Source organism: Aythya fuligula, chromosome 5, assembly GCF_009819795.1.
Source record: "Aythya fuligula isolate bAytFul2 chromosome 5, bAytFul2.pri, whole genome shotgun sequence".
NCBI classification, from domain to species: domain Eukaryota; kingdom Metazoa; phylum Chordata; class Aves; order Anseriformes; family Anatidae; genus Aythya; species Aythya fuligula.
Genome location: NC_045563.1, coordinates 45,611,469 through 45,674,041, shown reverse-complemented (window position 1 = coordinate 45,674,041; position 62,573 = coordinate 45,611,469). Strand labels below are relative to the sequence as shown.

At 50.5% G+C, this 62,573-nt stretch overlaps 2 protein-coding genes across 3 annotated transcripts; both read left to right on the top strand.

Annotated features, from left to right (window-relative positions):
- Positions 1–18,872: 18,872 nt before the first annotated feature.
- HRAS (HRas proto-oncogene, GTPase) lies at positions 18,873–54,513 on the top strand. Its single transcript, XM_032188940.1, has 6 exons — positions 18,873–19,225; positions 44,012–44,165; positions 47,960–48,138; positions 50,348–50,507; positions 51,919–52,043; positions 54,210–54,513. Exons 2-5 carry the CDS (start codon positions 44,055–44,057, stop codon positions 52,036–52,038), a joined length of 570 nt encoding a protein of 189 aa, XP_032044831.1. The 5' UTR covers positions 18,873–19,225; positions 44,012–44,054; the 3' UTR covers positions 52,039–52,043; positions 54,210–54,513.
- Positions 54,514–59,102: 4,589 nt separating this feature from the next.
- On the top strand, positions 59,103–61,756 carry CFL2 (cofilin 2). 2 transcript variants are annotated; one of them, XM_032188193.1, is made up of 4 exons: positions 59,103–59,156; positions 60,219–60,526; positions 60,639–60,715; positions 60,807–61,756. In XM_032188193.1, exons 1-4 carry the CDS (start codon positions 59,154–59,156, stop codon positions 60,917–60,919), a joined length of 501 nt encoding a protein of 166 aa, XP_032044084.1. In that variant the 5' UTR covers positions 59,103–59,153; the 3' UTR covers positions 60,920–61,756. The 2 variants fall into 2 exon arrangements, with proteins under 2 accessions (XP_032044084.1, XP_032044085.1); XM_032188194.1 differs by lacking the exon at positions 59,103–59,156 and adding an exon at positions 59,914–60,092.
- The last annotated feature ends 817 nt before the right edge of the window (positions 61,757–62,573 follow it).

The following is a 62,573-nucleotide window of genomic DNA, read 5'->3' as shown; positions in this document are numbered from 1 at the left end:
TGGAGCACAGCAGCTGCTGGAGGATTGCATCATCATTTCCTTTGCAACAACATGAAATTCACTCTAGGCTTTGGAAAACACTATCTTAGACCACAGATCAGGAAATGTGTTGCCTCCCCTCTTGCAGGGCCTGACAGTTGATTAACGTCAGAGAAGATCACCAGGGGCCTGTTTTTCCGAGGTGATGAGCACACTCAGCTCCACCTGCTGTCATTGCAGTCCAGCTGCCCACCTTCACAGGAAGGAAGGCAACGGGCCTTGACGTGCTCCAGGAAGGTAGTGTGATTCAGTGAAAACAACACCAAATGAAGCATCTGCCACTTGAATTTTATTCCCAATTCTTTCACTTATCTTCTGGATAACAAGCATAAGTCACCTTGACTTAGTTTCCCCCCACATCTATTCTTGGTTTACATTTCCTAAAGGTTATCCATGCAGTAAGTATATAGTGTATGCACACCTCTGCATAGTAGTTTATTCTTCTGCTTCTTTGCTGAAATAATCTTGTTATAGCCAACACAGCCTGAACTATTTGAAACCAATCAAAGGAGAAATGCATCTTTCCATCGCTGAGCAAGAGAAAACCTGGCACAATTTCAGAGTAAATACAGGAGCTTTATGCCTGCACTGTTCAGAGTTACTGTAATTGTTCTGGCACCATTCCCAGAGCTGAGCTAAGGTCAGCGAGAAACCTGTAAATTAATAACTGTGGAACTGATGTGATCTCTATCCAGGAATCATGTTGTACATACATGAAGCTTTATAGGAGTTATACTTCAGTTGTGCCGTGAAATGTGGAAAATGTTAAATTTCAGTATTAACAATTAGCCTACTCTGGACCCATTCAGAGACCTTGGACCTGATTTTGATCTCACCATTACAGGTGAGAATCCACAAGCTAAAACAGGTTAGACTGGATTAATTATTTTGGTGCTACCCAAATGAATGGAATCAGGTGAAACTTTCTCTGAAAACCAAGCCTAGACAGACACGCTTTTCTTCTGCGGTCTTTTGAAAAGGAGATACAGCTGTCCTTGTGGTTTTATCCTGTGTATCCAAACAGCAGCCAGTCACAGAATCGCAGGATGTTAGGGATTGGAAGGGACCTTCATCCCACTCACTCACAAATATTACTGATTAATCACTAATTGCAGTTGATAGTTTTATTATTAACATTTAGGAATTCCATTGCACTGTATTTAGAAGCACAGAACCATGAAGGGGTTTTCTGGTTAGGGGAACCAGTTTCCTGCTATTGCAAATAACTGCATGGGAATCATTTGGATACCTGTCAATATCTTCTACCTGTCAGGCTGTTCTTTTGAAAGATGGGTCCAAAGTGTCTCTCTGAGGATTGCAGACCTCCTAATTTATAGGCTAAAATTATTTATTGCCAGTTTATACCTATTTGTTCTTTTGCCAAAATATTTTTCAGCTAAAAATAACTCCTCCTTTCTGATGTTTGCTTTCCTGATATATTTATAGGGCCCACTCTCATCTCATCTTGACATTTATTTTGCTAAGTCATACAAGCCAAGCTCAAAATCTCCCATCATAAAAGGCAAGCTCACAATTCTTATCATCTGTGTTTTTCTTTTCTAGCTTTTCTTCTTGAAGATGGGTAACCAGAACAGTTTAATTTGCTCCAGGTCTTATGCAGTGGAATAAATAGTCTCCTTTCTGTACTGGAAATACCATGTCTGGTATATCCTGGGAACGGGTTATTGAGATTATATTGAATTGGTTGCTCATAATCATTGACTACTAAAATGAGGTTCCTCTTTTTGTCTTCCCTATCTGTGAAGACAAGGGGAGTGGAAATCCCCACTACAACCAAAGGTTTTCCAAGTACCTGACTCTACACTTTGTATCACTACATTTTATTCTGTTCTTATTACCCCATCCCCTTTTCCCATCTTTCTCTGATCATGCTGTTTAATCATTATCAAATGTCATTAGCATGCCTTTTTTTTTTTTTTTTTTTTTTTTTTTTGAAAGGGCTGTAACAGAAATTAAGATGAGTATTGTCTGTAAGAACCTCCACTACAAATTTTCTGCCTGATACTCCCCATTTCAGCACAATCTTTTCTCCCTATTAGCCAGCTCTGTAAACACCTTTTTGTCTTTTGAGAATACATTCTTCTCTAGCAAACAACCCATTTCCTTTGGGACACAGTACTGAAGGCTATTCTGAAGTCCCAAACTACCTAGATCTGTAGTAGTCTCTTCATTTAGAAGATTAGTCCTCTTACAAAGGGTAGCTGTAATCTTCCTTGGTAATTATGCTTTCAATTAAGATTTGTTTTAAAGTTTTATGTACTGTTAGGATTCAGACTGATAGGTATGTGTTAGCCTAGACCACTTCTCCTTTGCCTCTCAGCATCTTCAGCACCGCATTTGCAGTCCTCAGTCTCTGTAGCATCATCCCAATTTTGTTTAAGATGCTCTTTCAGTACAGCAAGGCAGAAATTACTCTTTTGCTAGGTAAAGTGTATTAAACTCCTGAAATTTTGCATTCTCTCTGGATAACTTCAATTTCTGTGTATTCAGTTTTCATTAGCCATCCTACCCCTGCCAGAGTGCTACACTACAATTGAAAGCAGAGGAACAGAAATTTAGTTGTTAGTCTGCACTTAGATTACCTTCAGGCTTTCACCATTCTGATTTGATTTCCAATTTTTCTTATTTAATCTCTACACAAAATAAAATACAGCAAACACTACGAGGTAAAATACAGAATGTATGGTAAAAGAGGTTCCTCCAAAAGTTTATTATTCCAAGTAGATAACTCAGAACAGATACATTCACCACCATTTTATACAAGGCAAAAATTAGAACTGATCTGTGAGGAATTTAAACTGTGGTTGTGACTCCCTCATTCAGACTGGATGACCATTCTTCTGGACCATTCCCCCATGTTGCTGTATGGCAGAACATTTACTACCTTTGGTTATTCCTGTATTGATTAAGAACTTGCCATTACTGTGACCTTTTGAAAAACCTCAGCTCAGATCCCTAGAAAGAGCTTTGCTTGAAACCTCAATTATAGTATTAACCTAATGATTTCATGTGCTTAAAGTCACTGAGTTCAGAAGATGATGTAAGAACAGTTTTGATCCCAGCAGGTGTTCAGGACGTCATCAGAAGCAATGAATGAGCCTTGGTGGGACTAAGAACTGATCCAAAGATCCAGAGGATGATAGAAGCCTGTGAATTGAATTTATTTTGCTGTAACTACATCTGGCATGAAAAGAAAGGGCAATGAGAAGATCCAGTTAAAAAACATTTTCTCTGACTCACTGAATGCAGGCATTTGTTTTTGCTCCTTTTCACGGGCTTATGTGAATTCATAAAGTGCAATCTGAAAGGAAAGCTTCGTCAGGCAACATATGGCATTTTGTACAAAGCTGTATCTTTTCAAGCTGAACTAGACCTAAACAAATTTTAACTAAATTCTTTTTGAATATTTATCTCACAGTGAAACATTGGCAATCATAATTTATTTGTCTCTGCTACTGTAAAGAAGTAAACCAACTGACTTTATGGAGGTAACCCAGAAGCAGCATGAGGACTCTGAAGCTGACCAAGCACTCCAGGGCCTTACCTAGGTCTTGAGTGACAGAGCCCATCTCCTCCCACTGCTGCATGCCCCGTAAAGAAAATAAACCCTCTCCTTGGGTTGGTAGAGCTTCTAGATTTGTCTTTTGCATACTAGAAGGCAATAAAAATAGCGAGTAGGAGAAGAGTTTCATAGAGAAAAGGTAAAAATAGCAATTTATATATAAAAATAGCAAGTAGGAGAAGAGTTTCATAGAGAAAAGGTAAGCTTCTGTCAGGCTTCAAATGTGGTGCCACCAGCTTGTTTTGGAGGGGTATCCCATTAGTTTAAGCCCTAGGCAGATTCAGTTATGCTGGGAGGGAAAAAATCCCGTGGAATTCCACTTACTTTCAAGCAATATCCAGCGCAAATGCCATACCAGAAGGTTCTTTCCTTCCTTTGCATTATTGTTTTAGAAAGAGATTTTGGCTCACGACAAAGTGGCTCTGCCCAGAAGTGGCAGCATTAATGTGTGGTTGAGGTGACTGATCGGAATGAGAGACATGAGGTAGCAAAGGTGAGACAGGTTACTGTATTAACACGCCAAGTCAGAATTTCCTAATTCCAGAGGGGTTCATCTCCTAATTCTGCCTAATTTAAACTAAGAGTTGTAAATAAATAAATAAATAGAGGTAAGATTTCTCTCCCTTCACACTTTCACAGAAAAGAAACAAAAACTTTCCTAATCTGAAAAAATACTGAGAGCCAGAAAAGCATGCTTGCACTCCCTTGGTATTTATCATTCTTGACTCAAGATGAATCAATGGTAACTCGAAATGTCTGTGTACAAAATAAAAATTATTGTTTTGCGTTTCTCTTCAAGGCCATCTACCTTTCTCAGTTTCTTTTGTGTCAAACCACTTCCTGTGTTTGGGAAGCCCAAGGATGCTGATTGCACACATCTTCTCTTCCAGGCTATGTGGCATCCTGTCCCACTGCACAGGACAAGTCTAAAGCTGCCCCACAGCTGTCAAACAAACATTTTTACAAAAGAATTGGTAGTTACAAAACCCAATACTGTTACAACAATAGGACTACCATAGGGATTTCATTTAGTTTACAGTTTTCACCGTGTTTGGTGCTGAACAAGTCTTGAGCAAGAGATAGTCTTGCTGAGAGGGCTTTAAAAATTGCAGGCTTAAAAGAAAAATATAAAAGGAATAGTGCTGGCTGTGGGATTAATGCCCCTGGACACAGAAGGCCTCTTGCTGATGCTATTTATAATTCACACCTGGTCCACATTGTTGGTGGTCCTTGCATTTCTTCTGGGATGAATTCCATGGCCAATGATTGAGTTACAACTTAGTTTTCAACATTAAACTAGGAGAAAAATGAATTGATGTTGGAAAAGAGTTAAGGTCAAGGACTGTTTTGCCAGTTTTTCAGGAGCATCACTTGTTCTCTGCAGTGCAAAGAAAACTTGTGACCTCACTGCGTTTACTGTTCTGTTTTTCCAGGCAGGTGTTAGCTGTGAAATTCATCTAGCTGTCTTCAGGCAGGGGAACCAGCAGCTTTGCAGCATGTACTTGCTTTTGTGCCAATGCAAAGCCACCACAAAATGCTACCAAATCAGAAAGGTGTCACTTTATATTCACTTCCCATCAGTGTAAGTGACAACATATGGTGTGAAGCAGTGGAGAAATTGGGCCTTTTAAAAAAATTAATCAGTGCAAAGCACCAGTTTGCATGCAATTACACCACTAGTTTGCATGCAGTTTGTACAGTTCAAAGCTTACTCTGCATGCAACTCATGTACACCAAGGCTTTCAGCCATCACTCCAAAAGCACTGCAGCAAGCCACACCAAGGCAAGAGCTCTGACAAAAGTCCTTCACAAATCCCTGTCCTACAGGGAAGGTGTCAGGTGTCGGGGACACAGTCTGCAGTGATGTAGGGAGGAAGTCAGCAGGTAGATGAGGGGTCAGACATTCCTGCTGTTTGGGCTGGAACAACCCCCTGTATCTACCTATGTAATCCCAGGCCCAGCACCAATATCTGAGAGGACACAGCTCACTGTCCTAACAAAGAGCCAAAGTGCTTCTTTTGTCTTAAGTGACTTGCCTGTTCCCAGTGCTCCCTGGGGTATTTCAGCTCCATGGTCCACTAGATGATTTGTGCTTGCTTCTGGCTCAGCATCAGTGAATGAGTTGAACAAAGCCAAAAATGGTTGAGCTTCTTATCTGCTATGTCAAAGGAACCCTTGACCCTACATAACTGCTTCTGCTTCTTATTCTGTAGCACACAGCCTGGATGTGAGTCCAGCAAAAGTTTCACAGGAATGAAGTGATGCAACCCATCGCCATCTCATGCTGGGATTTTTCCCTAGAATTTAAGAGGCTGAGGTTCCCTCTCTCATGGAAAGTCTTTTTGGAAAGCCTTGGGATTCATCTGTATTTGGATCACTGCCTTGTGTAACTTCCTTGTCAATGCTAGCTAGTAGAAAGAATCCTATCCTCATAAACAGGGAAGGATGTTTCCTCGATGTAAAAATTACAGGAGAAGCCTGAATTCCAAATACCCTCCTTATAGGCCTGGCTCTAATTTTGCATAATGCATGCTTAGTAAAAGGACTGTGTACGTTGTTATTCCGGCAGCCAGGTTGGATTAGTGATGAGAGAAGATGGACTATTGGTATGCTCCTGTACTTTTGATGCGCTGTCAGTAAAATATATTTCTGTTAAGTAACTCAGCACATTGGGTGAGACCAGGACAATTGCTCGGGTGGTATTTCAGAGGATTGGAAACCCTAAAACATGTCTCAGTCCGTGCAAATCTCACATCTACCTCAAACTCTTCACCTGACGGTCTGTTTTCAAGGTTGGATCTGTCAGCAGCCCCACTGGCCCGACTGGACATGGCATGTTGCCTGCTATGGGGGCCTCCAGCCATACTTACAGGGCAGCTCTCTACCTGTGAACCCTGCAATTTATCACTATGTGATTACTCTTCTGGCTAAACACTCCATCCCAGCATCTTCTCTTCTTGAAACACAAAAAAGACCCTCAGGTAAACCTTTGCAGTGTGGATTAGTGCCTAGGCTGAATGCTGTGTATGTGGCTGCACAAATCCCTCCAGCAGAAGACAGAAATACAGAATGGGAAGCAGCTCATGACTGCAAATTACTGTTATCTGTAGGGGTCATGACCCTCCTGCAATATCATGTCTCATCTCTACTCACTTCCTGAGGAAAGACTTTGCATTTCCAGACTTGCTCAAGACTTAGCAGTGGAGATGGACCTTTGACAACCTCCATTCTGATTTGGATCTGAACTTTTGGAAAGCATAAAGGGGGCAAAACAGTGCTGGATTTGTACCTGACCCCTTCTAATATGCTGTGACTTGACTAATTTCAAGTTTTCTTCTGAGATGAGCTGAAGTTCATGCCTTTCAGTAGCATTATACCAAAACAAGAGCTTAACATGTAACTGGAATTCAGTTCCTCTCTGGCAGCAACTAATCTGCATACAGTGTTTGGCTCCTGTGATTTTGTAGTGCAGGCTAATGTAGACAGACACATCTAAAATACTACAGAGCAGGGGGCTGAAATGTGTTCACCCCTGTAACAGCTCTTAACATGTCACCACTGCCCAAACCTGTCCTCTGAGCACACACAAACCTATAGAGTCACTCCCTATGCCATGTGGTGGATGTGATATCTCTGGAACATTCATTAACAGACCATTCACAGTAATCTTGTGTACCAAACAGTGGCAGCTGGCTAATTTCAAAGTTATCAGTTGATTACTCCCCGCAGTAGCAGGTCAGGGTACCAGTTCAACTGGTGTTAAGAATACATTTCCCCCAAAGTCAGTGGAAACACATGTGTGCAGCAGTCAGCTGTGCTCAGTGCTTACCAGCTAGGTCCTGGTTTGTGGAAGGCAGATTCTGAAGGTGCAGTTCACAAGTTTCTTTTCCAGAGAATCGAGTAGCTGGAAGTACACTGGGAGCTGTTTGGCATGTGACATCTTTTTCTGCTTTGAGATATCTATCTCACAACATGTTCAGCCCTTTGTAGCCTAGAGAAGGAAATATAAAGGTGGGGGAAATAAATAAATAAATAGGTAAACAAACAAACAAATAATCAAAGAATGGGTGTGGTTCAAAACCTACAGAAATCAATGGAAGTTTCAGATCACACCCACCGCCTAGCCTAAAAAGAGATGCCAAACTAACTTAAAGCTATTGGGCTTTCCAAAACTCCCACCTCCACGAAGAACATATTTATGGAGTGTTGTGTTCCCAGACAACTATTGTGTCTTGTTTCAGCAGCATGCTCGGCTGCATCAAGAGTTCAGTGAAATTGATTGTCGACTGTGTGCAATGAAAAAAGGATCATAAAGCATACAGTGAAAAATCCTGTTTGTCACAGAGTCAGCTTCCCAGCAAGGGCAGGAATCTTGTATCACACAACACACCTTCTTGTTTGTGATCGTATGCTTGAATCACTTCCTCATCATTTATACAGCAGCTATCTAGGAAATACGTTCAGGGAGTATCCTAGTGCTTGCAAGCACAACTTTCTGACACGCTGTTTTTTTTTGTGTTAGGCAAACATCTTTGCTGCTTAGAAACAGAGGTCCCTGTGACCACCCTACCCTGCTGATAAGGCTGGAAGCCTTCCTGCTGCGTGGCGTGGGGCATGGCCAGGTCCTGGCCTAGAGAGGACCAGGGCTACTTATTCCACAACACTCCCCATGGATGAAATGGCCCCTCCCTGGAGCCGGACAATGGAGCCAAAGGGATTTGGTGCCTGGGGGCTCAGATGACTGACTAAGATAGACAGGAACAAGGGCTAATGAAAAAGCTCTGTCTGAGAGATAAAGAAGAGAGAATAAGTAAAAAGCAGGAATTAATCTGGAGAATATTTCAACCATGGCCATTGAAATGCCACAGATAAGGAAAGATCTTGGAGTAGGAGAAGTCTCCAGCTTGGGCATAGCAAGAGCTGAGTACCTTTCAACCAGGAAACTCTTAACATTGTTTATGCAGGAGCTTTATATCATCCTCCCTGCTGGAACACAGTATCTGCTTAAGCCTGACATTTTGAAATACTTCTGCCACATGGACACAGGCGGGTGACTCGGTAGAAACATGCAGACCCCAGCTTGGCCCTTAGATCGCAGAACAGCGTGTGAAATCAACAGCTATGAGATGCTTCTGGGAGAAGCGTGCCAGCCAGCGGGCAGATCTGCTTGCACAGTCACTGCACCTGGCACAGCAGCTTATGTTACCCTCCAGATTGTCTACAGATAGCACCCCATCTACGGATGGAGCTATTCAAGGGTCTGGGGTGGCCCCAAGGAGCAATAGGCTTGGGATGGAGAGTGCTGATTGCTGCTACACCAAAGCCAGATGAACGAGGTTTACTGACACGGCTGGAGTTTGTTTTCCTGCTCTCACAACGAGGTGCCATTCCTGTGTCATTGTCCGGATCACTAACAGCAGCAGGCTGCAGAGCGAATCCTTTTCTTTGACTGACACAAGGGGAGTAAGGAGCACCATGTGATTTTTTGCTGAGCCTAAAGCTGAGCTCCCCTGCGCTGGGTTGCAGCATGCAGACAGCAGGGAGTGGGAAGGCACCCACCATCAGCACAGACAGAAAGCTCTCTGCTCTCCAAGCCTGGCACCCTGCCCAAGCCCTCCGTTTGCTTAAAATGCGGTCTGTAAGGGTTTGTCTTGAGACAATTTGATGGATACCGTGTGGGTGCTGGGGGCAGGCGAAGCCAAGAAAATGAGGGATCTGTCTGACAGCTGATCTATTCCCTCAGATTTTTAATGCAAACCCTTAATTTCTGTAAATATACTCTGCATGCTGCTATAGATAGGATATGATTATTGGTGTGATGCTGTGAGAAAAAGGTGCCATTCGTAAACCAAAACTGAAGAGTTTTCATTTATGGACCACATTTCTTATAGGTAGTGATAACATCCATGTGATAAATTCATTTATTTCTGTAAGCAGGTAATATATTACACATCAAAAAAGTAACCATGTTAATCCCACCCACTCTTTGACCTTCCCTGCAATACGCCTAGTGGGTCTTCTTTGTTTGGACTGCTTTTAACTTTACAAAGTGCCTTAAACTCCCTGAATTTTGATCATCAGTTGCCAACAACTGCACTTATTAAAGCGAAGCCTGAACTATCCATATTAATAAAAACTCAACACTTGCCTTTTCTGCAAATCAGATTTCAACAGCACTCCTCTCCTCTTCCCCCTTGTCTGGCTCTGCCTGAAAAATATGCAGGACCATTTGCCAGGGTTAATTTTTAATAGTGTCCTCACTGCTGCAGTGAATTAAGTCATTTATTTTCCAGCGAGCAGCACGCTAACACACTGGGCAATAACAAATGCTGAAGAAGGTGACTCGGGAATAAGCAGGCGGGCACAGCTTTCCATTTCCACCTGCCTGATGGCTCAGCATAAAGGGCAGAGCGCTGTGTTTTGGTTTACTGTACACTGAGTCTTCATTCGAGGGACTCCTGGATGGAAGCCACAAGGCCAGCTAGGTTTATTTACTCTGTAGTCATGTGTATACGTAGGTATATAAACAGAGTCACAGCAGGCTGTGTGGCCAGCCCTCCCCTCTGCCTGGGCACTCATCTCCTCTAACTCAGCGGGTTAATATTCCTCCTAGGTGGTCACCCCTGCAGGGGGAACGTGTCAGCCCGGGCAGTTTGGCCCTAAATATGTTCTGTGATCTCTGGCAGCCTGGATCTCAGCCTGCCCACCTGTAAAACAGGTTTAATGGTTGTCAGCTTTTCTCTAGAAATGCTAGAAGGATTACTTCATGTCTGAGAACTTTAAATGAGAGCTGCTCAGTGATAGAGAGCACTTTAAAAGAGCGACTGGAAAACAGGGCTAGGGCAGGCTGGCAGCCCCGTGAGCACGTGGTGGCCACAGAAAGAGCGCTGTTCTGCTCTCATTACCCCAAATCCTCAAAAAGGCTGGGGTGCAGATAAGTCAGAAACAAGGGGAGAACGCACTTTTGAATTACTTGTTAGGTAGGATTTATGTTGATTTTACTGTTCTGGGACATACAGGTTTGGGATGTAGAATCTCTTTTGCCATCTCTTCTGGGTGAAATGCAGTGGTAATATGGGGTTCTCTCCCCCTTGCACCTACCAGTTGTTGTGTTTCTGTGTCCACATAGTCCAAAGGCCACTAAAGAATCTTCCCCATAGCCTGCAGTAAGCTTTGGATCATACCTTAGTGATCAACAAGAATGTGCTGCTCAGCATGCCGTACCAAGTTCACCAGCACGTGCTGATCGCTGCAGGACAGCTGTTATAAGAATGCTCCTAGAAATGAGGGAGGTCTTGACTAAGGAGGCAGCACCTTCTCACTCAGTTCTCCCCCCCCCACGTGGTGTCTGAAATGTTCCAGTGCCCTTAAATTTGGGAACAGGGCAGACCTGAATCCATTGCTTCCTCCGTGTGATATCACAGGGAAGCCAGAGAGAGAGTATTGCATTACTCTTAATTCACTTTGTGATCGTGTAAGTCTCCCAAATCCCAATGCCAGTAAGCTCTGATGATTAAACAGCTTACTGAAAGGAAAATATAGCTAACGCTTTCTATCCTTATCAAAGTGTATTGCTAATGAGGGCTGGGAAATCCCTCAGTGTTAATACAACATCTGTAGATTAATGTTAGCTTACTCATGTTTTCGTAGTCAATGGCTAAAATTCAGTCAATCACTTGGATTCGCACATTTCTAATTGGTGTTACAGTACATCAGTCTCACTATTTTCCCAACTTAAGTACATTGACTGGAAGTAGGAAGGGCAATGCCAAGAGTCTGAGGCCAAAGAAGAAATGCACTACACGTTGATTAGGACATCTTGACTTAGGAATCTTACAGGAGGTCTAACTTCAAAAACGTTTAGCTCACAGGGAGCAGTATAACGTGGGTTCTCTAGCTGTGGTGGCAAGTGGCTGCACTGCAGGAAAGTCTGCCTTTGCTGTAAGTAAGGTGGAGTCTGAGGCCAGTGCAGATTTTAGGTAATCACTGAAGAGGATGAAGGGGCAGATGGAAATGGTGGGCACAGAGGTTTGGGGATCCTTATGGAAGGATCCTTATGGAAGGAAAAACAAACTTTAATGGAAGATGTGACAGAAAAGAAAAGTGTCAGCAGCTTGACTCTCATGATGTGAAGGAAGGATGCGTGGCAGGAATAGAGACAATGTGCAGCCAGCACATTAAAAAGCAATCAAAGGGAAAGAAACCAGTAGTTTAACAGGATAAACACAAATGTCTTTAATTCTTTCTATTTTTACCATGTGTACATACTCGAATCATGCTGCGCAACATTGCTTTGAAATTTCTGTGAGAAACAGATGTAATTAACAATTGTTCCCCAACACTGAAGGGAAATCAGCATTAGTTGACAAAGGAGTAAGAAGATTTTTTCAAAAAGAATGAGAATGTCTTGTCCAGGAGTGCATGTGGGATGGTCTCTCAGACTTAAGTACAAAGTCATCTGCTACAGAGAAGCAGACAAACTACACAAAGATAAATCTGTTGCACATCAGTGAATACAGAAATGACAGAGAGAGCAAGACATCCCTTAGCAACTCATCTGGTTTCCACGCCTGGAAATCTGGCTCCTGCCAGCAAAAGTGACATAGATGACCCAGAGCATGGGAAGTGATTCGAACCGTCCCATAAAGAAACTGCTGGTGTGCCAGTGTTCAAACGTCTCCATAGGGTCTGAAAATGAAAATCACAAGGGGCCTAAGTATTGCAAGGGCTTGTTAGAAAGAAGGAAAAAAAAAAAAAAAGAAAAGAAAAAAAGAAAAAGAAAAAGAAAAAGAAAAAAAAAAGAAGTAGGGTTTTCTGTTTCCAGAGACCTGAGCTGCTGCTGTGTGAAGATGAGGGCAAAAACCTCCCTCAGAGTACAGTGATCTGAGGATCAGGGTCCAAGAGAATGATTGACGTTCAACTCATGCTGACAGCTAACAAAAGCTCTTGCACACGTGCCAGCAAACCGCTGCCAGGAAAGTCAGCATGGCTCCTAACTTGCAGATTTCTCCATTAGCAGACCTCGTACCCTATTTGACCTTTGCTGATCTACCCTGGCAGTCTTGGCAGAGAGGCCTGGGGTTGCGTGGAAGTGGACACAGGACACGTATCAGCCCTGGTCCCTCTTGGTCAGGCAGGGACATCTCATAGAGGAATCTGTGTCATTTCTAAGTAACTCAGGCTCTCAACTCATTGTACAATCAGCTATAACCCATGCAAAAAAGTCAAAAAATCAACATTTGCTAGGGACTTAAGCACCCACAGGAACAAATGGGACGCTTTCTGTAGAGGGCAGTGTGCTTCGCATCAGGCTGCAACTGGTAGAGAGCACCACTACTTCTAAATACAGCCTCTGACCTATATGGATATGATTTACAACTCATCTCTCTCCATCGCCAGCATAATTTGATGTCTAGACACACCACCATCGTCCCAGGTGAGGGTTTCACATTAATAACTACTACCTGTCATGCGTAGGGAGATACAATTGTTCATTCCTACAGTGTCTCTACAAGGAGACTGGCCCATTAAAAGTGACCAGTCTTTGAATGATGTCCATTTTTGTGTATTTTTGTTTGTTTGTTTGTTTTAAATAGAAAAAAGGAATCAGCAGTTGTTTGTATTCTTAAACTGTGGAACACACCTTCCATGTCCAAGCTCTGACTACAAAGCCTTTTTCTTCTGCGATTCTAGAGCATCTCATGTCTGTGAGTTTCTATTTTCAGTTTATAATTGATCAAATCCGACTGGTAGCAAAATCCATTTAGTCAATAGGAATCTTTCTCTTTCTCTGGGGGAGCTTGGGTCCTTGGGAGTACCCGGCAAGGCACTGCCTCAATTCTTTGTTTATTTCAAAAAGAAAATCCATGATGAGAAAGTTTGTGACATGGATTAGATTACTCTCTGAGATCAATGATTTTGCTCTGTCCACCCAGAATCTTCTGCAATGTTTCAAATGGTTTGATTAAAAGAAGCTTGAGTACTTTATTTAGTAGAATTAAATCCAACCTTAATGCTGTTATTGTTAGGATTAAAAATACAGTAGGCCCAGCCACCAGTTGGGTCATCTGAAGCAATGCAATATTTTTGGAGATGGTATGCGAGGAAGGTTTTGCTAACTGATTTGGGTTGATTAATTAGTTCAGAGTTTGGTTTTGTTAATTAATTAGTACAGGAAATCTGTCTAGTTCTGCTCAGTATCTGTCTTAAAAAAAAAAAAAAGAAACCAGGACTCACTGGTCTTCTTTCTTCCTCTGTCTTGTATCTCAGCTGGACTTCTGCTTCCAAGTTTCAGGTGTCTCTGTGCGTCCCAGCCCCTTGGGACGATGGCAGAAGTTCACACTTGTGGTATCTTTTGGTGCAATCTGCAGTAAGGATTAGATGACAGACTTCTTCCATTCTCTAGAACACTGTGTTAAATTATAGCGTTGAATAGTTTTAGCATGCATTTTCTTCTGTAATTAATGACTTTCATTTACCTCCTGGTTTCTTTGTGCTGCAGAAGACTCAGATTTTCCCCATAGTGTTTTTATAGCCAGTCATTCACAGCACAACAATTCATTGTCAGGAGTAAGCTATAGCCTTGCATCCCCATATAGATTTATCTGATACATTAAGCACTTCTCTCAAAGGCTGCTTTCCAAGTCGTGCTATTGTTGGGGCTTGTGATCCAGCAGTATTTTCTCCACAACCTCATCAGGAAGTTAAGACAAGGATTGTCCGGGAGTTACAACAGTTTTATCTTTAAGTCCCCAGGCAGCTCAGAAGGCTGGCTGCCATTTCTCATGCTGGACCACTTTACTACTACATCAACAGGCTAAACTTTAACTGCGAGAGAGTGTTTTTAAAATAGAAAGGGAGAGCATATGCTTTATTCTATCACTCGGTTGGAGCTGTGTTGCTTGTAGCTCACATCAGTAGCCTAGGGATTAAGAAACTTTCAGGTTTTCTTTCATTTTTCAAGGCTATCCCCCAGAAGGCATCCTTTCCAGCTCAGGCATAAAGCAAACTTTTTTGTGTGTGTTCTAGACCTACTCGAGGTTTACAAATGAGCCTACCTTAAGTGCAGGGTAGCTCCACTGGCTTCTATGAACACCTGCACATACAGAGCGGTCTGCCCTTCCCTGAAGCATCCCTTTAAAGAGAGTGGGTTTGAACATGGACTGGGAGCCTATTCCATCCTCTGTCCCAGGTAACTCCAGAATACTCCCAGATCTGCAGAGAAGAGTTTTCCCCTTAAAAGCAATTGGGAAAAGAATGGCAACTGCCAAAGAATTGAAGCCAAATTAATTTCAGTAGAAATAGGTTCATCCCTTACTGGCATCTGCAGAGTTGCATCACTTGCTGCGGAAATGGAATAGGCCTTGTGTTTCTGAGAATCCAGCTTTGTTTCAATTCTTTTGAACACTTCCTTCTTTCCTTCTGACTGCACTTCGGTTTTGGTCCAAGTATCAGGGAGGCTGACAGAGGTGCTGCCACATATAACATAAGGTTATATAAATAAGTTTACAGTATAAACTTCTACTGACAAGTTCTGTTACCTAGATGATGTGCAGCTCACCAGTGAACAGAAAGGATAAGGTCTCAGCTTCTTCCCTTGCTATAGCAACAAACCACCTTGTAATGATCTTTTTTTTGTTTGTTTGTTTGTTTCATAAATCGGTTGCCATGACAAGTTACTTGTGTTGCATTGTCAGATATGAAAAGGAAACAATTTGCATTCCCTAGAAAACTTAAAGTTTTAAAACTCTCTCATGTATCAGTTTGCTTTGTGCCATCACATTACTCATCCCCTATGCTCAGGGAGAGAAGAGCAAGGAAAACATCCTAGTACAGGAAAAGTACTTGCAGGTGTATTGAGTCTGGTGTAGCTGCAGAAGGAATAAATTAAAAAATCATGAAGAGTATGGTGCTGTGGGAAAGCAGAGTTCACCAGATCCTCTGTTTTTCTCAGTACGCGCTCAGACAATGATAAGGAGAGCAGAATGCTATAGTCTTCCTTGCAAACACTTCAAGAAAGTTTCAATTACACAGAAGAAAATATGCATCCAGGAAAATAGACTACCTGAATGTAGCCAGAGCTCAAAAGCTACAGAAAGAACCAGGAAGTAGTCTGCATAATTAGAACACAGCTAGGTGAAAATGTGGATATGGCAAAGTGACAGAAGACACAGGAGAACAACAAAAGCAACTTGACACCACTCATCTACCCTCTGTGCCTGCTGAGAATTGATATACCCTTCAGTTTTTCTTGGTGAAAAATGGTAGAGCTGAGAGCAAAATCTGGATATATTTAAACAAATATCCTTGTGAAGCTAAAACAAACAAACAAACAAACAAACAAACAAAAACAGCAAAACTAGTTTTTTTTTTTTTTTTTTTTTTTTTTTTTTTTTTTTTAAGGGCAAAAGAGAGGTTAGTTCAACTTGGCAATTACCTGGGTGTTTCTAGTAGAAAAATCCGTAAAATAGATTAACATCCCCAAATTTTGGGGGATAGCCTTGACCTATAGCTGATGTGCAAGCTCAGTTATTATGGAAGCTTGCGGCCTAAGTTTGTCTGTCACAAACTTGTGTTTGTACGTTTGCATGTCATGCTAAGTCTCTTCTTGCAGAGGTTAAAGAGGGAATTACGATTATTTTGGGGGTCATAGCACTTACAAAAATCAGTGATGTATGTTTCCAGGACTGAATTTAGACTGCTGTTTTAACAAGTCATACTAATATTGATGGGAGAAGCAAGGCTATGAGATAAGGCCTCCCGCTTGCATGCTATATACAGTTTGGTGAAGATGATCATGAAAAAATGAAGGCATCAGAATGACAGAGCAGCTTTTCAACCTCACTGCAGATTCTGTTTTGACAGTATTTCTGTGGCAGTAAGGCTCTTGTGAGATTCTCCCCATCTCCTTTTTATTGCACTGTGTCAGTAGGCCCAGTATTAGACTAGCCTTCCTTTCCTGTCAAGCAAGGCTTGCAGTGGTTTGTATCTCTGCAGGATTTCTAGAGAGGTGCATATTTCTCTTTGTCCTCCTTGAAGTTTGCCACAAAGGAAAAAAAGAGGATTCTGTCTGTAGATCAGGCTATATCCTAAGCAAGTGTAAATCTGTCGGCTTTGCCAAAAGCTGCGTTGGTTTGCAGCAACTCAGGGTCTTATCCCAGTATTTTGCCTTTTTATCAAAACCAGCAAGAACAACAACAAAACGGGGGGCAGGGAGACATATTTAAGCTGTATCACGCTCTGTGTCTTCACAAGTTTATGTCATCATCCCTATGCGATTGTGTGGTTATGACTCACCGATGGATGATTATGCCTCTGTCTTCCAGCAGGCCGCCAACAAAAAATAGTCCTCAGGTATCTTACATCCTGATGTGATCTGGCATTGAGGAATGAGCAAGAGGCAGTTTCAGTCCCGTCTCCTGGTGCTTCTCGGTTCTTGTAGGTCACTGAGAAGCCCAAGAGGCGTGAAACTGAAGTTCACCCATAGCTGTGTCTATTACACTACTTGTTTGGTTTTTGCTCCCCGATCAGTTCTTCTGGGCCACATAGGTACTGAAAAATACAACCCTGCTTTCAGGGTGCTTCAAAAGGCAAGATTTCTGCATGCCCCAGTACCCTGCCTGCTCACCAGAAAGTGGTGAGACAAGACGAGACAGGCAGGGCGGAGAGGCGGTGCGCTGTGCGTACGTGTGGCTGCCTGTGGAGAAACCCATCACCTTTGTGTTCGCTGCTGCTCCTGCCGTTGGCTTGCTCGGGAGAGATGCCGTGTTCCTGCGAGCTGCGGTCCTTGCTTTTGTGGAGAAGCGAGAGGTCGTTCAGAACCGGGAGGGCTTGTTAGGAGCAAGCAAACAACTCTCAAAGTAAGTCAAAGCTTCGCCCTGTTCGTTTGGACCCGTCTGTTTGCGTTCTGGCTTTTAGAAAGTGCTCTGGCAGGTTTGCTTGTGCTGGTGCAACACATGGCTACGAGACCTGAAAAAACCTGCACGGCTTCTCGACGGGTGTCCTCAGAACTTGCTTAATCTATTCCAGCTATGAGCTCTGCAGGGCACGAGCTTTCTTTTTATTGTGTGTCAACTGTAGTATCTAGAACAATGGTTTCTAGATCAATTTTCAGATTACTAGATACCTTTCTAATGGAAACAATAAATTGTGGTGATGCGGTTGAAAATTACATCAGAGCGAGCGGTGTTTTTCCAGCGCTAGAACACAGGCTTCATGCAGGAATATCGCACTGTCCTGCCTCAAAGCGTGATCCTTCTGCATGCTCCCGGCTTGCGAGGTGTTACGATCTGCTGCTCACTTTCCGCAGCAGCAGGGGAATTGCAGTGTCTGACAAAAGCATTAGATAATATAGGTGTGCTGGGACAGGACACAAATGGTGTGTTGGCACAGCTGGGTGCACAGAAGGAAGCCGTGCCCATCGGGTTTACAAGCTCAGATCTAACCGTGCTGCTTGTGGGACCCAGGTAGGGTCAGACAGAGCCGCTCACCACATGCAGACATGAAACCTGAGTATTTTATGTTTGCCTAGCATGTACCTCAGCTGTCTTTGTGCTGAACCAGCTCATCTATCTGTGCTTTGATGACCTGCCTATGTGGCTCCTGGACCATTTTGGAGCTGTGTGTTCCCTAGACATGTCCAGGAGCGATTTAAGCGCCCTGTGTGTCGGGTTTAGCCTTCAGGCTACCACCTAGGGGCCGGTAACAGCCCGGCGGCTCCCCCAGCCCTCACCGGGCGGGCTGCCCGAGCACACCGGGTGCCGGCAGGCCGCAGGGCGGCTGCCCGTGACCGAGCCCCATCTCCCCCGGCACCACCACCGCCGGGGCCAAGCCCTGCGGGGGAAACCCGACGGCAGGCGGCGAGGCCGAGGGAAGGGCAACAACGGCTGTGGGGCACTCGCCCCTCACCGGGGCTTTCGCTGGGCGCCGGGGGGGGCACCCGCAGCCTTCCCCGAGCGATGGCGGAGCCCTGAGGAGGGCCGGCGGGCGTCGTGTGCGGTTCCCCCCCGCCGCCCCGGGGCCGCGCCTCAGGGCGGCCTCACAGCGCCACCGCCCCGCTCCCAGTCCTCGGCGGGGGGGGGCGGGCCGGCGGCGCGTGATTGACAGGCGGCGCAGCCCACGGGGAGGGCGGTGGCGGCGGGGGGGACCTATCAGAAGCGTCGGGCGGCGGTGAGTGACAGCTGGGCGGGACTTGCGTGTGCGTTGGGAGACGGGGGGGGGGAGCTGGGCGTGTGCCGGGGCGCGCTTCGGCTGGGTTCGGCAGGGTTCGGCCGCGCTCGGCTCCGCTCGGCTGGGTTCGGCTGGGTTCGGCGGGGCTCGGCTCCCCCCGCCCGGCCGCGCATTGTCCGGGCGGCGGCGGCGGAGCGCCCCGGCGCCCGGTGCCAATGCGGGGGGGGCGCTGCGCACCGGGGGCGCCTCCACCACCGCGGTGGAAACTTCACCTCGCCGCCGGCCCGACGCACGGCTGAGGGCACCCCCCCCCCCTCCTCCCCGCCCCGGCTTGCTCGGCTCTCGGGGCGTTTTGCGAAGAAAGCCGTCGTTATTCCGCCGCAAACTTCCGCTCCGCGCATCCCTCCGTGGCGCGGGGGAGGGGGGGGCGAGCCGGTGAGTGACCGGGGAGGGGGGCAGGGACAGGGGAGGGGGGTGGCAGGGACCGGGGGGCGGTGGTAGGGACCCGGAGGGGGTGTGGGCAGCGCCCAGCGGCCGGGCACAGCCGCAGCCACCTGTTAGCGGGGCGGCCGCCCCCGCCCGGTACCGCTGGTCGGGGGTTTTGGGGTGTCCCCGGCCCCGGGGGGAGCGGGGGGCACCGAGCCGCAGCCCCCCGCTGCCTGCCCGCCCTCTGCCGAGCCCCGGGGGTGGCCCCACAGCAGCACGGCTCGGCCCCCGACCCCCCTTGCCCGTCCCTAGCCCCCCCTGCCTGTGCCCCTTCCCCTCGCCTGCCCCCTGTCCCCATCCCTCGTCCCCCCTTGCCCATCCCTTGTCCCCCTGCCGCCCCCCCCGGGCACCCCCCGGAGCGCTGCCCCATGCCATAGGGCCGCATGCAGGTGGCGGGGGCGCAGGTACGTGGGGCAAGGTGCCCTGTGCTATGGGGCCACCGGCACCTCCGTTAATCCAAGGGACACCCGGCTCTGCAGGGGGGCACCCCTGCAGCTCAGCCCACCTGGTTCCTGGACGTGTGTTGTGGGGCATGCCCATGGACAAAAGAGCCGCCGAGCAATTGGAGAGGACTGGTGAACTCGGGAGTGATGGCAGAAAGGCTGAAAGCAGCTCGAAGGTCGGTGTGTGGTAGGCACAGCTGCTCTGCTTAAATGGCCTGAGTGGTGTCTCGTCAGCCTGCGGTGCACAGAGTTGCTCCCGGGCAGCCCTGTAAGGTGCAGGCCGGGTACAAACCCCGGGTGGCTTTGTTGTGACTTAGCCCCGCTTGGGTGGCATCGCTGGGTCGTGCACCTTGGAGGAGGGACTGAGCAGCAGAGAGCCCATGGGGCTTCGTGCTGCCTTAACTGAGCAGTTACTGGGGGTTAGGCTCTTCTGCAAAGTCTGACCCGAAATCGCTGAGGAATTGCCTGCCTCGGAGACCAGAGCATCAGTTGTAAGGCTGGTGGGCGCTGGTTTTCCCTGGTCAGAGCTGCTGCCCTCTCTGTCCTCGCAGAGCTCCCGAGTATTTTGCTTTTACTGCCGGGGCCTTGCACGATTTTCCCAGGTGTTTGTAACAGAGTCTGTGTGTGTCCCCCCTCCGTGCACCCAGCCTCGCCACTCCTTTCTTTCCGCTCCTCCAGCGCCTTCCCAGCGTGATTAATAACACGCGAGCTGCTTCATTTCAGCACCAGGGCGGCTGATGCTGATTGAATTCCCTGCTCGGTCTCCTCGGTGGGCCTGGAGACTGACGGCTGTTTTCCCCGTGAAGGAGCGGGCTGGGGTGGGAGCTGTCAGCACGCCACCTTTTAGTCTCGGCGAACAAACGAGCGGCGAAGCGTGCACGGTCCTACCTTCTATGTTTACATTCGAACGATCCTGTAATTAGCAATAATTAGCTCAGCTCGGGGGTATCGCTTATGCGGCAATATTTAAACAAGGCTGGAGACCCGAGGGGCGCTTTTCTGCCTGGCGGAGAGCCCCGGGGAGCTACCCTCGGGGTGGTTCTCTTGTAAATCTGCTGCTCGGCTCCGGGAGGTGGTGAACGTGTGGTGGGAGCAGCATCCCGTGGCCTCCAGGGTGGGGGGGTGAGGAGAGGTACTGGTGCATCGTTTTCCACATCGCTTTCGCCCAACTTGCCTTGCCTTTGGGAGAAGCAAAGCTAATTTTCTAAACTTTGCTTCCTGAGACGCAGCCGTGCAGCACTGACACCCCTCGCTCCAAATTCACCCTCCTGCTAATACGGGGTCGGTTCTCCCCATGTTTGTAACCCAGACCAAAAACTTCATGTTCTTGACTTAAAAGAGCTTTCTGAAGTTGAATACGGGGGAATAGTACACACAATGAAAACAGAGACAAAAACTACCCCGTGCAGAGCGATTTTGGGGGGGAAGGTTGCTGAAAAAGGGAAGAGGCAGGAGTGCCAGCCAGGGCCCGTCTCGCCTGCCATCTTCCCAGACACGCTGTGCCACTGCTTCTGGCAGCCTAGGAAAGCAAAATGGTTGTGCTCTGAGCACGCTTATCTAATTGTAATTTATTATCAGCTTTCTACATAATAGTTTTGAAGTGTAAGCTTACAACCAGAGCTTGATAGGCAGCAGATAAAAATGTAGAAGATACTCAGTGTTACCTGTATTAATCTAGCAAGTACATTTATGAAACGGTATTTGATCCCTTTTATAGCTGGTTGAAGACCACGGAAGAGTATTAATCAAATAAATTATTTGACAAATACAGATGAGATTAAACAAATGATTTATTTGCTAAGTGCAAGTCAACTGCTCTGCCGTGTCACATTCCTCTTTCTCTTCTTATCTTTCCCTTCCAGTTTCACTCCACTCCTTCGTGGTTTCTCTTTCCCTGAGCTGTTCTCAGTATTTGTTTCACTTCATTTTTCCTTCCCCTTTCTCCTTTCCCTGTAGTGTTTTCACTTCTCTGTCATCGTTTTTCTTTCATTCTTTCTTCTGCCTCTCTTTTCATGCTTGTTTGGTCTAAATTAACCATCTTCCCCTTTTTTTTTCCACCTTGGTGGAGATTTTACTGAACACTCCTAGCCAGCTGAACCAAAGGCAGTGTCTGTGTAGGAATATGAAGATGTTTGCTCAGTGGTGATGCTCCTCTAGCTCTCCCCTGACTTTCTGGCTGCTGTGAGAAGGGTGTTTCTGCAATTATGGAGTTTTCTTCCAGCTCTCATTCTTGCCATTTATTTTTCCCCTATGCCTTTTTATTTTTTTGAAGCGATTTTGACTAAATATCTCAATATCTTTGTATCCTAAGAGAATGACTAGGACCAAATGGCAGACTTTCTTCTTTGTTTTTGTATCCTTATGCAATCTGTTTCCATCTGCTGCCTGACATACCCCCATCACCCCTCCTGGACCTCCTGGTTCCCTGCTCTCGGCATCGTCGTTCCTCCCTTTCCTGCCCTCCGAGGTTACATCCGGGAGGTGTCTTTCAGTAGGGCAGGAGGATTTATTAGGGCACTGGAAGTTTTCTCCCTTATTGTTACTTTTCAGAGCCTGGGTGTCAGGTTGGTTGGTTTAGTGGCAGGAGGCGAGCAGGTTATTGTGCCTGACCAAGCAGAATATTCACCTTAGCAGATCCAGTATTAAAAGATTAAAGTGTCCTAAAAAAGAGCATGCTGTTATGGATAATACTTTTTTTTTTTTTTTGATGAAATCTACAGAGAATATTCTTGAAAACAATGCGAGGAATAGAAAGCGATGCATTTCAGGGGAGGAAATTTGTCTTGCCTTGGCAGCAAAGCTCAGACAGTCTAGAGGCAAGTGATGGAAGCGTTCAGAGCGAGTGATTTGTCTCCGCTGATGATTGCAGTGGTGGTGCTGCAGCGAATGAGCTAAGGCACGGATGTCACAGTTCCCTGCTTCGGTGCTAGGAGCTGCGCGATGACGCCCTCTCGTTCCAGGAGGAAAGGTCTCTGCTGGAGGTGAGTTACGCCGTGCCTCTGGGTTGTGTGCAGTGCCCTGGATAACACTCGAGTGCGCTGTGCAGGGAGCAGCCCGGGCAGCCTGCAGTTACAAAGCACGACTGACCGGGGAGGAGGAGGCCAGGAGGAGTGCTGTTGATTTGCTGTGCAGTTGATTTGCTGTGGGGAGAGAAGAAAGCTGGTGATGTTAGTTTAGCATGATAGCTATCCAAAGGAAAATGCTTCGTGATTATCTGTTCGATTCCCTGTCCTTGCCGCCTGTTTCTTGGTCTCATGAAAACCAGCGCTGATTAATGACTCGTTCAGGCAAAGCAAAACTGGAATCACCAACTCCTTGCAGCCGGAATCTAGCTTTAAATTTTAGTAGGATGGTCTGTCTCCCGTCAGAGAGAATGCTCTTTCCATGCTGGCTGCGATACCCCCGCCTTAATGCACGACCTGCCCGTGGCGTCTGTCTGACGGTGAAGTGCGATCCCTGAATGCCATCCATCTCGCCAGAGCCAGTGCTGACAGAGGGCTCGGTGGGTAAAGCGCAAGGCTGAGGACCCAGGAGCCCTGGCTCACTCGTTGCTCTTGGCTGAGCTTGTTGCTGTCTCTCCCTGGACCCTCTGCTTTGTTGGGAGTGATGCCTAGCAGGGTGCTGGGTGGCTCAGTGCAGAATGTCCCCTAAAAAAGGGGGATGTCCTGTCTGAGGGTGCTCTGGTAAGGCAGAGGCAGCAAGAGGATAGGTACTTGCATAACACAGTGCCGGGCACATCTGTAAGTGGGTTTTTCCTTTTGCATAGCTAAGCCCATTACAAATCAGGCTGCTCACATTTAAGTTAAATTCAGGAGCTGATGGAGCTGAATTTAGATGCGTGTGGGAGCGGTAACTTGACAAATGCAAAAAAGAGACATTGCCACAGCTACAGTTCTCGGGGAAGATGCCTGTACATCATCTGCTTGTTTAGCATCCTTGGAGAGCAGCAGACACTGGGGAGGAGCTGTGACCTGTGAAACGAAGAGGAGGATGCTCTGGCAGTGGGAGAAGGCGGTGAGTGAGATCTAAAAAGTCAGGGAGCAGGAGTGAAATGAGAGGAGCCCCTGTGCACGATGGGGTTGGGCACTTCTCCTGCTTTCCCTCAAGTTGTTCTTCAACACAGCCCTGTAGGAGGAGAGGCGAGGAGTGAAAGAAGAGATCTGTGGAAGAAGGCATCCCCAAGCCTGCTGCATGACGTGGGCCGAGAGCTTTCCTGCCAGTCCAGGCTGAATCAGAATGTGGCCAGCCAAGGGTCTCCCTGAGAAAAGCAGGCTCCAGTGAAGAGTCTTCTAAGGAGAGTCTCACTGCAAGCACTTAGGCCTGAAGCGAGTCGGGATCTTGCTGGGAGGCTCGTTGAGAAGCGAACTCGGTTCATCAGCTGGAGTGTCAGGCAGTCAGGGCTTGCTCCAGTGCCCGGTCTGCTCTGATGCCTCCTTCGCACCATCTTCAGCCCTTCTGTGGTTTGCATCCAGCTCCATTCACAGTCTTCTCTGAACCAAAGAGGAGTGTGTATAAAATAGGTCTGAACATATGAAATTAGGCTGCAAGTGATTTATTTAGTCGCTTGTCCTTTTCATTACCCAGCTAGCTGCTGCAGCAGCCTCCTGGTGTGGCACTGGCTCGTGTATTTCTGCAGTGACAGTAGCATGTGTGCTCTTTCTCTGTGTCTGGCTTTGTTAGAGCAAGAAAGAGAGGTCAGAGCGCTTGGTGTTACACAAGGCGCTAGAATTCATCTTCTAGAAAAAGAAGGGTGGGCTTGAGAAGACAACCTTTTCAGTGTAAATAGGTAAAACATCAGTCGCTTGGAGGCAAGCGAGACAGACTCCAGCTTAGGTGTGTGCTAATTCTGTAACTGACTTTTCTCTGGTCTCCCCTTGCATCCGTATCTGACCAGGTAGCTCATTGCAGGTACTGCTGGGCTCCTGCCGTGGACAGACAGGCTCTGCTTTGCAGCAGGCAGACCCCGTTGGCAAGGTCAATGCAAACGTGTTGCCTGGTGCTGTGTCAGTTCTGCGTTCCCATCCCTGCGATACGACCGGTGTCAAGGGATCAGGGATCGAAGGTTTCCGGCACCTAGTTAGAGATGTCTTCAGGTGCAGAAGGCTGAAAATGCTGTCACTTCATCTCAGCCACTGCTGGTGGTGCCTTGGAGCTGCAGCATGGGCTTCTCTTGGTCATACCACTGCAGCCCAGCTTTGGCCTCCATGGAGGAGTTTCTTTGAAAGACGCTAGAGGGTGAGATGGAGTGAAAGGCTTTCTCCCCACAAAGAGCCTCAAGAAAGCGGGGTTTTATTTTTAAATATTTTTGATATCAGGTCTTCAAACAGATGTGAATGTCCCTTCCATGTAAATCTTCAAAGCTGTAAGTGGCATCGTGTCTTCAGGAATAAGTTGATACCCCATAGTAAACCCAAGTGTCTTGGCCTGTTGTGGGTTGGAAAATAGTGAGAAAACTTGAGTAATTGACAAGAAATGTGGTAGCCCTCTGGATGGGGAGAAGAGGAAGGCTCGATTAAAAACTCAGAGAGCTTTTGGATCTTGATTTCTGCTTGCAGCAGGTAATTCTGAAATGAGCCATCTCTCTTTCGTCAGCTGCTCTGAGGCACTTTTCATGGAAAGAACAGTGGATCTAAAACACCAGATGCAGTTAATTGATGAGGTATTTTAGGATAAAAAAACTTCCTGGGGGGTGGGATGGTGGTGGAGGGAGAGGTAGATTTCTTTGAGAAGCAAAAAACCTTTATGCTTTTTTTTTTTTTTTTTGAACTCGTTTCCCAGGCACCTAATCTAATCTATCCAAAACAATTCTCCTGCAGCCAGGGCTCACATATTTTAAAAAACAGTGTAGAAAGGAATGTATTGTGACAGTTTAATTTGCCACTGAAATACGGTCACCTCTGGGGTAATTCAGGGAAACCGTAGAGGAGCAGATGATAAAGCTGCTCAGGAGAGGAGGTGAGTAACGGGAGGCTGTTCGGCTGGAGTGGCAGGCAGGAGATGCCAGGGAGGTGTTTGTGGAGGTGCTCCGAGGCAGGCGAGGAGAAGACCCTCCTGTCCTCTGGAGATCAGATGGATTGGGAGGGAAAGGTGGAGGATTGCAGCACGTCACGAGCCAGGCTGTGTCTCTGGGAGCTTGCATTGCTGAACACACATAAAGGACGAATCCTTTGGTGTGCCTGCAGATAGAAAATTAAGACTAGCTCTTGCTGCTGGAAATGGATGAAAGGGCTGAGGCTGCATCCGTGCTTCTGAGACCCGTCCTGCCTGCTCGGAATTAGGGGCAGCGTGATTCAGGAGCCGCTCTCTGGGAAAACACAAGCAGCAGGTCCCTGCCTGCTGAGCCTGCAGTACAGCAAGCTCCCCGTTGGCAGAGAGCAGGCGTGGAGACAGGATTTCAGAGAGCCAGCCTGGTGGTTCTGCAATATCTGACACAAGCCAGTGCTTTAAAAATACACAGTGCTGCTGCTGCTGCTGTTGGGAAACCCTCCAGGCCCCAGTCTTCCGTGCAGTAGCTCCAGGTGGAAGCCAGTTGGTTCATTTTATGCTCTGCAGGAATGAATTATTACTGGTTTTGGTGATAAATGGTGGCACGGCGGGTCAGATCTGCACAGTCTAACGCCTGGGGAAGTCGCTGTATGCTCCAGTCCCTGGCTAGGGGCTGCTGAAGGCGCAGGACAGCTGACTGGGAGCTGCAGTTACAGCGCATGGGTGCAGCTTCTCTCCCTGCAATCTCTATGCTTTAAAGAGAAAACAAGGCAATCGCAGGGCTCTTTTAAGACAACAACAGAAATCCAGCAGGAGTTTTGGAGCAGAGGTGTCCAGTTCTGAATAAAGAAGTCCGGAGTTGGTTCTGTAGGCCAGTTTGCGGCCCTCAAAACCAGCCTTGTCCGAAGTGAGAACTCCTGGTGAGGAGAGGGAAAGCTGAGTGCGTAACAGGGGGGTTGGGGTTTTTCAGAGCATGCTAGTGAGCACATGGTTTTTGGCAGGACTTGGCGATTGCATTGCGACAGGGTTACAAGGTCTTGCTCAAATTCTGCTGAAGTCGGCTGAAAAGCTCTGCGAGCTGCAGCGAGCATGGGCCGGCAGTCGGAGCGGCATCTCTTAGGACAGTTTGGGTTTTCATCTTTGTTTCAAAGCCTGCCTCTAGAACAAGCTCATTCAGGACGCAGCTTTAGTAAATATCCCCAGGGAGGGGGAGACAAAAACAACAACAACAACAACAAAAAATCAAAATAGTCAGAGGGCTCCTGCTGTGGCTGGCAGCGGATACGTGGAGCAGGACAAGCAGCGGGAGCAGGTACCTGTTGGGATGAGGGTGCACGGAGATGATGGCTGAAATCTGAGGTGGGAGCCTGCAGACCCCATTGTAGGTGTACAGTGGAGTGGATGCAGAAGAAAAAGCTCTGCCAACTATAAATCATCTTTTCAGGGAGCTAATTTGAACATCTTTTTGTTTTCTGAACCCTTCAGTTCAGTTCCACTGTAGGTAAATGTTGTGCAGGCTCTTCCATGCTTTTTTCCCCTGTTTGATTTGAGGGCTTTTTGTAGCAACTTATTCCTCATTTATCCTGCTGTCAGGGAAGTTATTCTGCCTGCAGTCCCTCTTTGAGCCTAATTTTCTTATTTTCTGTAGCACCAGGGCTGATGGCTTCACAAATCTTACAATAACTCCTCAATCTCTCCTCGGCCAGTCTAGCAGCGTGACAGCTCCATTTAATGTGTGCTCTCTGCTTTGGCTTTCTGCCCCCAGACTCATTATTTAGCATTTGTCTGCATCAAACCCCGGCGTTGCCAGCCCCAAAGGATCATATATCAGAAATCACGAAACAGAGAATCCTCGAGACTGCTCTGCAAATCCCAAATCTGCCCGTGGCGCACGCAGATGGCACAGGTCTTTTTTCCTTCCCTGTCCCCTGTGTCTGTCCCTGAGCCCCTCTGTGTGTGTGCATCCTTCCCTGACAGCCCCAGTGCCTGTTTTGGGGTGTAAAGTGAAAGCTGCAGCCTCGCCAGGCTCTGCAGTTCTCACAGCACCGAACGTTTGGCTCCTGGGACGCTTCCCCTTCTTCTGCTGGCACAGAGGCGGGTTGAGACCTGCAGCTCTGCCTCCTCGTCGGCAGCCCAGCGGCCCCCGAAACGCCTTGCATCCACTTGGAATATCGTTCCAGGGAAAAGCGCTGCGGAGCTGTCTCTGCGGTAGATACTCGAGAGTATCGGTCTCTCTCCTGCCGTTTGAAGTGTGGTGTTACCTCCAGGCCTCGGAGGCTGGGAGTGCTTTCATGTTGGGTGCAGTCCCTCGCTGAAAAGCTTCCGAGCTCGGTGCAGGATGAGAAACATCAGGGTGCAATTTGCGTGCCCAGACGTTGACATCTCACATCTCGGCTGCTTACCCTCGGCCCCCGTGGATGCGCGGCGGAGGAAACGAGCGCTTTCATCTCGTCCTAATGCAGATGTCTGAAAGCAGGCAGACAGATTGCGCCTGTCTCTTCCCATCGATCGCAGGGAGGCTCCAGCTGATGGGCTCTCTTGTAGGTGAGATGAATCCCACCTTGACTGCCTCTGTTTTGCCAGGAAAAGTAGCACAGAGAGCAAGGCAGTGTTGAATATAGCCTGTCCTTAGCTGTGTGCTGTCTTACCTGGTAAACCTCTACTGCTTTGCTTGAGAGCTGTTTCATTGCAGTTTCTTGCTGGCTGAGAGCTGGAGGGGTGCAGATACCTCCCAGTAGCTCCCTCCTGTGAAGCAGAGGCTTGAGACCTCGAAATCCTAAATCTGGAGCTGAGACACCCGTGTGGGGACTTGGGGTTAACCCTGTGGTGCCTCCAGGTTACAAGGGCAGAAAACGTGGGTGCTCTGGGGTTTGGTGGGTAAAACCCATGCCCCTTAACACTGGAGCACTGCTGTGTTAACAGAGCTGGGTTCTGTAGGGTTGCTTCCCACTGGTGCTCAGCCTTTGTGGTTGCTGTGGAAAGCAGAGTGGTCTTCAGGGAGCAGGGCAGAGGTGGTGAGAGCCTTTCATGAAAAAACTGCAAACCTGAGCTGAGCCAACAGGTAGGAATAAAGCCTGGTAGCCTGGGGAGGATTTTCTTCGCTGGCTGAGTTTCCCCTTTGATTGGGAGCGCTTGTTCCATCATGCCTTTCTCCTGGAGAAGAATTAGCCCGGTGGCAGGAACGTGATGCACCAGGTGTTTCGGGAGCGAGGAGGCTGGCTGCAGCAGGAGCCTGCGGAGCTCAGCCTCAGTCCCTGCGCTGGCGGCCAGCACTGAGCCTGCCCTGCCCCATTTCTTGTCCTATCCCATGCCTGCGTGGTTAGCATCAAATCCTATGACCCCCCCCAAAAATACATGGCTTTGTGCCCCACCTTGCTGCTTACTGAAGCATTAATTCCTGCGAGGTCAGATACCTGTAAATCAGCGTTCAGTTCTGGACAGCCTCAGGAAAGCCAGTGCGTGTGTTCCAGCTGCTCCAGGCCTTTTAACTGCAGTTCTCAGCCGCTGCTCTTCATGTAGGTGAGGAGCCCTGGGTGGTTTTTGAAGGGTCTGCGGAAGCCATGCAGTACGAACAAGAAGTGCTGTCAGGGAGCTGGAGTGTGTTGTTCGGAAAGCTGCACAGGAATGTGTTGTTTTTTTTTTTTTTTGGATTGATAAAGGCAGAAAATCATTGCTGTACAGTAAACGTACCCTGTGCAGTAGAAGACCAAATGTCACAACCGTAATGTGCCCATGAAGAGACCTGAAAATGTCAAAGGGGCTCCAGTGTCTTTGCAGTCACGGAGAGTATGTTAGGGGAAAAATTTCGGGCTGACCGCAGGTTGGAAGCGCCCATTGCGTGCTGCAGAGGAAGGCAAAGATACCTCATTGTTTGCTACGTGGTGCCTCATCCTCCCTTTGCAATGTGCCTGACCTCTCCTTGCTCTCTTAACCAGCTGCCTGTGTCCAGGACAAGCTTTTCTGCGTTACATCCCACGATGTGAAGGGCTGGGGCTGCATGAGGTCTGCTCAAGGGGATGGATGTGGCTCTGCAGCCGAGACGGAGAGCGTATGGAAAACCTTCAGGAGCCTTTAATTCCCGAAGGAAGGTGCCCCAGAGCCTGGTAGTGCAGCCCCACAGCATGTGTTTTGCATTCATTGCCGTCCTTCCCCTCTGAACTTTGGCACGACAAATAGTGGCCGTGTTTGAAGAGTGTCCCAACGCCTGGCACAGCACCAGGCACTCGCTGCTCCCTGCGCGCCTCCCGCTGTTTGCTGTGCCTTCTGCCTGCTGTTTGTGGGTCCCGCAGGTCAGCAGGTGCGTTGCTGGTGGACCTGCCCCATTTCCCAGCTCTTCTTCGGTAGCTGCTTCTGTTATTTCTTCCACGGGGGAAAAAGCCAAGTCAGCGAGGGCCAAAAGAGACGTTAACACGGGATTGTTAGCGCCGTGGGTTTGCTTTGCTCTCCCGGCTCAACAGGCAGGTGTACTGGTGCTGGAAAGCTGGCGGCAGGAGCCAGGAGCCCTCAGTCTTTGTCAATTTTCTGTAACTGTGTGACCTTCCTAACTAATTTCTCTGGTCTAATTCCCAAACGAGATGTATGTGTAACTAACTCCAGCAGGGCTCAGAAGGCTGCATCAAGCCTTAGGCACGGGAAATAATGGAACATGGGTAAAGCTGCACGTCGTGTCCCAGACACAGCTAACCTTGTTGCACGAGGAATTTCCTTACGAGTTTAAGACCTTTCGGGTGGGAACCAGGCTCCCATCATGGAGAAGCCATCTTCCTTCCCGTGCTTCTACTGATGGCTCCTTCGGTTTCTGATTCAGCTCTGCAAATAGCGCCTGGTGGCTTCAAACTGCCTGAGCAGTAGGCTGGTATTATTTCCCCTGTGAAGGCTGGAGGGAGGGAGAGAAAATTAAAGCAACTTGTCTTAGCCTGAGTCAGCATCACGGAGTGACGAGTGTGTCTCTCTGGAGCCTAGTGAAAGGTCTCTGCCTTATCTGGCTTGATACTTTGCCGGTTGCACAACTCTCACATCCCCTAGATGCAAATATTTTCCCGGGGATGGCCCCAGTTGCCCAAGCAGGGCGTTTGTTCAGATTCTCATGCTTTGCAATTACTATAAGCTTCTCGTGAGAGAAAGGAGGGGGAGTGGTTCAAGGTGGTTTTCTTTCTTTTTTTTTTTTTCCTTCTGCCTATTGTTGTTCCTCATCAGCTGGTTGCTTTGAAACAGCGCATTGTGGTTTGCCTTCAGAGGCAACGTGGCGCTGCGAACGCGGCTTCAGAGAGCTGCTGGCAGCTTTTGACTGCGGGCGAGAGGTGCAGGCAGGTCGTGGTGCTGAGCTCAGCATCGCAGCCGGCTGGTGCCCAGCAGGATGGAGCCATCATCCATCACCCAGGAGCAGCAGCGTGAAGGCAGCAGGATGTCACCCAGGGGGACAGAACCTGGTGCTTTGCAAATAAATGTCCATGGTGGGTGCATGGCACGCTTCATTTTAGGTGCAGCTGCAGAGCTTTGGGTGGACCTCGTGTAGCTGGCAATTCATGGTGTTTTGGAGTGTGCTGAGCGCTCCTTGGGTTTCTGTGTTCTTCAAGAGCATCAGTTCCTCTGGTGCTGCAGAATTAAAAAAACAAAAAACAACTTGCTAAAAGTGGCATGAAGCACTTGTCATCTAGAGCCCAGATGGGGCACTGACTCTTTCACAATGGTCTCAGTGTCTTCTGCAGACCTTGCAGCCATGTGGGAGCCTTTAAAAAAGGCCGACTGCGTGAATTTTCTGTCTGAACAGAATTTTGGACTGTGAAGTCAGATTCTTGTTTGGGTTGACGTAGTTTATCTCGAGTTTGATCAGAAGTAAGTGGAAATAATGACAAATTAAGCCTGTGGAATGTCAGCCTCCGCTGGGAACAGCGCCTTTGCAGCACATCTCCATTCCTCTGCCCAGTGTTAGACAGCGGAGAAAGGCACACGAACTTCTGCTTATGTTTCTAAGTGTGATGCTGAAGATGAACAGAGTATGACCAGTGGTGACAGGCCAGCAGAACTTCAGCAGCCCCTTCATCCTCCTGTGGGTTGTAAATAAGTGTTTATGGCTTGTGTGACGTGCTCGCTCCCTGTCCTGGGACAGCAACAGCCCAGGTCCAGCCACTGAACCCTGGTTTGGGATGCGGGTCCTACCTGAGGCAGGACAGGAGTGGGGTGTGCGGGTAAAAGCAGGACATGGTTGCATGATGGTGCAGAAGATGTATGGTTGGTAGGGGTTTCCGAGTCCAAATCCTGGATCCTAATCAGCCCCAGACTGCAATTCATTTAGGAGTTCATTTACCCCAAGTTTTTGAGGATGGATTTTGAGGCTAAGTTGACAGGCTTTCAGAGCTCGCTGCTTTTTCCCTGCTGTTCAAGTATGAATTTTCCTCTTCTGTGAATATGTTCCCCCTGCAGAACAGTGCAGCGTCTATTTTTGCTCGAGTAGTGTTTCAAGTTAAAGTTAGCTTGTTTGACATGCAAGCTGGTGGTTTTCTGTGGGCTTTTTCTGTTTAAAAAAGCTTTTTGCAAACATTGATTTTTTATTTTTTTTTAACGCTTCAGCTGAAGTTCCTGTGTGGGAACAATGAGAGCTATGTAGGAACCGTACCCACTCCACCATGCTGTGGCCTTGGAGGTTCGTTGTAGGGACAGACACAGTCCTCAGGGAGCTGCTTTCTGAAAATAAGAGAGGGTTTAAGGGGGAAATGAGGAAGCAGTTTATTTCCAGTTAGGTGTGAACGATGTCCGAGAATGACAAAGTGCTGTGTATGCCTTAAGAGTCATGAGCAGCAATGCTGGTGAAGTCTGCTGCTGCCAGATGAAGGAGGGAGCCTTCATCAGTACATCATCACTTCCCAAAACCTCGCTGGTGACTTGTGTCTCCTCCAGGCTCCTGCAAAAGCAAATAATCATGTTTGAGATCTTACAGCCAGTCCCACATTTCAGTGTGTTTCCAGGAGGCCTGATGATACTGGCAAGGCCATAAAAAAATAAATAAAATAAAAAAATAAATAAATAAAAATCACAGTTCAATCTTAATCTCTGCATTTATCCTGCTTTTCCAAGGAAGGATCTTTTTGTCTTCTTACCAAGCTTTTAAGGAGAAATGGACGGTTTGGTTGTTCTCTGTTCGCTTTAAAACAAAACAAAAACCAAACCACCACCAACACTAAACCAAAAGAGAGCCCCCAGGCCCTCAGCAAAGCTCTGAAAGATCTGGTTGTGCACAGGTAAAGATGATGTGACTGCTCTTGGTGGCTGTTGGCTTAGAGGGATCACTTCCATGTCTTACGGGTAGTACTTGAGCCTGACTTGAGGCTCACAAGATGGCTCATGCTGTGACAGGAGCTGGGAAGCTTGCGTCACCTCACGAGACAAGGCGATGTTTTTAGGAGAACCAGCTCACATCACCTGCCCGTTTTCTCACTTTCTTGTTCTAACTCCTACAGAACAACCTGCGCCCGTGACATGTGTTGTTGCTTGGACATCTGTTGCCCTCACAGCCTCCACCAAGTCAGCAGAGGTACCGCGGGCAAGTTCTGCAGGTAGGGGTGAGGATAAGTGGAGAGGCCTCAGGCCACACATAGCACCAGGCCATTAAGCTCAAACAGCAGCTTTGGAGCTGCTGCAATTCATGTTTAGAGTAGCAGGCTGACAAAAATGAAATAAAATCACCGTCTTTGGTGCTCGGGAGGGCAGATACTGAACACCTTGGAAGGAAAGGTCGGGGCCTGTTTGGTTGATGAGGGCTGATGGAGAAGGGCGATAGCATGAGTTGCTCCCAGCAATTGGTTGTTTCAGAGCGATGCTGGCCATATAACTGTTCCTTACCCCCACTTTAATAGCATATATCAAGTAAGTTTTAGTCATAATGATGAGGTTGTGTTGCTATATGGTAGGGGACTAAAGGGAGATGCTTGGATTTTTCCCAGTGGGCTGAAGGGAAGGTCATTTTATTTAATTATTTATATTTTAAACCAAAGCCACAGTGTCGTGAATCAGCTGGGTCTCGGCTACAGCAGTTCTGTCTGTGGTCCCCACATGTTACCCAACATGCCTGCAGCTCCCGTAGTCTGGACAAACCCCGAGACCACGATGGGACACCTGCAGGTCTGGTTTTCTGTCGCTCCCCTTGCAGGAGCTCCTTCGTGGAGGCTCTGCACATCCTCGGGAGCCAGTGCTGAGGAACAGGAGGGAACACGAAGGTAGGATTTGGGATAATTAGGAGACCTCAGCACTTGTTCTGACTCTACCATGCTTCACGTGGCTGAATCGGTCCATCGTGTTTCATCATGTTTCTGCTTGGTTTTTTGATTGCTGACTTTCAGAGCTGCTCTGCAGTCTTCCTCTGTGCCTCCTGACTGAGTGAACTTGTATTTTTAATCCTTCGTTTCCCAGGAAATGTCACTCTGCCTTGTTCCTGTCTCGAGATGCTGAGAGGGTTAAATGCTCCATATGTGCTAAGGTTGAAAATAAAGATTACATGAAGCCTTAAGCCAATGTTGACTGGTTTGGCTTTAATGGCTTCATTGATGATACTTTCTGCCTTTCCCTTAAACTGATCCTCCAAGGTCAAATATCAGGTTGGACACTCAGGAGTTTGGTTGTGACTCTTAGCTTGGGCTGGCTTCTCGCTTCTTCTGGAAAATTAAAAATCTCACACCTTTTCCATACTAGACACACATAGTGGCTCAGGGCTGTCGGGTGAAGTTTTGAAGTTCTGAATTTGCCTTTTGTGGTTCTTCTTTTCTGAGACCAAACAGAACCGTTTCCATGAGCCTTATCAAGTCCAAGAATAAATTCAATAAACGCTGCTGCATTTCTTTTTGGAACGTATCTGCAGTGTGTGCATCCTCAGCATTGTAGAGCTGAGCTCCTGCAGCAGGATCAGAAAGTCTGAGGGGAGGTGTAGGAACCCTCTTTCTTGTTTGGAGAATACCCAGTAGGACAAGACCCTGCTCTGGGTCTCATACTTAGGGTTGATTTCCACTGGAAAGAGGAAAAGACAATTTTGGGGCTACTTGAGAATCCTCTATGACATCTTCCATGCCCAGGCATTGCTTCTACTGTCCTAAGGAGCTGAACTGGGAGCCAGGCTGAATGCTGCTTCTTTACTCTGTTTATCCTGGGAAGTGTAGCACAGTTCAAAGCTCAAAAGTCCCTCTTTAAAAAAAATAATATATATATACATTTTAAGCACTGTGATTGCCTATACAGGAAATAACAATACAGGGAAAGAAAGCGTGCCTATTTTTGTGCACGTGAAAGCTGACAGTGCCTGTTTAGACTGGTGCTTTAGCCCTTTGGCTTCATACTTACTTTTTTACTAATACAAATAACATCAGGCTTGTGCCGAATGTTTTATCCTCAGCGTTAATATCACCAAACAACTTTCCTGTCCCCTTTCTTTTTGTTTAGCAGCTTTTCCTCCTCTAGCCCCCTCTTGCCCCTGTCCAGCTGCATGCTCTTGGCTCCATCCTGCGATGTGATGCACATCAACGTTTCTTGCTGCTGCGGGGCTGGGGGAGTTTGCCCTTCAAGGTTGATCTATGATGGAGGCATATTGACGTGCCTGAGGGGAAAAGAAAAAGGACATTAAAGGATGTTTCAGCTAGATGAGTACCTGTGGGCTCATGTTGCTCGGTTTTGCTCTCCCCAAGCTGTGACTTCTCAGGCTCACACTGCGGACGTTTGGGCAGTACTTTGCACGGTCTCTTTCGTGGCGTACCTGCAGCAGAAAGCAGATACTGAAGGAGGTGAAATGCTGTTGCTGTGTTCTGTAAGCACCAGCTGTGTTTGATCGCCAGGTACCTGCTGGAATGGCACCAGCTGCTCCTCTTTGCCACCCTGCGGGCAGGTGCTGGTCCCTGGTTGCCTTTTTCTCTCTGGAGACTTGCACGTTTTCTTCTTTCTGCCCCCAGTTCAGAGCCTGCATCCAAACTCCCTTATTTTTGTCCTTTTTCTTCAAAAATGGACTGCTCGGCTTTGCGTCCTTTTACTTCGTAAGCAACCTGACTCAGTTTTGCCCAGCGAGTTGTCGTTCTGGAAGCTCAGGTTATCTTTCAGATAACTGGGAAATCTGGCTGGTGTGACCGGAGGGAGTGCTTGCCAGTGCTTTTGTGCTGATCCGGTGCTCGTCAGAGCCCCGCGTTGCCTTTTTCTCCCTGGACAGTTGCTCTGCGTGGAGCCAGCACATGGTCGAGTCCGAGAGGCAGGGCAGGGTCCCTGGGGTGTGACGGCCACGTGAAGTGCAGTGAGATGGCTGGATCCGGACCACCTCCTTGCCTCCACCACAGACCAGGATCCAGGGACCAGTTACGCAGCACCAGGTTTCAAAACAGGGAGAATATTCTCAGGGATCTCAAGAAGACCTCGGTGCCTAACCTTTAGGACTTATCAGGGGAACCTCAGCTGCTCTGCTGCTCTTGGAGGCTTTATTTACTTGTTAATCAGCTTGTCAAGCTTCAGTTAACTTCTGCGTTTAGGTGGAGCCACATCTCTTGCAGGTCTGGTGCCTCGCTTTTCTGTGGTTTCTTTTCAACCTTAATGTGCCTTTGGAAGCTGGCTGTGAGCCTGCCCAAATCCTGCACGTCGTCGTTGCTGCAGGCTCCTGAGGAAATTCTGGAAGGAAACCACCCCCCCAGCTTCTGCTGATGGTGCAGTTCTGCCCGCAGATGCTGGAGGTGATGGAGCTGGCATGGTGATCCTGTCCCCTGCACGCTCAGCTGCGGACGGGAAGCATGGTCTTGTGGCAAAGGCTTGAACTTGAGGGAGCAGAAATCCCCAGCTTTACCATAAGTTTCCTGTGTGACCGTGACCGAGTCACTTAATTGCGGCGGGTTCCTCATTGCGAGGGGAGTTATGTGCTTGATTGCTGGGCTCTGAGTTCTCGGGGTGGGATGGGTGCAGCTGCACGGCAGGCAGGATGGAGTCCCTGCGCCTTGGCTGTTCATCTGTCACTCCTCAGCCAAAAGAGGGAGAATCCTCTCTTTCCAGTATCGGGACGTGTAAGTCTTATTTGCAGCAGATCTGTGCCGTGACAGTGATTCATTTAAATAATGCACCCACAGCAACAGTGCTCTGATTTTTTTTTTTTTTTTAATTTTTTTTTAAATCCAGGCTGCTGCAGAGGGAGGGAATGTGAGCATCACAGAAAGTAAGTCCTCTTGTGGCTAATTTACCGTGAGCAGCAAAGTGAGGCTTGAGTAATCCAGGACCCAAACTTAACAAACAGGCTCCTGATCCAGACTTGTCTCTCGTGCCTTTAGACCTCTCTCCTCCTGTGACTGTTGCTTGATACTGCCTGCAGGATGCACCCACCTTGCTGCTGGGCCCTGGCAGTCATCCTCCTGAGCCGTGTCTTGCTGAGAAGTTCGTCCTGTGAGAAGTGCTTGCTCTGGCCGAGGTGTGTCTGCGCAAATCCTCACCTCACTTTTCTTCTGTGATGAGCTGAGCGAGGTCAGCTCCTTCTCTTCCCTCCCTGGGCCCCCCTTTCCCAGGCACCCGTCAGGGAGAGCGTTATTGTTGCAGAACGATTCACCCTGGGCGGTTTGCAGGGTGAGGAAGGGATTTGTTTAGCTGTCCTGCTCAGCCTGTAAATCAGCGGCGTGCCCCGAACTAGCTGCTGCATAACGCCTGATGCATATTCATGCCCATGAGCAGCGCAGCACGGCCGGGACAGCTTTGTGTCACTGTGCTCATAACGTGCCCCGGGGGAACGGGGGCAGAAAGGGGTCTGTCTCAGCAGCAGGTGCCTGCCTGCTTCCCTTTATCTCCTTCCCCAGCTGCCCGCTTCTTGTTGGCTCCCCAAGATGCACAGGCACTTGCTTTTCTGCAAAAAAAAAAGTGCGTTTTTTTTTGTGCCTGCAAAAGCTCTGCAAGGGCTAAATGAGTGCGGAGGGATGATCATTATATTTGATCACGGAAATGAAATGGCTCACTAATAAAGGAGACACTCTAGAAATATCTGATTTTGGCTCCGTGGGGTCACTCAAGCTGTTCCTTTGAGCTCTGGCTTTGAACGGAGCGTGAGGAGGTTTTTATCAATGTCCCACGGGGAGGGCAAGGCAGGGAACTCGCTCTCCTTCCTTCCTCGGGCCGTCCCCGTGCTCCCTCACCCGCCACCGCCTGCAGAGCTGAGGCCGTCACAAATGTGCTACTCTGCCCCGTGTTTCGAAAAATGGGGGGGAAAAAGGCTGTGCCACGTTTCCCTGGAAAAGATAACGCCTTGGAGGATGTGATTAGCAGCCGGGGGTACCCCGTGTGAGAGGGTGGGTGGGGATCCACCCTGCTGTTCCCCTTCTAGTACAAGACCTAGGGGCTGGCTGGGGACGCGGGCAGAGATGAGTTAGGCTCCAACACGTGGGCTGCTTTGTCCCCCTGTGGGGAGCAGACCCGTGGAGCTCCTTGCTATAGGACAGAGTGGGTGGCAGGAGCGTACGTAGGTTCAGGGGAGGCTGGAGGAGTCCTTGGGAAAGAGAGCTGTTGAGGGTTGCTGAACGCAAGCTGTGCCAGGCCCAGGAAATCCCCTGGGCTGAAAATAGCCAGACGCTGGGCGAGGAGCAGGGGGAAGCAGCGCGGGGAGGCTGGGCTTCGGCTGCACCAACACGGGGATGCTGGAGCCTTGCTTTTGCTCCAGGGTGAACCTGCCGGGAGCTGCCGCCCTGTACCAGTGTGCTGCCGAAGCTGGGTGCCACTGTGGGGTTGTGAGGATCCGGGGTTCCTGCTGTTTCAAGATGTTTTCATCTCATTTCCTGCTGCTGACCAACAGGCTCTGTTCCTTTCCTTCCACTCCCCAAACCCGGCTCCCTGTCTGCATCTTGCTGCTGCAGTAGCTCCGGCGAGACGGGGTGTGTGCTGCTTGCACCGTTTTGTTCCCAGGGACCAAAGCTTACTGATACTCTTCCAATAGCATTTTGCTCCCAAAATTGACCTTTTTAAAGGCTCTTTTCCATGAAATGTTAAAAATTAAAGAATTCAAAACATTATTGAGACAATTCTCAGAGCTTCCCAGTTGCACAGACCTTATTTCCTCACCCATTTATTTCCTTATGTTATTCACATACGTTAGGCTTTAAAGCAAGCAGGAAGCCCAACAGCCAGACCCTATTTCCATTGCAAATTTTTTTTTCTAAATGAAAATGGCTTAGATGTGTTTCCTGAAACCAGCTTTTTGTTTTTTCCCTGTCAGCAGTTGCTTCGGAGGCACGGGGCAGGGTGGGGAAGGAGAGGAGAACGGAAATCATGGAGGGAGAACACAGTTCTTGGGGACGGGGCGCTTTTTTCCCTGATACACGGTGTTAGTCACTCTCTGTCAACTCAAAAAAAAAAAAAAAAAAAAAAAAAAAAGCATATCTCAGCTGCAAAATGCTGCCTGTGACCCCTGCAGAGTGTTAAATGTGGCCCTGGGTTGGTGAGTGCCTCTGGTCGCTGCCCCAGCCTGTTTCGGTGTCGGCTGCTCTCTTCTCTCCTGTTACCCCGCCTCGTCTGTGCGTCGGGGCATCCTGTCCCTGCCTGTCCCTGCCCCCTCCCCGTGCTGATGGCACAGTTGTGAGTTCACGAGGATAACCGGAGGGCGGTTTGGGCTTTCCCCCTTGCTTTACTCTGCCTCTCCGAGCATCCCTGCGCAGGGAAGCGCTGCTCCGCGGGGAGCTGTCAGCTCTGGCAGCCAGACACAAAGACCCAGCAGGCAACCAGCGGCTTTCCCATCCAAAACCTTCATGTGGAGCTTTTCACCTCCTGCTAAGGCCGTGGATGGGAAGTTGCCTCAATTTAGTTTCTGCCTTTGCTACTGGCGATGGCTTCTTTGCCTGGCTTTGCTGGTCCGTGGGATGAGGAGGAGGATGGTGTGCGTGACCAGCCCTGCCTGTCCAACCCCCGTGACCAACCCCAAGGCATTACAACCTGGTACCAGGTCAGGAGGTGGCTCAGAGGCCAGGATTTTAATGGGTTTAGTTGTTACCTGCAACGTGGGCTGTGTTTTTAACTTCCCTGGGTACCTGTCCCTCTCTCCATAAGCACCTGCCTGGCTGCGCCGTGGGCCGGAGGGGAAAGCAGAGGAGCCCATTTCCTCACTCCTCTCCGTGGAGCAGCAGCGAGTGACGTGCAGAGCAGCACGTGTTATCTCTGTAGATAAGCCACGGTTAGCTTGGAAGTGTGCTTCTCCAGCAGACACCCCAGTGGGACGGGCTGGTCGCTCTCAGGGAGAAGCGGTGGTGGTGGAGGTGAAGGTCCCACTGTGAACTGCAAGGACGTTACGGCACCTCGCAGAGCTTCTGGAGATGTGGGTGTGAGCAGCCCAGGCACACTCAGTTTGATCTTGGGGCCATTTTGCGCTGCTGGAAGTTCCCCTTCACTGGTGAGTGCAAGTGTAATGAGAAATTGAGGAATTGAGGAAGTTGTCTGTGCTCACACTCAGGCCAAGAGGAGAAACGTTGGTGATCAGCTGATGGCAAGTGCTGCACTGGCTGTTCCTTGGGGTCAGGCTGTGGTTTATAGGCTCCTGAGATAAGGGGCTTGCTGGTCTTTATGTTGAGTATAATCATTTTGATTATACCCAATATTTTGTATTTTGTATCATCTAGGGCATGACTCCGTTCTTGAGTATCAGTTCAGAGAGAAAGCTCTTGGATAGCTGGTTTGTTGGTTGTGTTACTGATTTATAGAGATTGTTTGCTGGTTTCTGGTATGTTAATAAAACTACTCGGCATCGCTGTGACTACCAGGTGCTTTTCTTATAGAGGGAGCTGGTGAGAAAGAACTTTATTAAATTTAGGAGTGGGTGAGCAAGAGCAGCGTGGTCAGACCAGCTTAGTGCCAGCAGCAGGTAACTGTACAGCTTTTATTAACTACCAGACAAGGTGCAACATGAACAGAGAGAAACCAGAGATCAGCAAGCTGTCGGCAGTGCTGGTGGGGATGGTCCCATCCTGCTTTCCTCTCTCCTCCCATCTCTGCTGGCCCGTGCAATGACCAGACATTCGAGTACCACCTCCTGCCACCCGCCTGTCTTCTAGGAGAGCACCAAGGGCTGGAGGCCCTACACTGCCTGGTGGCATGACGGCAAGCGAAAAAGAGCAGGGATTTAACAACTTTGTGGTCAGGCAGTCTCTGGCAGAGGCGATGTGTTGCCAGAGGTGCTCTAACTAAAGCTGTGTCCAGAGCCAGGACCTGCCTGTGCCTGTTGAAGACCTCGTGCAAAGCCATGGCTTGCACCTTGGTGCTGGGGCTTACGAGTGTGCTGCAGAGACAATCCCTCTCTTTCAGGCTTGCCTCTGACTTGAACCTGCCTGCAGCTTTCTGCTCTTCTTCCTCCAAGGTTTCCTGCATCCTCTTGAACATCTGCCTGTGCTTTGAGCCTCCTACGTGATGTCATTCCTTATCCCTTTTCTCCTCTGGAGCAATATTTTTGTGCTCAGTCTCTTGGGACAGGCTGCCTGTTCCTTCAGGTCTTAAAGAGCTTGCAGAGGATGGAAGAAGTCATTCTGTTTCTCTTAGACTGCTTTCTTTTTTTTTTTTTTTTTTTTTTCTAATGCAAGACATTCATTATGTCCAGGCTGCTTCTCCAAAGCAGGGCCATGATTTGCAACTTTCCTTACACCTCTGGCACCCCTCTCTCTTTTCATCTTGCAGGCTGCATCGCCTGAGTTTGCAGGTACGAAGCCAGCAGCCAAGCACACTGTGTTAGATTTGTAGCTCACTTCTTAGTTAATGTAAAAAAAAAAAAAAAAAAAAAGCAAGTAAGTGAAAATGAAGCATCGGATGGGCTGTGATTCACACAGAGCAGCAGCCTGCCAGCCTGCTCTCCCTAACCTCTTTCAGGATGGGCAGGCCACCGAGAACGTCAGCATTTTGACCCTCGAGTGAAAACGAGAGGGGGCATTTTGTGCTCCTGGAGGGGTTCATCAGGCCCTTCGGAGGCTGTGCTTTGGGACGCTGCTGGCAGTGTTGTGTGTGAGCAGGTGGAGGGGTGCGGGCAGCAGGGTTTGCCTTGTCATCAGGCAGGATTCCCGAACTGCAGGCATGGTGGGCTGCTGGTGACAGGCTGAGATGAGCCGTGTGCTGTAGAGGACTTGGGGCTGCTCTGCCTGCTAGGAATCTTTGCCAAAGGGAACTAAATCCAAACGCTGCGGCATTTGTGGCCGAAAGGTTCCTCAGTTCTCAGGATGAGACCTATTCAAAGATACCTGCAGAGGTGGAACTGTTTTTGGGTGCATTAAAACGTGCTCCCGGTTGACAGGTGGGGTGTAAGCGTTCAGCAGTGAGCAGCGTTTGTAAAACTTTCGTCGTGGAAACGTGAAATCCACGGGGGAGGGCTCGGGGGCTAGCGGGTTGGGAGCAGCTGCTGCTGCCAGGCGGAAGCGCTCGGCTGGGCTTTCCTAGACAGCTTGAATGGGAGCCAGGAGCCCTCTCTCTCCGGGAGAAAATCCACGAGGTCAGGAAATGCAGCAGCAGCTCCAGCTCCACGCTAGGGCCCTTGGCTTGGCACTGAGATCCCAGCCCTTTTCCCAGGCGGTGCGCTCCTGAACGGCTCCCATCTCCTTGGCGTCTTGCTCAGCTCTTGGTCCCGCTGCCCTGCATGGCTTGCTGGGAATCCAGCTCTCAGGAAGGATGCTGGGTGCTGCGGAGGTGATAAGTTTGGTTTGGTGGGGAAAACACCGGGCAGTGACCCAGCTCAGCCTTCCAGAGTGCTGTTCCCGCGTGGTGCAGGACTGGGAAGCTGTGCTTTTGTGTTTTCTTTTGGGTCAGCTCTGTCTGGCCTCTGCACGAGCTGCTGAGAAACGCAAACTCTTGTTTTTCCTCCGCTGGAAATTCTCACACCAGGAAAGGTTTTGGGAAAGCCACTGTCACCAGAGGTCCTGCTTTGCATCGTGGTTGTGCTTGCTCTTTTGCAGCCATTCCCTTTTCCCCGAGATGCTGAGTGCTGAGAAGGACGCGCTCTTTGTTTGTCTTCCTGCTGCTGAGCCAGCAGCTAAGAAAAGGGCTCTGGAGAGAGAGAGGTGGCTGGCTCTGGCTGCTCCCAGCCCGGGCGGGTGATTGAGCTGTCTGAGTGGTTTAAGGTTGCAATCAGATGGGGATTGAAGTCAGAAAGTTCTGGCCTACTTTAGAGGAGATCTCTGCTGCGTTAGCAAATCCAGCAGATGCGGACAGGGGCTGGGCGCAGGGTGGCCGCTGCTGGTACACCGGGTACCAGCCTTAGCACCAAAAACACCCTCCCTCGTCTTCACAGGGGAGGTGGCAGCTTCTGCCAGTGGCTGGATGGCAAACACCGGGCTACCAGGAGCAGCCCTGGCCCCTGGGAGCAGCGGGCTGGTGGTGTGCGAGCTCTGCCTGCGGGATGCCAAGCGAGCGGAGGGGCCATGCATGCGGCGATGCCTGCCCTGGGGTGGCTCTCAGCCGGCAGGGCTTGCAGCCCGGCGAGATTGCTATTTAAACCTTCGGGGTTTTGTAATCTTCCTGCCGTAAGCGCCGAGCTGAAGTTCCTCTTTCTCAGCAGGAGGGGAGCAGGAATTTAAGGGAGGGGGGAATTTTCCCCCGCCGAAGGGTGATGGCAAGTCCGCATCGCAGCCCGATTTGGAACCGGCTGTAACGAGCCTTCCCAATTAGTGCTTTCCCTGGTAGCATCCTTCTCCCCTGTGGTCTCTGCCAGCCTTCTATATTCCCTTACTCCATCCTCTATATTCCCTCACCTCGCACCACTCGCAAGTTTGCATGCGGCCTGTCAGGCTGAAGGATTGCAGAGCACCAAGGGTGAGGCGCTGGGCATGTTTTTGTGTTGGCTTTGATTGATTTCTTTCCCCGTTTTAAAGTAGCCTTCATTACGCGGGGAGGGTATTAGGTTAAAGAGCTCTGGATGCTGCAGTTCCTCGCTGTAACCGTAGACCAAGCCTCGTGTTGTAGGTGAGGTCATCTCGTGTCTGAGACCCCAGGGAATGGGATCATAAAAGGCAGTGGATCCCGGAGGCACGGCACGGTGTGACAGAACAAAACAAATGGCATTTTTTTCTGGCCAAATTTCCAGGGTAGTTGGAGTGCTGGATGGATGGGGAGAATGAAAAAAGTCCTTGACCCTTGGGACATCCCACATTTTCCCCATTTCTGGCCGTGTTTAGCAGGGTGGCATGTCTGTGAGCTTGGGAGGAGAGGCCAGGGCAGTGCTGGAGAACACCATGCAGTGAGAATTTGGTGGCTACTGCAAATCCCCGTGAAAACCACACACATCCCCAGCCTCTCTGCATTTCCCAGCCTCCCATCTGTGCCCACTGCTCTCCTGACATGGTGGCCGTGTCTCTCCTTGCAGGTCGGGGTGCTCCTGGAGGTCCTGAGCTGGGGTCAGCTGGAAGATGACCGAGTACAAGCTGGTGGTGGTGGGAGCTGGTGGCGTGGGGAAGAGCGCGCTGACGATACAGCTCATCCAGAACCATTTCGTCGATGAGTATGACCCCACGATAGAGGTAAGCGGCACCGCCTGCGTCTTTTCCTAGTGCTCTTTGCTGCAAACCCCATGTGATCAGCTTGGGCTCGAGTCTGAACTCGAGCAGGGACAGTCCTCTGCTTTGTAAAGCCCTTCTCAGCTGCTGCCTGTGCATTTGGAGGTCACGGTGACCGATGTGTGCCTCCTGAGGAAGGACAGCAGCGTCTGCTGGAGAGAGGCAGCGAGGGATGCAGCAGGAGCAGGCAGAGCCAGGAGAGGCAGCACAGAACTCCTCCTTGCCGCTGCCTAGGGAGGGGTTAAAGGTTTGGGACCGACGGGCCATTTTGTGCCTGTGCTTCCATTTCTCCTTCTGTGAAATCAAAGTGAAGATACTGACTTCCCATGCAGGACATTTGGAGATTTTTCTGATGAAATGGCTTTTGTCAGAGCTCGTCCTGCAGTTTGGGTGAGGCAGGCGAAGCAGTGTGGGGTCAAGAGCCCAAGCAGAGCTGAAGACTGATGATTATTTTTTTTATATTTTGAGAGATTCCCCACAACTCCACAGAGCAGGGAGCTCAGGGACTGTCTTCGGGCTGCCTAATACATGGTTATAGATCTGCTCTGCAGTAGGAAAAATGACACTGCGGTTCTTTTCTGCAGCTTGCAGGCTCCGTGAAACAGCCCAGGGAGAGACAAAACGGGGCACTCCTCTGTCTTGTGCGCTGGGCTCTGGGCTTTTGTCCTCCTGTCCTCCTTCAGAGCCCAGTGAGTTCATCCTCCACTGGGAGGCGGAGAGATGGGGTGTGCTGCAAGGCCCAGTGCTGCTCGTTCTCCATCACGGGGAGCAAAAGATGAATGTCCAAAAGATGGATGTACTCGTCTGGAGTCAGCAGGGAGCTGTCTGTCGAGCCTGGTCTGTCAGGCTCAGTACCCCACCTGAGGGGCAGCCAAGTACCTGTGCAGGAGAGGTTCAGTACTCAAAATCCACTTTTCTGCATTTCAAGTGTAAACAACAATTATTATTATTATTTTTTAACCTTTTAAACCCAGCCCCTTCTCCAGCTGTTTTCACTGCGTCCCCCCTGCTCGCGAGATGCTGATCACCCGCCGTATGATTTACACCTCGGGCTGGGGGAGGTTTGGGCAGGACCGTGCTCGTGGTGCCGCTGCTGGCAGGAGGAGTAAGTCCACCCTGGGAATGCAAATCACAGCTCGGTCACGCCTCTCAGACAATAACCTCCCTGTCTGCAGTCCTGGAGGATTCTCCACCAGATGTGTCTAAATACAGCTGTGGTTACCGCAGTTGTTATTATTATTATCACAGAGCCTAAAAGGTCCCAGCTGAGGTCAGAAAGCTATTCTGGTAGGTGTTGTATGTGCAGTCCCCACCCTGAAGAGCTCACAACTTAAACAAACAAGAAAGACAGGGCTCGGTATAAAGGCAGACATGGTTTTATCCTACAGATGGGAAGGAGAAAAAGCACTTAATAACACATGCTATTACATCATTTGGCCAAGGTCACCTAGAAGGTCCGTAGCAGAGCCTGGAATTTAATTTAGGGCTCCAGAGTCTCAGTGCTGCACCTTGCATACAGACCCCGTTGCCTTCTTCTCCATCTCCAACTTCTGCGCAGGCCAGAGAGCTGTTTTATTTTCCTGCCTGTGACTGCTGCAGGCGATTTCAGGTTTTGGTGCTCCCTCCTGCCGTGGATTTATGGTGCTGGCCTCCAGGGGCCAGACCCCTCCACAGGAGGGTGGGAGGTGGCCAGCCCTGCCTTCCTCTGTGGTCTCCGGTCCTCCCGGGTCTGCTGCTGGCAGCATCCCACAGCGCGAGTGGGAATGGAGCAAAAAGCCAGGCTGTGTTGAGAAACCCTCCCGTTTGCCTCGCAGCTTCTAGCAGTCCTTAGCCTCAGGTTGTGTCCTGACTGTAGCGTTTAACACACACGGGGGCTGGGCACCCAGCTTGGTTGGGTCCTTCTGCTGCGCTGCAGCCATGGGGACAGCGGGGTCAGCACTGGTGATGTCCCAGCTGTGTCCCTGCTCCTGCAGGCAGCCCCAAGTGTCCTCTCCCAAGTGCCTGCAATTTCTGGCTTGTGTGTGAACGTCGCTGGAGAGCCGGGATCACTTAATTTGGTCCTTGCAGCTGCTGGAGGAGAATCTGTCTGGGATCCCAGGTCAGAGCCCAGAGCTGCTGCTCGCTGTCCAGCGGGGACAGCGGGGTTTATTTCTGTCAGCCGGCACTTCTTGTTCCAGCTGGGCAGCCCAGCCCCTGGCTGTTGTGCAAGAAGATGGGGTAAGACATCAGGGGCCGAGGATGGGGAGCTGCGGGGTGTCAGCATCCACGCTGTACAGAGGGGCCATGCTGTGTGGGATGGGGTGCTGTATGGAATGGGGTGCTGTATGGGATGGGGTGCTGTATGGGATGGGGTGCTGTGGGATGTTGCCTGCTGTTAATGTCATGCACTGAGGGACTCGTCCTCTGGCTGCAAGCCAGGGCGCCGGGCTGGGAGGGAGCTCTGGAGGACGTGTGTGAGAGCAGCCAAACACGCACCGTCTGCCCTCCCCAGTGCCCCCCTGCTCCGAGGAGGCTGTAAATGGGAGCGGAGATGGTGTTTAATTACAGACAGCCTAATGACAGCGGCACTTTGAGCTCCCCGATCCTAGCGCTGCCCAGGTTCCCTGCACAGATGGAAGCAAAGGACGGGGATAACAGCCACGGGAAGCGTGGTCCCAGCTCACGGGACCTGCCTCGGCCACCCTCTGCTTTTCGGGAGGAGCCGCCGTGAAGACTGCGGGCCCGATGCCGTGGCCCTGCCTGCGGGGTGAAGCGAGGCCTCCTTAGGCCCGGTAGCCGCCGCTGCTGTCGTAGCGAGCAGAAGGGTGGAGTCCGTGCTGGCCTCGTTCCCTTTCCGCACCGCTGCCGGTCCCGCCGGTGACCTTTGCTGTGTCTGCTCTTTGTCTGCAGGCCTATTTTTCAGGGGCAGAGCTCATCTGATAACATTGTTGTGGTCGCTGGAAGAGCAGCAGACGCTTGAAGTAGTTTTAAGCCGAAACCGTAGCCGCCACAAGCGGCTGCAGAAGGCAGAGCTGTGTCATGACGCTGTCACAGCCCCCCACCTGCGTGTTTGTCCCGCTTTTTGGCCTCCTCCTGTGGCCGAGAGTCGAGACAACTGTGCTGGGCGCGGGGCAGGGCTGGCAGAGACACCCCCGGGCTGCCCCAGCAGGATCCCCGTGACGGGGAGGTGTGGAAGGAGGGAGCGGTGCTTCCGAGGAGCCCGTGTTGAAAATCAAACCTTCGGAGGGAGACCCTGGGAGAACGCTCGTGGTGATTCCCAGGGCTTCTCCCACGTGCGATAAGTTGTAATCGTCTCCTCCTCAGGGCAAGCGCACAACTTCAAAGGGCCTGGGTGCTCCTTACCTTCCCCAGAGCCCCTTTGGGCAGGGGCTGGCTGTGGGAAACACCCTCCTGGCGGCCTCCTTTATTTATTTTTTCACGTTTGCACGACACCAGCAGGTTTGCCATCGCTTCACAGCCTCATTGGTGGCGATTGCCTCTGGCACCTGATCCGTGTCAGGGGTGCTGGATGGCCGGCCGGGTTAAACACCTCCCAGCCCCGAATATCCCAGCTGCTGGAAGGAAAGCCTGGCTGCCAGGAGCCTCTGCGTGTGTGTTTCCCCTTTCTGCATGGGACTCACCACCTGGAGTAGAGGTGGCAGGGACTAGCCAGGCCTAAATAAAGTTAGGAAAACAGTCAGTGCTGATGCCGAGGGGTGGCAGGAGCCAACCTCCCCTTGCGTGCCCTCCCTTAACACTTTCTCTCCGTCCCCTGGCAGGATTCCTACAGAAAGCAAGTGGTCATTGACGGAGAGACCTGTCTGCTGGACATCTTGGACACAGCAGGGCAGGAGGAGTACAGCGCCATGCGAGACCAGTACATGAGGACGGGGGAGGGATTCCTCTGCGTCTTCGCCATTAACAACACCAAGTCCTTCGAGGATATCCACCAGTACAGGTGAGCGCCGTGGGGAGGCCCCGTCCCGGCCCCGTCCTGCCCTCCCTTTCGCTTCAGGCCCCGCGGTGGAGGCGCTGGCTGCCAGCACAGGCAATTAGCTCGAGTGGCCGTTCCCCAGGGAAGAGAGGGAGCAGACGGCTAATGTCAGTGCCTCCGATAAAACCCATCCAAAGGGATTGCTTGTGGCCACTGGGGACTCGGTAATGTAATGTTTAAGTGTTTATGGTAACTAAAGGGAGACCTGATCCTTTACGACCCCCTCCCTTCCCCTCCCTAATTAATGGAATTGCTTTGTTAGTGGAATCGATCTCAGCAACTTCTGCTGTGCAGGGAGCTGGGAGGGGAGCTGAAGGGGGAGCTTTGGCCTTTTTGAGGACTTGTCTGGGACAGGAGGTGTTTGCAGAGGATGCAAGGGATGGCTTGCCAGCCAGCCAGGGGCTTTTGAGAGCAGTGTAGGAAGTGACTCATGGCAGTTTCCTCCTGCTCCTGCTCGTGCCCAGCTCCCTGCCGCTGGAGCTGGCCCGGCACAGCCTTGCCCACTGGCAGGAGCAGCCCAGATGGTTTTAATGGGGAAAACCAAAAGAGTCACTTCTGGAAACCCTGAGTGGTGATCCTAAGGATCCATCCAGGAGAGGGGAGGCAGCAGACCAACCCTGGGGGCCAGGAGCTGTACTCAGCGGGTCGCCCTCCGCACAGAGCAGGGTTCCAGTGGGGTTGGGTGTTGGGGTGCCCCCGGGCAGCTGCTGAGCAGCAGTTGTGCTGCAAATGTGGCTCCCAGCTAACCCTGTAGCTCCTGGGGCAGGCACAGCCCTTCCTCGCTCTGTGGTGGGAGCTGGTGAGATGGCTCCAGCTAACAGGCGTGCTCGTGGCAGTAACTCTATACGGCAGGCTAATTTGGCTCGGTTTAGCTGAACCCTAGGACAAAGGATGGGATTTTCCTAAAGCACCTGAGGGATTCGGTAGCGTTCATCCCACTGCCTTGTGCTGGTGCCTGTGAATCACTCACAGGATGGCTTGGTTTCAAGCCCGGGTTTTAATCATGATGTAAATCACTGGCTTTAATCTCGTTTCACATGTGCTCTTTGCATTTGCACTTTTAAAATAATTTTCCCCAGAGAAATGCTCATTCTCCCTGGTTAAGACCCATTAGGAGGTATCTCTTTTCAGCTAAGTGTAGCCTGTGCCCTAGATTTAGTGCTCGGGTCTGCTGATCAGGATGTTACATCGAGCATTTAAGTGGCTTTATGGCATATCTGACATACATTCAGGCTTCATTTCTGTGTTCTACTATATTAAAAAAAGATGATTGATTTTTTTTTTTTATTTTTTTTGGCATGTGATGCATGTCCAGCTACTTTTGGATGGGAATTTTGAATTCAAATAAGATGCAGAAACCAGCATTAAAAAAAAAAAAAGCTTTTATTACTTTAAAATAAAACCACGTTAATTGTCCTGGATGCGTGAGCAAAGAAAAAAAAAAGCTGTTTTGCATCCCAAGTTAAATGATTTATTAAACAAAGGAAGTTATTATCTGTCATGAGGGAATTGAGTGGATTGTTTGTGGTCATAATGGCCTTTAGGATTTTAGAAGTAGTAGATCTCGTCCTCGCCCACCTAGTTTTAAATCAGGGGTTGGAATGGAGAAGCAAGCATTACTGCATTTTTGGTTCCCAGTTGGTTCCTCAACTTTGAGTGAACTGAGCTAAGCTGAAACGAAGCAAATCCTGTGCATCTGCGGAGAAGCCTACAGCTGCCAAACGCTGGCTCATCGGCTCAGCAAACTCTGGTTGCAGGTGTTTTTTCGGGTGACTTTTACCTTTTACCCATTCAGGAAGATAACTCGATCTAAAATGCTGGAAGCATCCAGGTAGCTGCTTGGGTGTTCGTTTTTATTTAGTTCACGCCACGCTGGGAGGATGTGGTAAGCTTTTGTCTTGGTATCGATTACCGTAATTTCAAGCTGAAGTTTTAAACAGTTGCACTTAAAGAGCAGAAGCATTTTTAGTTTCTATTTCCCAAACTGCCCCACTATTCTGCTGCTGGTTACTTGCTTACATGCTACGGTCACGTTTGTTCTCCCGAAAGCCCTGCCCGAGGCACGCTGCAGCAGGGAAGCGCAGCTTGAGGAAGAAGCGACCTGTCCTCTGTGCCGGTGGGGAGTGCTCTGGAGCTTTTTCTGCCTTCACTTCAGCATCTCTTACTGTTACAGGGAGCAGATCAAGAGGGTGAAGGACTCAGATGATGTCCCCATGGTGCTGGTGGGGAACAAATGTGACCTGCCAGCCCGGACAGTGGAGACGCGGCAAGCACAGGACCTGGCCCGGAGTTACGGGATCCCCTACATAGAAACGTCGGCCAAAACCAGACAGGTAGGAGGAGGAGCACTTAACGCTCAGACCAGTGCCCCTGCCAAAATCTTCCCTTTCCTTCCCTTTTCCCCTCTTCCTTCCTATAACCCTGGAGAGCCAGATCCAGGGTTGCTTTCTGCCTGCAGCCCGTGAGTAGCAGCAACGCCGGCTGGTCAAGTCACAAGCCCTTTCCCTCTCATCCCCTCTTCTGGGTGTTTGCAGCTTCTTTGGGGCTACAACAGTCGCCTCCACTGGCAGCAGGGTGAGCCTTCCCTCCAGCTGCCCTGCCTTGTGTGCGAAGGGGCAGCGGGAGATGGCGTGGCTCTGCCAGCAGCCTCCCTGACGGACAGGGGCAGGACTGACGCACGGTCACGATGACAGGGCTGTGTGCTCAGGCTGTCAGGCGAGCAGTGCTCCAGCTGCTCGTTACCCGGCGTGCTGTAAGTCTCTCTGACAGCTCCGAAGTGGCGGCAAGCAGGGAAGGGAGCGTGAATTAGAGCAAGCCAGCATGGGCACTGATTTACTGCCGCCGAGATGCTGGGAAAGGAGCTGCCGGAAAGCTCCCGAGCCGGCCGCGGCCTTGCCTTGTGTGCAAGCTGTGATTGATGGCCCAAGGAGCCTGTTCAGTGATGGCACCGGGGAAATAAATTCTCGTGGCAGGATCCCCAGCCCATCCCCAGGCTGCTGCCTCTGTCTCGGGGTGCCCCAGCAGGACAAACCCTGGCAGTGCAGAGCGGCAGCGTGTGCTTTGGTCTCTGCGTGCCTTGCAGACAGATCCGCTGGCGTTAGCTGCTTCCCCGAGGCTAAATGCTCCATCAGGATGTTCCCCTCCCCATCAGGGCTCACGCTTCCAATCTGCCGAAGATTCGTGCTCAGGCAGCAGCAAAGGGAAGATGACAGCTACGTAAGCTCACGAGTCGGCCTCTAAATGCCTTCGTGCTGCTGCAGTACCAGGAGCTCTGGCAGATAGGATCTCTGTTGGTCCGAGCCCATGGGATGGCCCAGTTTCTGCTGGGAAGACGGAGGAGGCAGAGCCAGGGGAACCCCACGGCAGCCCAGGCAGTAGCCCTGAAGCAGCATGGTGCTTTTCCAGCCTCCCCGCGGGTTTGCTCTGCAGGCAGCCAGAGCACAGAGGTGGCAGGAGGGGCGCCTCACCTTCTGTCACGAGCAGGGGCTTTCCTCCTGGATGGCAGACCTTGCTCAGGCTGCCGAAAGCTGCTTAGTCACCAGGAATCCTCGGCCGTGCTGTCGCTCGCTCAGTCTTGCTCACTGTTTGGGGGCCGTGCTAGGATTCCTCTCTGTCCTCTTGGCTTGGTCTCACGCCTCCAGCTCGGCAATCCGCGCCGCGTGGAGGCAGCCCGGGGGCTGGCAGGCCCAGCCCTTTTCCTTCTCAAAGTGGGCGGCTGCTACAAGCCACGTGTGTTTCCTGCAGGGCGTCGAGGATGCCTTTTACACCTTAGTGCGGGAGATCCGGCAGCACAAACTGCGCAAGCTGAATCCGCCCGACGAGAGCGGCCCCGGCTGCATGAACTGTAAATGTGTCGTCTCGTGACTGCGGTGAGTGCCACCAGCGGGGCCGGGGGGCAGTGGGGCACGTAGGAAGCAGGGCAGAGGGACTTGCCTGCGAACAGATGCGTCGGAAACCATTTCAGCGATGGCTATTTTTTAATTCAAGAGATTTCTGACTGAAATAGCATCTTCTGTCAAAACATAGGTAAGGCAAAACTTCCCACTTTCCTGAGGAAATGTGTGGGAGGAAAGGGTTGTTTATTTTTTCCCCTCATTCAGCAGAACAAATTTCTACAGAACACTGAAAAAAAATACATGTTTTTGTCATGCTTTCCCCAGGAAAGCTCCTTCTCATGCTGACCCTCCGACAGCGGAGGGATGCAGGTATTCGAGGTGTGCGTGTTCGCCAGGCTGACCCTGTAATTGCTTAGATGAGGAACTGTGTGAGCACATCGCCTCCTAATGCATAAATCGCATTGTCCTGAGGCTTCAGAGCATCTGAATAAAATCAGATAGATTTCACAGGCAGAGCATCTGACTGAAAGGCCTCTGTTCCTCAGCAGAGTTTTCCCATTAGGTGTATCCCCAGGGATTTGTGAAGCTGATGCAATGCCGAGAATTAGCCATAAGGGGGCTGTTTTGCTTCTACAAACGGTGCGTGCTGGAGCCAAAAGGAGTTGTTCAGATTGTCTATATTTGCTTGCCTATTTTTCTTTTCTCCTCTTGTTTGTTTTTTGCTTTTTTTAAGTGCTGAATGTATTTAAGTCACTGCAATCCTGTTGGATAGCAGAATTCTGTAGTGGAAGGAGGGAGAGGCAATGGGGCTGAGCGCCCCAGGGACATGCACGTGTAAGGGACAGCTAGAGATTGTGTCCCTAGGGCTGGGGCTTGGGAGAAAAGCCTGCACACCCATCACTCTTGGTGTGATATATACTGGGGGGTCTCCCAGACGCCCCACCTGCCCCTTCATCCCTTCACACAGCTGTAAAGAGAAAGGCAGCAGTACAGCAGCGACTGTGCTCAGAGGCTCCAGCTGAAGGTGGAGGTGGGCAGCTGGTTTCCCTCCTTTGCTTTTTGAGGCAAAGGCCGCCAGCTCAGCAGAGCTCTTCCCCCAAAAAACCCCATCGCTGGCAGCGTTTGCTTCCTATGAGCAAGATCCCGGCCGAGCACCCCACCCCTCCGCTCCCCGCCGAGCAGCGTGTGGGCCCCGGGGGCTGAGCCGTGCACTGTGCCTAGCGCCCTCCCGGCTGCCGAGAGCTCTCCAGATGTTGGGCCCCTCCAGATGTTCAGCGGCGCTTCCTCCGGATGGGGATGTGAGCACGGGGCTCGCTTCCTGCCCTGGCTCGTGGCTCACAGCACGTGGGGACGCGCTGAGGCTGCCGCCCCCTCCTGCGGGGACTGCTGGTGACCGGCATTGGCTTCAAACAGAGGGGCTGGCTGCAGCCAGGAGGGTTTTCCCCTCCGGTTCTCTCTGCAAAAAGAGTGCCCTGTGTCACCCACGTCTTCTGCTGCCACCCTGTGTGGGTTGCTTGCATGGGGGTGGAGGAGCAGGGCCTGTCTGGGCAGCACTGGGATGCACAAACAGCCCCTGCGGAGATGCACAGGCATCCTGAGATGCCTCCGTGAATTGCACAACCCGTGGCAGATCCCCCACGGCAGGCAGGAGAGGAGGCTTGAGACTAGAAGAGTGAAAGGAGAACGTTTTGCTGCGTGGCTCCTGCCCTACAGGGCTAGGTACAGCCCTTTCCTCGGGGCAGTGCAGCCCCAGGAGGTGGCTCCAGCGTCACAAACTGGACACTGGGCACGCCAGCTCGCGTTAGCCAGCTGAGGACAAGAGCAGAGGAGGAGGAAGAACATCAGGACACAAGAGGAGAGGCTGCGTGTGTGGCCGGGGGAGCTCAGAGGTTTGGCTCCTTGCCCTGCTGTGGACTCGCCTTATGGTTCCCCTCTTCCCTGGAGGAGGAGGTCACCGCGGGGCAGAGGGTCTGGTGGGCCCCCAGAGCCTCACCCACTGCTCCTCGGAGCATTTGTTCCCTTCGGCACACAGGCAGAAGCCTTTCCTGGCCAGGTCCAGGCTTCTACGACGTGCATAGCCCTCAGCTTTCCCTCTGTGGGCACTAGCAGGGCTGTCCCAGAAGGAGAGGGGTGGCAGTGGGAAGGGCTGCTGTGGGTTCTGAGAGGGACTAATTAACGTCCTCCCTCTTCTCATTTCAGCTGACTGGACCGTGACTTGGAGAGGTTTCCCCTGTGCAGAGCGCGAGGAAAGGTGAAGCGAAGGAAGAAACAAACGGATCCGGGGGAGGAGTACAGGGGGAGAGGAAGAGGAGGAGGAGGAAGAGGACGGGGGGTGCATCAGCCCCTCCAAGGACTATCTCGCACTTCACCCGGGCCTGCAGCAAACGACTTTTTTTGTTTTCTTTCCCCATCCCCTCCTCCCTTTGGCCTCCTCCCACCCCCGGCAACTGTACAAAGCCACAGATTGAATCACAGTAAATTATTATTTGATGGTCTCGACAAACCCTCTGGGTGGCTGTGTCCTGCTTCCGGAGCTTGCTGCCGCTAGCGTGTCCCTGTGAGGTCTGTCTGGGGGACGGGAGGGCACGTGCCGGATGGGAGATGCTCGGGTTTCCTCTCTCAGCAGAAGGTTGCAGGCTGTGGAGGAGGCAGGGACGTGCTATTTAAAGGGGGCTTGGAGGAAAAACCCAGCTGGGTAGCTCTGGAGCCCACACGTTGTCTCCTGGAGACCCGTGTTGTTAGAAGAGGCGGTGAGGTGGGTCAGGATTGGCCTCTGCGGGCAGAAAGCTGGGAAGATGCCCAGCAGCCCCAGGCTGTGCTGCCAGTCAGGGAGGGCACTGCAGCTGGCCGGGGGGGTGGCGGGATACCCAGATCAGTGGTTACAGGGCACAAAACCTTGTGCTTTGAGGGCGCTGGGCCTTGCAAACACTTGCTGCGAAGGATTTGTCCTTCAGAGGAAGAGCTGTCCTGGTTGCAAGTTGTCGTTGTCACCCCCTTCCCTATATGCACGTGTTTTCTTATGAGAAGCCCAAGCAGAACCTGCTGCTGGCCCCGAATTTTGTCCAAGTGGAAGCGTGCAACCAGCCCCAGCCTGTCCTCAGCTCTCCCCCTGGTGGTTCGCCTTTGGCCTAGCCCGCGTGAGACTTTTAGGAGCTCAGACGTGATGCCTGGAAGGGAAGGAGCATCAGGGAGGAGATCCGAGAGCTGCCTTCACCTGAGCCGGTTCCAGTTCGGTGCTTCCTTGACTTATCTTCCCCGAGCGGCTTTTCTAGCTGGGCAGGCGGGCAGAGGAGCTCCTTTGTACAGCGGAGCTCCTGCTTTGTACAGCAGCACGGGGCAATGACCGACCCCGCTGCTTCCAGCAGCCTCTCCCCGCAGCAGGCTGTCCTTACAGCCCGGCAGCCCCTTGCTGCCACAGGCTAATGGAGCCTGCATCTGCCCAGAAGGAGAGCATCAAAGGGGGAAGGTGATGCGGGAGGCAGGGAGCCGTCCTGCACGGACCAGCCCGGGCCTGAAGAGGTTTCAGTAGCCAAGGGTAAGTAGCCAAGGCAGGTGAGGGCTGGGAGCGGCAATGCAGTGCGTGAGTCACGTAGCAAAACGGGCACAGAAGCCCTGCTCAGCCCCAGCCCACCGCGGGTTCCCCGTGCCCAGCATCCCTGCGAGCAGCCTCCTGCCCCTCTGCCTGCCCCCCGGCACGCCACGCAGAGGCAGAATGGAGGCAGGGGCTGCTTGGCCCTGCTGCCTCTGCTTTTGGCCCGGACAAGAGAAGACTTGTGCTAACAGCCTGCTGCAAAGCGCCGTGTCAGCTGCGGGGCTGCAGCTGCAGGTTTTGGTCCAGAAGGTGGCACAACTGAGAGAGCTTGCGTGCAGCTGAGAGCAGGGCACAAAGGCACGGTATGAGATCTCCCTTTTGGAGAGGTTTCTGCACCCCTCAGGGTCAGGTTTTCCAGCTTGCTCAGAAAAGCTCTGGGTCTGGTCAAGTTGCACATGTTATCCAAGTTTTTTTCAGGTGTCTTCTGATTATAAAATACTGTTGCTTGCTTGGTGTGGCACTGAGAGGTGCTAAGGATGAGCTCTTCAGTGATGCAGCATCCAGCGTCTGTGTTAGCAGCACTCCGGGCATATAACAGCCTTTCTTCCCAAGGCAGGGTCTAGCTGAAGCTGTACTCCTTTCATTTTATGGCACACTTCAGGTGGTTCCACATGGTGACAGTGGTTGTTGGGTGGCTGGGTATGGCCCCATTTTGTGTGTGGGTAAAGCAGACAGAACTGGATCAGGCATCTTTGGGGTTCTGCAGTGGAGCTGGAAGTTCCCCAGGAGCCGGGATACACCTCTGCCTTGGCACAGATGGTGGGACGGTGCCACAAGAGGGCAACACTCAGAAATCCTGCAGGTCGGAGCTGGAGAATGCAAACCTCTAAGGAGGGCCTGCCTGAGAGGTGGTGCTTGGAGCTGGGCAGATGGCAGACCGCTTCTCCTCTCTGTGGTGGATCACACCATCAGGAGTGAGGCAGCTGGGACCCCGGGTCAGTGCTGGTCTGTCACATCGCCTCCTGCAGAGCTGGAAGCGCTGCCTGTCGGCTTTCTGCTGGGACAGGAGATCACCAGGAGCCCCACACTCAGGTAGGTCAATGTGGAAGTCCGTGCCGAAGGTGGAGGCAGGCTAGGAGCAAAAGGAGGTGTAAAAACTTGACGCAGCAGCTCTCCTCCTGAAATCACGGACTGCGAGATCGCACCTTCACGTAGCAGCACATCTTTGTTTCCAAGAGCTTAGCTTCCAGCAAGGCCAGCTTCAGGGGAATCGTGGCAGATCTTCAGCATGTCAGCAAGGCATGTCAGCCGTGATCTGATAGTTAAGGTAGGCAAAACCAGATCCTACTGCTCTCAGCTTGAGCTGTTCCTTTGGACTTTGCATTTTCACTTGCTGACTTGGTGCTGGTAGGTTGGTAGGGGATAACATCTCACTGGTCACGGCAGGCGGGGTGTCAGCGTTCATGAGTTTGTGATGCATTCTTCACTTGGTAGCCAAATTTCTTGGGTCTGGAAGTGTCATCAGGGTCGCAGTGTCATTACAGTGAACGTAAGTCTGGAGAAGGAACTGTTAGGTTTGGAGCTATTTAGGAATATTCTCCGTGTGCACTTAAGGTGCATTTGCTCCAGAAGTACCTGGGATGTGGTTACCAGACACTCCAATATTTTATAGTTTCCCTTATGGCAAGGAGTTTTTTGGCCATTTCAGTTCTGCTTCTGTGACACGAGCTTAGGCAAGCTGAACACACCCAGGCCCTCTGAAGAGCTGAACAGCATAACAAGCACTTATGATTCATCATTCAGTTTCCATGGCAGTAAAGAAGGAGGGTGAGTCATGCTCAGTTTTGACTTGTCATCCCTGGAGCATCTCCCTGGCTGTGCAGCTCCGGGGATGGCAACTCCTTTTCCACCTTTGGCCTTGCTGCCTTGGCAGCGCAGGGTAGGGCCTCTGTGTGGGTGGTGAGGGTGTGCTGCAAGGGCAGGAGGAGAGCAGCTCTGTATTTTACACTAGTAATAGTGTAAGGCACACAGACCTGCGCTTGGGACACAGGAGGGCACATGTCACACACTGCAGGGTCATGACTGCTGTTCTGGGAATCATTTGCCATACCGAGCAGGGGACGTTCACCTGAGCCTGTGAGAAGCAGGTGCCCAGAAATGGGGCTGAAGAGACATCCTCAATGGACTTATGTTGGTTGAAGTCAACCATAAACACTTTGTATTTATTTATTTTGGCTTTTAGTGACACAGCAGTTTCTGATTTCTGTCTGAAGTCAGTTCAGGCTGCATGCAGGGGGAGGAAACATGGACTTTAGCTACGATGGAGGCACAGCAGCAGAGCCAGGGAGGGCTGGGTGCTGCTGGACAAGGCAGCCAAACTGCCCAGCTCCTCCAGCCTACCTTCAGCAGTGGGGACTGGGACACCTTCCATTGGAAAAACAAACAAACAAACAAACAAAAGCATTAAATATTATCTTAACCAGGCCTAAGACCTAGTCTGAGGAGAGCTTGTTAGTGACAGTACTGGCTGATAGATAGTATCTATCATAGACACTATCAGTAGCATCTCTTTTCCTTTACCAAATCTTTCCCAGGAAGCAGAAGCTAAGCTAAACAAAAACGGAAACAAAGGCAAAAGCCTTTAACTAGTATCTTCACAATGTTTTCAGGGCTTGTCTCGCCTGTGTGTAGAGATCACTTCAAACTCACTACGTGGGTTGTGCGTGTAATGAGAATATCCTCCAGTATACGCCAGCGATGAGGTGGCCCTGCTTGAGCTGGGGGTTGGACTGGATGACCTCCAGAGGTCCTGGAGCCCCCCTTCCATCCTTGACCATTCTGTGATAAAACTGTGTCTGGAGAGTTACCCAGCTAAGGGTTTGTGCTGTTAATTTATGTAATAATTTTTCACCTATCCCAATTGTTTAAACACAAAACAGCACGGATCACACTTGCAGACTGAGCTGCGTGTCATGGACAACTTTCCCAGCTCAAATATGCAGTCCGGGTCCTTATCCCTGGACACGATGCTGCTGGCGTGTGTGCGGGCAGCGTGAGGAGCCCTGCGGCCCTCCGCTGGGCCGGGGCTGCCTGTAGTCAGCCAGTCACTCCCAGTCAGTCCCAGTCAGTTCCAGTCCGTCCCAGCCAGCACGGGCAGCGCTGGGTGCCACAGGAGGGGACCCCTCTTTCCTGGAAGCCGCCCCGCTATCAGGCGGCGCTGCCCTCACGCCCAGCGCTATCAGCCAGGCGGCGCGGCTGCGGCTGGAGGCGGCGGCGGGCGCGATAAGGGGCGAGGCGAGGCGAGGCGAGGCCGCCCCCAGTGCCCAGCGCTGTGGGGCCGCCGCCGGCCGCCATGGGGCGGTGCGGGCGGGGCGCTGTGGGCGCTGTGGTGCCGGGCCCCGGGCACGTGGTGGCGGCGCTGCGCATGTGAGGGGCCCTCCCCGGCCGCCGCGGCTCATCCCCGCCCGGCCCAGTCCCCGCCCGCCCGCCCGGCCCCCGGCGCAGCGCCGCGCTCTGCTCCGCTCCGCTCCGCTCCGCTCCCCTCAGCGGCTCCGCTCCCCGGCGCGCAGCAGCCCCGCAGCGCAGGCAGCAGCCGCCGCCGCCCCGGCGCCATGGTGAGGGCGGGCGGGGAGGGAAGCCGGGACGGGACGGGACGGGAAGGGACGGGAAGGGACGGGAGGAAGGAGGTCGGGAGGGCGGCCCCGGGGGCGGCGCGGCGCGGCGGGGCGAGGGGCTGAGCAGGCCCGGCGCGGCTCGGCTCGGGCCCCGCGGGCTCCGGCGGCCATTTTAGGCTAATTTTAGCCCGCTGCGGGGGGACGGCGGCGAGGGGGCTCCGGGAGGGGGGCGCCCGCTCGGCCCGGGGGGCTCCGGTGCCGGCCGCGCTGCCGGCCCTGCCTCCCTCCCTCCCTCCCTCCCTCCTCCCCTCCTTCCTCCGCGCCGCGAACAAAGCGGGGGGAGCGGCCCCGGCCCCCCCCGGGACAAAGCCGGCGCCGCCCGCAGCTGGGGGCTGGGGCTGGGGGCTGGGGGCTCGGTGCGGGCAGCGTTTGGGCTCCGGGGCTCTGCCAAGGGCTGGGTGGGGGCGGCAGGAAGGAAGGAGGGCGCCCGGCCGGGCGGGATGGGGCTGGGGAGGCTTTAAACGCGGTGTCAGGGCTGACACAATGCAGGAAGCATTTCTGCTGCTGCTGCTGCTGCTGGCGGAGCCTGACAGCACGCCGCAAAGCCAGGGGCATGACGGCGCGGGGTATGCGCTGCTGCCGTAGCGGTTGTGCCATCGGGGTGGAAAAAAGACAACGAAACAACAAAAAAAAACACCCCGGCCCCAAGCTGCAAGCCCCCTTGTGCAGCTCCCTGCCCCCCCAGCAGCCCCCTACACGGCCAGGGAGAGGAGGCTGCTGCGGCAGCACGGCTCTACGCCCAGCTCTATAAAAGCCCAGCTCTGTAAAAAGCGCCGTGCAGGATTAAAGTTGAAGATGCCGAGTGTGCAGAATTTGCCTTGCCTTGTATCTTCTGCACCGGTCCCACTGAGATGACTAAACTCGTGGTGTGCCCAGGTTGAGTATAGTGTTTTTATCCTTGCAGGGCAGGTGGGCTTCTTTATCTAGCGCTGTGGGCTGTCGTCTTGCTTAGAGAGTGTTAATTTTTGGTGTTTAAGTTATTCCTTTGATCTCGTTTTACAGGCTTCTGGAGTAACAGTGAATGATGAAGTCATAAAGGTTTTTAATGACATGAAAGTAAGGAAATCTTCAACCCCAGAAGAGATTAAAAAAAGAAAGAAAGCCGTTCTCTTCTGCCTAAGTGATGACAAAAAACAAATAATTGTAGAGGAGTCAAAGCAGATACTGGTCGGTGACATTGGAGATACCGTGGAGGACCCCTACACAGCCTTTGTGAAGTTGCTACCACTGAATGATTGCCGATACGCTTTGTATGATGCCACATATGAGACAAAGGAATCTAAGAAAGAAGACCTGGTATTTATATTCTGGTGTGTAAAAGCAAAGCTCATAGTTAAAATTGAATTTTTGTGACTTAACACTGGGTGACTGAATAACTGTTTTGTTGGTGGTGGGTTTTTTTCTTTTCTCTTCTCTTTAAAGGGCTCCTGAAAGTGCGCCTTTAAAAAGCAAGATGATCTACGCAAGCTCTAAAGATGCCATTAAAAAGAAATTTACAGGTATGGGCCTAAAATCATTTCGGTCATTAGCTGCAATGCCGTTCAGAGGCTGAGGTTCTCACAAACGTCCTGTTGTCCGTCTGTCTTTCAGGTATTAAACATGAGTGGCAAGTAAATGGTTTGGATGATATTAAGGACCGTTCAACACTTGGAGAGAAATTGGGAGGCAACGTGGTAGTTTCACTTGAAGGAAAACCCTTATAAAAAGACAGACAAGTGCCATCTGGATCTAAGGAGCTTCCATTTCTGCAGCTCGTTCAATTGGAATAGTATTAGACTCCCTTTCCCCTTCCCTCCTCAAAAAATAAGTCCCTTCCCTAATGCCCCTGAAGGAGATGTCATTGTTAAGCAGTCTACCAGTGATTGCCATTAGACTGTTTAATCCTGGTAGTTTTATGTAGGATCCAAGGAATGCTTTCACGTCACACTCTTAGCCAAAACTGACGTTGCATGCATTCCTTGCAACATGTACAATGAATGTGATAGTTAATGTGAATAGTCTAGGAGACAGCAAAGGGTAAGCTAATTGAATGCCTTGAAAGTATTGTCCACTGGTCGGATGGTAGACTCTATACAGTATTACTTACAGTTGCACTTGATTGCAGTTCCATGAGGCTCTTGTGCATTCATACACCTCACCTGCCTTGACAAGCCTATTTTTGTGACATGGCAGCACACAACACTATGCATTTAAAGCACTTTTTTGTAATATGTTTGACCCGCCCCTCCCCCCCAAAGGAATGCCAATTAAGTTGCTGTAACTGTGTCATCAAATTATTGTAGTACCTCAGTTTCATTCCTGTTACATGCATATCTTTATAAATGAAGTAGCTGTTACGATGCCTTTTGTTTTCCATTGAATGTACACTACTGATCAGGAGTAGAAGTTATCTGTTTACCATGTGAGTCTTGAAACACTAAAGTTTTGTAAAACATCAGTCATGATGGCAATTTCTGTATTAAAAAGAGCCTTAAATGGAACATTGTTTTTGAGATCAAAAACTGGCCACGTTGCAATAAAACTTGTGGCTTATTACAGAATGTTGCCTTGTTTTCATTGGAAAATACAGTTTTTAAGTATGTTTAATTTAAGCATATTTCAAATAACTTAACTTCTGTGGAAAGTATTGTAAAGTTAAACAATCATTAATCTCATCATAAATAATGCAATTTTTTCATTCCTAATCATGATTTAGGCACTGCTTTACTATCCTTTGTGGCTCTATTCCGATCACTCGATGAAGGACCCGTTCCTAGTTTACCGTTATAGAAGCTACCGCTACTAGAGACCATTAGCTCCACGAACCACTTGTGTCAGGAACTCAGAAATACCAAGTAATAAACCCCGCAGTGTGTTCTGTACCTGAATGTTCTTAAAGTTCTACATGTCAGAGCAAAACCGTACGTGAAATCTTAACCGCTCTCTGTCTGTCGATAGGGTGATGTGTCGTGACAGCCATACGATATGCAGCGTACGAATCGGTATTTTTTTTTTTTGTTTCTTCAGTGTTAACGCTGACTCGGTACAAGAAATATCCTAGATGAACTGTTAACTTCTATGTAAATAGAACTGGAAAGTGTTTGCCACTACCGAGGCTTGCACTGGGGACATGTTTTGGCTGAGGGCCAAATAATGCTCTCCTTATAGAGAATTTGATCTGCTCTGTGTGAGCAATCCTCCCTTAGCCAGAGCTATTTATGGCAAACACATGCTTTTGTATCTTGTCATCGTTATCCACAAATGGCAAAACTGGACATGATTCTACTGGTATGCATAAAGGCACTCTGTTAGGCAGCCAGTCACAGCTGAAATGTACATGCTGCTAGAAGGAATGCTCTTTATCATTACCTTATTTTA

Excerpts from the sequence above, each read along its gene's own strand:
- HRAS (XM_032188940.1), top strand. The coding sequence starts at position 44,055 with ATGACCGAGTACAAGCTGGTGGTGGTGGGAGCTGGTGGCGTGGGGAAG. Across the intron at positions 44,166-47,959 it reads AGTATGACCCCACGATAGAG|GATTCCTACAGAAAGCAAGT; the intron begins GTAAGCGGCACC and ends GTCCCCTGGCAG. Across the intron at positions 50,508-51,918 it reads CGTCGGCCAAAACCAGACAG|GGCGTCGAGGATGCCTTTTA; the intron begins GTAGGAGGAGGA and ends TGTTTCCTGCAG.
- CFL2 (XM_032188193.1), top strand. Across the intron at positions 60,527-60,638 it reads GACCTGGTATTTATATTCTG|GGCTCCTGAAAGTGCGCCTT; the intron begins GTGTGTAAAAGC and ends TTCTCTTTAAAG. Across the intron at positions 60,716-60,806 it reads CATTAAAAAGAAATTTACAG|GTATTAAACATGAGTGGCAA; the intron begins GTATGGGCCTAA and ends TCTGTCTTTCAG.